Source organism: Sparus aurata, chromosome 9 (assembly GCF_900880675.1).
Source record: "Sparus aurata chromosome 9, fSpaAur1.1, whole genome shotgun sequence".
NCBI classification, from domain to species: Eukaryota; Metazoa; Chordata; class Actinopteri; order Spariformes; family Sparidae; genus Sparus; species Sparus aurata.
The window spans coordinates 33,959,116-34,030,402 of record NC_044195.1 but is presented as its reverse complement, the minus strand read 5'-3'; the positions used below and the strand labels follow the sequence as shown (position 1 = coordinate 34,030,402).

Genomic DNA, 71,287 nt, shown 5'->3' with positions numbered 1-71,287 from the left:
TGAATATGCATTTTACAGTATTTATATATGACTATCCCTTTCTTTTTCCTGTCTGTTCTGCACTCACAGGAAAGTACGTGTACATAAATCCATCCTGTTAAATATCGGACGACCTTTTCACGCTTGCCATTCGTTTTAAACACCTGATGATTGAAAGAACAAACAGGACGAGAGAAACTAAAGAGATTGAGTGAGAAGCTTTACTGAGAGCTGAACACGCTGACTTTTAAAAACCTCACTCTCTCAGGGTTCCTGCTCAGATGTGAGTTGAGTATTTTAGGGGGGAGACGGTGCTTGTTATAGGGTTTGAGATCAGCACCGCGGCCCGGCTTGGAGCTCCATCGCCGGAGCGGCTCGACTCAGTAAAACTGGTGACAGAAAAGACTTTATTTCAGGTGTCTAACCAAACACCCACTGACTTTCTGTGTCTTTTGTCTCTCTGACTCTTCCTCTCACCTGACTGCAGCCCCCCCACGGCTACAAACATCAACTAGAGGCCTTAAAAATGCGAGAATGCGTCCGCCTGTGTTGGTGGCCGGTAGAAAACATGGCCACCCACCTCGACGAAGACCGCTCTCTGTGTTCGGCGAGCCGCTGAGGAGTCCCCGACACAGATGTGAGCTGCTGCTGAATGTTATCTCAGGACTCTCCCGTGTTGTGACAGTGGACGGTGTCCGTCTGCAGCAGCTCTGCAGGGACGGGACATACCACTGCACCCAGAGAGGGGGGGGGAGGGTGTCTTCACGGAGAGGTCGGAGCGGGGGTGTCCTGATTGGGGAGCACTTGTTCTTGTTTATCTGGTAAATTTGGCTGGTCGGTTGTTTCTGAGGAAGGTCGATGTCAGGGCGTGAAAACAAGAGCTCGATGTGGGGGGAGTGCAGCTGCTGATGAGGCAGGGATGAAGGTGGTGGTAGGTCTCCACACACACACACACACACACACACACACACACACACACACACACACACACACCTCTGCCTCTGATTGTTAACCGGCGCTGATGTGAAACGAGAGTCTGGCCTCTAATTTGATGTCCGCATGTATCAGGATTGTGTCATGATGAATGCTCCCTTTATCCTGATCAGTCTTCCTCTCCGGACAGCAGATTGATCCGCCTCTCCATCGATCCGCCAGCTCCTTCTCCTCCGCTCGTCCTCCTTTACCCTCAAATCCCTCCATCGTACATCATCCGTCACCTGTCCTCACTCTCCCTTCCTCTCTTTTTTTTGGTATCCTTTTTCTTCTCTTCCCTGATTTCCCGCTTTGTTTGTCTTTCCGCGCTCTGCATCATCTCTCCCTCGTTATTCCTCCCTGTCTCCACTTTATCTTCCTCTCGCCTCCTCTCTTGTCTCGGCCCACCTTCGTTTTCTCAGTGCAAACCAAAGTCAGAGAGTTGATGATGCTGCAGGAAAAACTCCATCGCCAACGTGGAGGAAATCAATAATGTGACTTAATGCCAGTTAATGTGAGTAAAGGCAGCTTTGCGTGCACGGCTCCACAGCCAGATTTCTCCAGTTTCATCCGGGGTTACCTTCTCTTACTCTCTCATCAGTTTCCCAGAATGACTCAGGCTAATGTGAATTACATTACGAAACAACAGCTGCAGGTTTACACCACCCGGATTAAAAAAGCTGCAGTTCCAGCACACAGTGTTTTGTATTCTTGAGGGTGTGATGAATCCGTCTCGGCCTGTCCTGACGTTGACGATCCATCAGCGGAGATGTTCTCAGGAGTGAGCGATCGTCATCTGTGTGGCAGGAAAAACTGGAAAGCAATCCGACTGATGAGGAAACTGAAGGAACGGGACAGCTGCTCTAAAGTTTCATTCTGCAGAAGGAACTTTGTTTTTTAGACAAAAATGTATTTTCACAATCACTTACCGGTAACATCTGCCGGTGACAGGCTGAACTCGGATCAGACGTGTCAGGACAACAGCGCGAGCAAAGCATTCATCCGTTGAGCTGTCAAGATGCTTTGAGTAGCAGTAATTAGACCTTGTCCTGCAGGAAGGATGCAAATCAGTTTCCGCAGGACAGGTCTGCACAGACGAAGCTGCTGACAGGCGTCGTGTCGCGCCACAGGTGAAATAGTTGAAGTTTCGTAGAGGCGTAGTGGAGAAGTAGATCGCTCGCTGGGTCTAAGGAAGCTAAGGAGGCTAGCTTGTTAGCATGTCAGTTGCTAACAGAGAAATACATTTATTGTGTCATCTCAAAAGATGTATTCCTTCCACCGCCTTCTGTCTAGAATTAATTCCTCCTCATGTTTAGGTTGTAGTTCAAACTTTAAAGCTAGTAACTGACTCTCCAGCGCTGACTGTGATTGGTCGACTGCACAAACCAGCATGTCAGGATGATTTAAATTGAACAGAATGAGAAAGATTTAGGCAGATTTACTAAACTCCAGCGAGCGGATCAAGTGATTGCAGTAAAATTGCTGCAAGCTTTTGCCGTTTAACCTCCGAGTGACGCTTGAAACGGATCCAGTGACCAGATTTTTATTGAACAGCAGCGAGACTGCTGTGTGACATCCATGCAAAACATGAACAATACCAGACAACAGTGACTTCCAGCACTTCTAATCTACATGACAGTTTCTGTATTTCCACGAGCGCTCTGCCAGTGGAAAGCTTTCAATGTGAGGACGCAGTAGCAGGAAATGTTCGGTTCTGCACGGCAAATCCAGCTCTGACACGGCCGCAGGAAGCAGCCAGCAAACAGCGCGCTGACGTCCGTCAGATGAAAGTATTAACAGGAATGTGTGAGTGAAACTAAACTCCAAACCACAGCGTGCCGTTGTGCAGCAGAAGCGGGCCAGTCCAGTGGAAAGAGACCGTGAGAGTGTTCTGGTGTGAGGCTCGGCCCGGTGAAGACAGTCAGACGGAGCTGGATCGGCCTGTTCTCTGCATTCTCTGCTGAGCCTGTCGGACCCACGAGGCTTCGACTAATAATCAGATATTTTCTGATGAAATCTGACTCTCGGTTCACTTCAGCGTGATCTCTTAAAAGAGGGAGCTTAAACTTCACGAAAAGCTGTCTTAAACTTTTAAACACGGATCCTCAGCCATCAAATCCGTTCGCTTAAAGCTCCTCGTTTTCAAACTCGGTCAGGAATTAGAAATGAGGAACTTCCTGTACGGTTGCTGTTTGGTTTCCACGCCGCCTGGAAAGGAACAGAGCCGGCGGCGCTGTCAAATGTTAGCGTCACTCCGCGAACGCTGTGTGCAGAGGTATAAACCAAACACGCAGAGTGGGCAGTGCCAGCTGGTTGAGGGATTATGCGTTTTTCACCGGGGGTGCTGGATCTGCCATAACACCTCGCAGCCTAAATCACAGGCACCTCCTGTTGTGGCAGAACATGTCAACCGGTATATTTAGATCGCCCCGTTCACAGAGGAGTCGAGGTGAGGAGGAGTGAAAGTCAGATGACACACACACACACACTAACACACACACTCATCCCCTCAGAGTGTGTGTGATTGACAGCAGCAGATGGCAGTGCGACCGGAGTGATCCCCTGCAGAGATGTGAGTGTGGGGTCTCCGCTGACCCCCCCCGTGGTCACCGATCACCGCTGGACACAATTAGTAAGTTCAGTTCAAACAAAGTCGCAAACAAACAAACAAACACACACACACACACACACACACCCGGCGCCCGATCCTCTGACAGCCACCGGTGGAAGGTGATCTGAATATACGTGGCGACATGTTACGGTTCAGCGAGAGGTGACGTGAAGAGGCTGAGGGCTGTTCTGTCGGGTTCCTGCTCCTCTCTGAATATGCATGATCCCAGATGGCCAGATGGCGCTACCCGGTTGCAAAGTGGGGGCTTCGGTGCTGTGGGGTGTGACGACAATGTTTCTAATGATGGATAATGCTAATAACGCGACATCTTCACTGCATCGCTAATTAGCTTACGACACATTTTAAGCAGCTCCGGGTGGCAGATTGTTGAACGTGCGAGCAGGTAAGAACATCTGAGGCGCTGTAATTAAGTTAAGTCACAAAAAATCAGCATATTGAACAACGTTTTTTGAGATTATCTGGTCTAACGCTTTGTTTATCAAGGTCGTGGTTTTACATAAAGGAACCCAAATGCAAGACGCGAGGAGGTTAAGCAGGTTAAAACAAATTCAAAGCTGCAAACCAGGAAGACAAGCAAGCAAACTGATGGAACTGAGGTGTGTGGGGGGAAAAGACAAAGACAGGAAGTGGGAAGCAAAACACGACACACACAAGCAGAGGCTTCCAACGCCAAACAGGAAAACTCAACACTAAAACTAGTTTCATAAATATCAATAACCGAGCGATAAAAAACAGGGACTACAGATGTTTAAATTAGCTCTAAGCTAACATTCGGTCCCTCTACAAATAAAGACGAGCTCAGAGCGTCAGAGAACGAGTGTCTGCAGGCGGTTAAACGCTCCCTGCTGTGAATGTGTTGCTTCCTTATTGATATTGACTCTGACCTCGTGCTGACTTGTGTTATCAAAAATCTTATTTTCCACTCCAGCTTCAGGTTATTGCTTTTCCCTCCGCGGCTTCATATCCTGTCTCACCTCATCCACGGCGGCGCGAGGCAGGGAGATGAAGTCGTCCCCGTCGTCTCGGCGCAGGTTCCTAACGGTCTTTATTATCAGGCGGTCCTGTCAGAGCGTTAACGAAAGAGCGCTTGTCAGCTCCTAATTTAACACCTGAGGAATGCACCGATAGAGTCTTATCTGCTGGAGGATGCAGGAGTGCTGTGTCGGGGAGGGGGCGGACATTCCCCAGAGGCTGAGCAGCTAACCTGGGACGTGAAAGTGACTACAGGGTCAGCGGAAGGCCACATGCTGGAGTACGCAACGCGAATGTCTGCGGCTCATCTTACTGCAGGGAAAAGGCTTCAACGTGGGGGGGCCGAGAGCAGCGCCGAGGCAGACTGCAGGAGGAAGAGCGGCGCTGATGAGCGCTAGTTTTCTTCACTGTTGGAAGTAAAACAACTTCTTGATGACTGGCTGATTATCAGGCGGCGGTGCAGGAGGGAAATGAGCGACGCTGGCAGCTGCTCGATGCCTGGCGTGATGCTACCACCTAGCAAGAGGCTATCTGAGGTCACAGAGCGAGAAGAGAGAGAGACGCTCGGTCACACATCGGCCAGATGGTGAAAGTGTATTTACAGTAGCACCGCCTGGCGTTCAGCGTGCCAAGAGACGCTCCTCACTAATTAGATAACTTTGAGTTTGTGTTTGCCAAGAGAACACAACCAGAAAATATGCAATTCTGATCAAGGGCACAGAGTTTGATTTGATTAACACTTAAAGTGATAAATGAGCGTATTTGTCACAGAGACAATGGGCATTTTTCAACATTATGTTTCTGTGGAGGCGGGATGACTGCAGGACTGTGGCTGAGAGTTTGTACGTATGAAGAGGACGGAGACTTGTTTCAAATTGATTTCTAAAGACTTTATTTACACTTTGTTTTCTTTACTGTAGCTGCCCATCTAAAAGTGTTCGTGTGCATCCTGTCAGAAGTCGGCCAATGCGCCAATTCCCCGCCTCCACCTCTGTGTGAAAGTCTCGCAGTGAAATTTCGCTGATCCGCCTCAGGAGGTAGAATCAGAGGCGCCGTATTGGCGGACCGAACCAGTGTTGTCTTTGGCAACTTATGAGGAAAAAAATACAGCAGATATACGTGGAGAAGCGTCACATTTCTGCCCAAAACACAGCTTCTGTCACCGGCAAAAAACTTTAACTCACAGAGTGTTTGTGATGAATCAGTTTCCAGATCGAGTCTTCAGTGAACTTTCCCCAGAAAACATCCTCCCTCCCTGTGAGTGACAGTCAGACAGCTTCCAGTTTCGACTTTGTCACTTTCCAGGATGTTTGGTGGGTCAGGATCTCAATCAGCATCCATATGATTATAAACTGTCCGTGGGTTTAGATTGACAGGAGGAACACCTTGAAAACACACTGACGTCACCATCATGACGTGGACCGTCACGCCTCTTTAGGAGCCGCAGCGCTGGCTTTCTGTGTGAAATCAGAATCAGAATCAGAAACAGATTTATTACCGAGAAGGATTTTACACCAACGAGGAATTTGTCTTGATGAAGACGGTGAATACATTAAAGACAATAAACCAACGGCGGAGAATTGGTGAATAAATGCTGCAGGGATAATGCAGCGTCTCTGTGTGAACGAGGCGACTTTCAGAGGTGTGATCAGGTCTTTTCAAATCCGTTTTGGATCTCAGGTTACACCAGGTGAGCTGTGTTTGTTTGTTTGTTTGTTTGTTTGTTTGTCTGTTTGTCAGCAGGATTACACAAAACCACTGAAGTGAACCGTTTCAGTTCCACATCCAGATCTTGCGTTGTATTTTACTGTGAAGCTCCAAAAATATTTTGGAGATACAGATCCAGATTTTCTTTCAGAGACAAACAGATATTGACTGAATTTTCTATTTTTCGTTGACGTGTTCCTGTTAAGTTTAATTAAAGGGTTGGAGATCTTTGTGTGTGTTCGAGTGACAGCGCTAAACAGCTCAGCGTCGCCCCGATGGGGTGTCACAGCCGTTTCACGAGGTGTCATAAGGCCACTGGGCATGCCCAAATCAGGCTCGCACTTTTAAAGAGCCGGTGTCACGCAGCTCGACCTGCTCAATACAGCTGTCAGTCACAGCAGCTCCACCTAAAAAAAGACAAGCGGGAGGAGGGGGGAGGTTGGTTTATGGAGTACGTGTGTGTGAAGATGTGATGTGAGGTCTTTGAGAAGCAGCGACTCATCAAATTCCAGCACCGAGCTCTGGGATCGGGGACCAGGTCCTGTGGGGGGGTCCAGATATGTCAGGGGACCTCTGAGGACTCCAGGGGAAGGACTGATGAGAGTGTGAGAAGAGGAGGTGTGATGTGAGGACTGAGGCACAAGAATTGATTAGTGGGTCGCTCCCAACCTCGAGGGGGCTGGAGCTGTTTTCTGAGGGAGTCTGAAATGTGTCGATGAGACAGAAGAGACGTCTCAAGATGTCTCAGGGCCCTGTTCAAACATTTAATTAAGAGTTATGGTGCTCTTAAGAAGCAATCTGTCTCTTAATGATAGCGAGTCTGACGGAGGAAGATTAAAAAGTGACCCTGAGCCTCATTAAACGAGTCTGAGAGAGTTCAATCTGACTGAATTTCCAGAAAAGAGGCAAAAAGAAAATTCTGAAATTGGGAGTTTCACACATATTAACAGTTGGTGGTGCTGATTCTGCTGATTCTGCTGATTCTGACCAGTCCACATCAAGATGAACAACACAAACATGTCACGTTCATTCAGCACATTTCGTTTCGATGCACTTTCCACCTCAGCCGAGCAGCTAAACGTTGTGATGTAACTTGTTTTATCAGCTAGAATAAAATAATTTTCATTTTTACATTTCTGCATGTTTAAATTTGCACATTTTGAGAAGTTTCCTGTCGACATCTCTGCAAAACGTGTCATTACATGCTCAAGCTGGATATTTATAATGATGCTGAGACATTTTCAAGCTGTTTTCAGGTTATTTTCAGTCAAAACTCGATCTTTTTCCGCAATCCTAACCAGAGCACAGTGCTGTAAAGTGCAATGTAACATTTAACCCAAAGAAAAGTTTCCACATATCTGTGGTTTTGCAACAGAATAATGTTCCCTGCCAACCTTTACTCTGGTGATCGGCTTGTTCTCTCGGTGTTTCCACTTGAAAATGGGAAACCATTAAAAACAAATTGAAGTAAATGCACTTATTGTTCCAATTGGTCAAAAAAAAAAAAAAAAGAATCCGAGGAAGCTCCTTGTTGGTTCAAAACAAATAAAATGTTCTGGTTGTCAGAGAAAAGAAATAAATCATGCACCCTGTCCGAGAGAAACCTTTCCGGTACATCCGTCCCTCCAGACTTTTATACGAGCGTGCACACGGACATCTTTGAAGTTCTGCAAACATGAGGATTAATTTACTGTCCAGAACATCAACATCTCCAGAACACTATTTTTACAGATCCTCACTCTTCCTGTCTTCCTCCAATTAACAGGCTTTACAAGACCAGGAGGGGCCACATGTGTGACCCGGGGTCCACAAGGTTTTACTCTCCGAGTCAAGGGTCAGCTAAGTTTAGCTGCGCCCTGGAGAGGGAGCGAGTGTTTCACCAGAGAGTTTGATAAAAGACGCCACCTCTTGCAGGAGCAGCGAGCTCCATATTGAATGTGAATCAGGGCGGGGGCCCATCCCCTCCATTGTGTGGATAAAAGAATAGCTTGTCTTTCATGTCCTGAATTTTGAAGCCCTGTGGGTCTCCTTGTATCAGCCCCACTGATCTCTGTGCTGCTGCTGCAGGGAGGAGGACTTTGAAAATGAAAATGCCTCGGCCGCATGCCGCTGATATGATAATTAAGATCAAACCGAGATCTGTCCGAGAAAAAAAGGCTCGACAAGCAAACTTTGAGCCGCATCTTCATCCTGGACTTTGATGGATTACCGTTAAAAAACAACACAGTTTAGTCTGAAGGTGAGTTTGCCTTCAGGTGTTTTTCAGCCTGCAGGCTGCTGACAGTTCTCAAAACTTGCAAAAGCTTCCTTTTCCCCGTTTGTCCCTGTCCTCCTGCTCCTCTCCCTGCACCCTCAGGGAACTCAATACCAAGTCTGACTCTCCACCCATGTTTCCCCAAACACACCAGGGTCACGCACCTCTTATCAAATTATTCCTCAGTTTGTGAACCTGCCGGAGGACGAGGCAGGAACACTGCAGCGGGACGGTTTGTGTGTGGTCGCTGCAAAACTGCACAAGTGATTTTCAATTGGCTTCCTGTTATTGTCTCGCTGCTTGGCACTTGCATTGTCCCCTCTTTTTTCAGAAACCCCACCCATCTGGCTCTCAGGCAGGTTAAAACAAACACTGATGCAAACATTTGACCACAGTTTGCTCCCAATTCTTTTTATACGATTGTTCCTCTTTTTCTTACGTCCTTCACTAAAATCATTGTCCCACTGACGGATCTGACTTGATCTTTGGATTCTGCTCAGTTATAAAGAAGCTGTGAGGAGAAAATAACATCAGATCTGACTCACAGTTGGTGTCATTGTCTCCAGGGGAATCACAGTTTGTCTGACAGTGACAGTACGGATGTCGCAGTGCAGAAATACTTGTCTGAAATCGGCAATGACGTCCTCTTTGGAGAAAAAAACGATGTTGACGAAGCATTCTGAAACCTTACGCCTTCATCAGGTCAACGTTTAGTTTATTTCTAATACTTTGGTTTATACCAGAACTCCTGCAAAGTTAAAGACATCCTCATCAGTCTCAGCTGTACTCAGTATTCAGTGGTGATCAGCTAATGCTAGCATGCTAACACCTCAAATAAACATGCTGACTTACCAGATTGTTTGTGATGCAGAACCATCTGGAGCGGCGCTGTTACAAGCTCTTTTGGAAAAGGCAGGCACAAAAAAAAAATACTTGCAGGTGATTGGACGAACCGTCTATCACCCTCAACTCCAACCAATCAGATCGACAGTAGAGGAGAGTGATCGAGAAAAGCCTTCAGCGTCATTCTCTGTGCGAATTCTGACATTAGCATTTAGCTTCACAGAGCATAAACATGCTAGTTTGTGATTATCAGCCATCAAACTTGCAATCATCATGCACTTAAACACAAACACACACACGAGGGAGTTTCACGTGTATGAATGTCGATGGACTTTTCAAATAATTCACTGTAAAACAAAATAAATAATCAATGAAAGATAACAGTGACGGACGGACGAAACAAAGGACATGATTAGTATGAGAACAATTCATCATCTGATATTGACGAGCAGCTAATACCTCTGTGTCCCTCAGTAGGTTTAAAGATCAGTTATTTACACCCTAACAGAGCTCGACGGCCACGCTTATAGTGGTTAGCAGATCAGGAGGAGGAGAGGAGGACTTTATATCATCAGGAGGAGGAGAGGAGGACTTTATATCATCAGGAGGAGGAGAGGAGGACTTTATATCATCGGGAGGAGGAGAGGCGGACTTTCTATCATCGGGAGGAGGAGGAGGAGGACTTTATATCATCAGGAGGAGGAGAGGAGGACTTTATATCATCCGGAGGAGGAGAGGAGGACTTTATATCAATCAGGAGGAGGAGAGGAGGACTTTATATCATTCAGGAGGAGGAGAGGATAATCATCAGGAGGAGGAGAGGACTTTATATCATCAGGAGGAGGAGAGGAGGACTTTATATCATCAGGAGGAGAGAGGAGGACTTTATATCATCAGGAGGAGAGGAGGACTTTATATCATCATCAGGAGGAGGAGGACTTTATATCATCAGGAGGAGGAGAGGAGGACTTTATATCATCAGGAGGAGGAGAGGAGGACTTTATATCATCAGGAGGAGAGGAGGACTTTATATCATCAGGAGGAGGAGAGGACTTTATATCATCAGAGAGGAGAGGAGGACTTTATATCATCAGGAGGAGAGGAGGACTTATATCATCAGGAGGAGAGGAGGACTTTATATCATCAGGAGAAGGGGAGGACTTTATATCATCAGCAGGAGGAGAGAGGACTTTATATCATCAGGAGGAGGAGAGGAGGACTTTATATCATCAGGAGGAGAGGGAGGACTTTATATCATCAGGAGGAGAGAGGACTTTATATCATCAGGAGGAGAGGAGGACTTTATATCGGGCTGAGAGGAGAGGAGGACTTTATAATCGTAGGGGAGGAGGAGAGGGTAACTTTTAATCATCAGGATGAGGAGAGGAGGACCTTAGTTAATCACCGGAGGAGGAGAGGATGACTTTATATCATCAGGAGGAGGAGAGGCGGAATTTAATCATCAGGAGGAGAGAGGCGGCCTTATATCACCAGGGAGGAGGAGAGGAGGACTTTATATCATCAGGAGGAGGAGAGGAGGACTTTATATCATCAGGAGGAGGAGAGGAGGACTGGGCTTTACTTTTTGGCTGAACTGTTCCTTTAAGATCAACTTTCCAATAAACAACTGTAGTTTGTATCGACTACAGACGAGAGATGTGATGAGAAACATCATGTGAAGACTGCGACACGTTGAACTAGCCGACACAAAGTGACGGGGCACTTTTTATCCTCCTCGGTCGCTCTCACAGCTCACAGGACGGATTTGTCAGATCATTTGTCTTCGGATCATTTACAGCTCTGACGAAAGGTGAACGGTCACGGATGGATGTCAGAATCTCCACTAGACAAATGAGTTTGGGACCCGGCAGCTCAATTCAGGTCCACGCAGAGGTCAACCCAGTGACGGCGGGGTGTCCTCAACAAGTTAACCCGACTGTGAACGGGCTTCCTCCGGCAGACAAGGCCTCCATACATCGCGGGCCGGGCCTCCTACTGTTAGCTGAGGGCCCGTCGGAGCGCTCGGGGAGGCTACTGTTTCTGCCACTGTCAGTGAGATGGATGAGGAGGGAAACACGCAGAGAGGGAGACTCTATTTAGACCGGCTGACATCTTAGACTGCGTTTGACACGCGAAGAAGAAGAAATCTCACAACCCCCGACTGCACAATGAACATATGGTGTCTCCAAACACTTAAACACACATGCAAAAGAAATTAGATTACCGCTGACGATGACGACCAAATTAGATCCGTCACACTCTCACATGGGAGAGCAGAGAGGTTGGTTTTCGGGGGGATAAACATGTATGCACACACACACGTGTGCAGTACAAAGGTTGGAATTCAGCACAAAAGGGCGGAGGGATGACTCCATACTGTGCCTCTGACAGGAGGGGTGATGGATATGATGGATCAATCACCCGCTCTGTTTAATCAGGACATCAGTCACCAAACGTGTGATGGGTGAGATGGGAGGGGGAGTCGGGGTGAGAGGGGAGGGCGGGGGACAGCTACGGGCTCTTTATGACCACATTTAACCCCTGGTGGGAATCTTTATAGATGCTGTATATTTAAATTGCTCCTGCAGAGAAGAAGAGTCCTGCAGAGAACAAACTGAGGGTCACAAACAGGGAAGTGAGAACGTGCCATCGGTGGTTATGATGTGATATCTGACAACAGGTAACTAACAGTAGTCTGAACCCCCCGGTGTTTAATCAGTGAGCATATAGATTAAATCGCTCACCTCTTCCTGCGGTTTAATTAATAAATCTGCAGCTTTAATGAGTAATCAAGCTGAAGCTCGGCATCAGGGAATTCAGTTTACAGACAACCTAAAGCGACGCGGAGAAAGTCCTCGTACAGACGTGAGCGTCTCCACAAGGCTCCAGATGAACTGCTGCACGTTGTAATGATGAAGTAAATGTTGATTGCATGATGTAATGAAACGATCAGTGTTCAGATCGGTTCCCTATAAACATCTCTGTCACCACCAGGGAGATCTCCAGGAGGATAAAGACCATTTCTGTCTCCGTTGTAGACTAAATGAACGAGTAAACTGAACTATCGTGGTGTGTTTGTTGTAGCTGCTACTCCGAGGAAAACAGAATCCATCTGGTTAGTTTCTCGACTGAGCTGTTATCAACGTCTTTAATTCACTTCTGTCCATGACTGACATGTATTATGTTCACTGTTTTCGCTCTTAGTTTAGAAACAGTTGCTAATTAGCAAAAGTGCAGCTGAAGCGGATCTGACCGTCATGAGTATGGTTGATATTTGGTCTTAAACCTAAAATGTTGACTTGTTTGCTGCAATAAAAGAAAAGTCAGGAGGTCAACGATGATATTAGGATTCTTTTTAGGTGCATGACTGTGTTCACACCTTTCACACCTTTCATAGCACCAGCAGTCGTTTCTTATCCTCAGGGACAATGAGGGATAAAAGTCGGCTTCGTTATTAAAGATTAGATTAGAATAGTTGGTGTGTTCATGTGGAAATGCCCTGAAAATGAAGTGAAACAAGTGAGATGAGGGTGAGAAAGTATTTACTTCTTCCAGCACTGTGTGAAGGCAGCCTTGTAAGTTCCCCGATCACCACCCTGGCTCCCCTCTTCAACAAACCCGGCCTGACAAACACACTGTGAAATCAGCCTCACCCCCCCGTCCTCCTCCACGCCTTCCACAGGAGGAGAGCGCTAATGAAAGCTAACACGATCAGCCAAGAAAACAGCCGTCACACCCTCAGCCCTGTTTCCTCCACACACACACACACACACACACACACACACACACACGGCTGCAGCAGTGAGGGAGACTGTGTCTAAACTACGTTGGCCAAATCTGAAAATATTGTTTATGTGTGAAAACGGTTCTGTAAAGGTTTTTATATTCACATTGAAACGCCGCGAACAAAAAGGCTAAAACAGGACGGATGTGATGCAGAGCTGCACACACACACACACACACACACAGTTCTGTTTAGTCTGCGATCGGTTCTGACCCGCACATTTATAATTGTTCTCATTTACATGTTTTTCCTGTTTCACCAACTTGTGATTCGCCTCATGTTAAAGACTACAACACAACACTCTGCTGGCATATCTGGACACCTACTACTGATATTCAATACATGTTTATATGCTTTAGATTTTTAGAGAAGCGAGTGAAACGCCATCACAAGAAGTTCTTCACCGTGGAAATCAAACATGGCTGTTTTCTCTGCAGTAGAGACAAATACATATTTCTGAAACTGGAGATTCATGACGGGGGAAACAGAGATAAAGGAGGCTGTGGTATTCCTTTTGGACGAAAGGTAGAAAACCTACAACAACCAGAATGCATTGCGTCACACCTGCACAATAAACACTCCAGATGATTGGTGACGTTCTGCAAGCAAAGTTTGGGTACTTTGGGGTTGTAGGACGAGTCGGCCACCATCTCAAGTTTGGGAAAAAATCAGCTTATCTTATAAAAAGCACCTTTACGTGTTTTTTGCATTGGGTTCTGCATACGGCAGTGTGAGCAGTACCTCCACCAACGGATCAGGACCGCGGGAGGACAGACTTTATGTCGTCTGAGCTGCAACAACAACTCCAGAAACTCAGTAACTCACCAGACGAGTGCGTCAGTATTTTATCAACTCTCTCCTCTCAGAGGTTTTGTCAGCTGGACAGCCGGAGTCTGCTGGTTTTGTTTTTAGAGAGGAAATCAAACAGGAACTTTAAAAGTTGAGGGTCCAACGATGAAGAGTGGAAGTGGAAGGACAGCTGGACCACATCTGGCCTCATGCTGCATATTCATAGGTAACACTTTTCTCCCGGTGCAGAGAGGTGACACACAAACACGTCAGCTCCGGCACAACCTCCTCTAAAACAGCCCGGAGGGAGTCGGCTGTGGGCGGATCAAGGAGAGGTGGCAAACGCATCTATTCATGCTAAACATCACGGCTGTCGGGGCTTTGTGAGGATGACAGAGAGGCTTCCTTTCACTTAAAGCCGACGTGGACGAGAGGCAGGAGCCTGACAGAGCCTGAGGGCCGCGACGTCTCGCTCACTCTCATCTACTTGTTGTTGCTCTAAAGATATCAAACTAATAGAAGCAGTTCTGAAGCCGTCAGTGTTCGCTGCTTTCATCTGGGTATGAATAATTACCTCCTCCTCTAACCTGAATGTGAAAGCACAACCCCAACCAGTCAAGATGAAGTGATTCCTGAACAGCAGCCAGAAAGTCCATATCTGCGAGGGAGAAGCTGTTCCGCTCTGTGAACAGATAGAAATCAGCGCTGATTAAAAAACTGAGTCATGCTGCATTCAGAGGCAGCAAACCGGTCAGCTGAACCCGCCCTCGTGAAATGTTTGCTTAACGCGTGAGGATGATGAGGGCTCGGTGAGGAAACGCTGGATGAATCAGAGCGCCGATCTCTTTGACTGATGGTGGTTGGACGTTGAGTAAGACCTTGGCTCTTTCCTTATTCGCCGGTTTTCTTGAGCTTTCACAGCGCGGCGGCTCGTCGCTCACGACGTCACCGTGACCCCAGTCGTCAGGAAGCATCCATTGTTAGAGCGGGGGAACAGCGGCGAGCGAGGGGAGTGGATTGTGTGTGTGTGTGTGTGTGTGTGTGTGTGTGTGGGGTTGCGTGCTTGTGATGGATGTGTCTCTCTTCCTGTTTGTAGTTTCTCAGGAGAGCTCTTGTTCCCATGCTGTGAACTGTACACACTCTCTCTCACACGCTGGCCGCCACGCTCTGCAGTGGGAGAAAAAGTGGGCGCGAGCAGAAAGCGAGATGAAAGAGTCGCGGGAGTAAATCTCATTCCCCTCGGACCAGATGATATGCCAGAGACACACTCGGGAGGGCCGCAGAGTCTTTTAAGTCAAATTCTTTATTCCCTCGTGTTTTGACATTAAACTACGGCCTCCGCAGGCGAGCGCGGCGCGTCGGCACACAGCGCAGCTCATGTTCCCGTCAATCCTTCGCCCTTTCATACGTCTCCTCAGTTGAGCAAACACCGACCTTCCCCTCCTGAGTTCACTCACAGTTTTTAATTTCAGCTGATAATTGCTCTGATACCTAACCTTGGCCCGTTTGAGTCCTGAATGGCGGTGAAGGGAGGGACCTCCGGGGTGCCACGCCAAGACGAAAAGAGAAGCGGAGCGCCCGTCTCAGATGAAGATAGAGACAAGAGCTTAACCAGATCAGCTTCCCTGCCAGGCCAATACTTCAAACCCGACCCTTGACCTCTCCGGTTGGCCTGTCACAATCACCTGTCCTCCTCGCTCTCTTCTCGGCCTGCCCTCTCGAGAAAGATGATCCTCCGCGCTGACCACCGCTTGTCACATATACGTGGTGGTGACAGCCAAGTTCCCTCCGAGTCTTTTGTCGCGGAGGTCATCTCTGAAGCTCCTCTAACACTTAATTACATCTCTTAAGAGGAAGGGGACATGACGGAGCTCTGCAGCCGGCCTCGACACAAACAAATCGTCCGAGGAAGACATTAGACATATGGTGGTCGCAGTGAATGAGGAGCTCTTTTTAAGGGTTACTGATTCTGAATTGAGTGGATCAGTCTGGATTGCTGTTCCTGAGTAATGGTCAGTCAGAGGACGGACATCTGGTCGGTGGTCCGGCGGAGGTTGTCGGGGTCAGGCGGTAGCAGATAGAGTGTGACGGATGATGGAGGAAAGTGGCAGAACAAATCAGACAGCAGCAGAAGCAGAAGAAATAGAAGAAGAAGAAGACAGACGCTGTTCACTTCACTCTCAAAGCAAACACACAAATCAGTGAGGAGCTTTAGATCGGATCAGCTGTTTAGATTCCCAAACATGATGCTGGAGGACATGTGGACGGTTCAGAGCAGCTTCAGTCGTCGATCTTCTGGCAGCGAGAGATGACTTGTTAAGTTTTTAACCTCTCAGCTGTATCTGATGCTTCCTGTCTCGGCCTTTAAACTGATGCATCCTGACCAGAGCTGCAACAAAAATCAATCTGTTAACTGTTTAAGTCATTTCTCAATCAAAAAATATCATTGATTTGCAGCTTTTCTTTCTCGTTTATGAAAGTACACACATGTCCACAGGATCCATTCTATTCATGCATCTGATTCCTTTGTGTTGGAAGCCGTGCAATGCATTCTGGTAGCGACGCGCGTGACGGGGCGTCGTCACCTCGTTAGCTAAACATTGAATCAGCTGCATCTGAAGTCAAACTGTCAAACTGTCAAGTTGAAGTGAAGTCAGATCCTGAAACTGTACGGCTTCAGAAACACAGTCCGCTGAGCTATTTTTGTGATATAAGACAAGGTCGCCATGTTGGTTCTGTTTGAGCAGCAGCCCACAAATGGGGTTCGTCCAATCAGGTGAGGCCAGTGTGTTTGGGTTAAGCGTCACCTTTTGGGTTTTGGACCGTCGGTTGGACAAAAGAAGCAACCTGAAGATGTCACTTTGGGCTCTGGAACATTGTGATGAGCGTTTTTTAACAGTTACAGACATTTTAAGAACTGAAGAGTAATTTTAAAAGGAAAAGAACCAATCCAGAACTGTTCCGAGGACAGCCAAACCCGATCCAAAAAGACCCAAGAATAGAGCTTATGTATATATAACGTTTATATAAACGCTGTCAAAACCAGAAAGTAGTCGTGACTAAACAGAGTTGCAACTGATTCACACTTTCTTCCTCTCCTTAAAATCAAGACCTAACCCAACCAGGTCATTTGGACCCAGTCGTACATGGGTCCCGGGTCAAATCTTGGTTTCTAAGGAGCTGAGAGGACAAAGTGAAGAAGACAAACATTTAGCCCAAAAAAAATGCCTTGATGGATAAATTCTGGTTCCTCTGAGACTTGTTCTACATTCACATCACAGCCTGTTGAAATAAAACTTGGATCATGAGCCTGCAGAATAAACGCAGGGTGACTGGAGGGAAGTGTTGAAAAGCTTTTAAAGTCGGTTCTGATCGGAGCAGACAGAACACGCTGGATGTTTCCCAGCTTTCAGCGGTCAGTGCTGCAGTCCAGCGACACTAAACTCCCCCCTCCTTTTCCCTCCACATCCTCAATCTCTCCCCTCTCCTAAAATCTCCACCTCCACCGTCCTCCCCCTCTTTTGTCTCCTTCTCCTCCTCACCTCTCCCAGACCCAGCCCGAGGTGAAAGAACCGTTCCCATTCAGGGCAGTGGAGGGGGAAAGCTTGCTTTCAGGTCCCCCTCCTCAATGGCTCTTTATGCCAGGACCCCTGGGCCATCAACATGACAATGTGACAATGTGGCGGGGCTTTTTAAAAGAGATCCTGTGTTTGTTAAGTGTTTTTCCCCCTGAAGAGCCACCACGGGGCAGGGTCAGGAGCCCTGAACAGTCCTCATGAAAGAAGAGGGCCAACTTTGATCACGCAACGTGAAAGGGATGGACTTTTTTGATTAACTTGAGCCCAGAGATCTGGGATATGTTTTTTTTAAGGATCACAGAGTGCGGCGAATCTGAGTTCTGAGGATAATCTGTAGCACACATTTGAAATCATGAGCCACGTTTTAATGTACGACTTAGACATCATTAGAGAGTCGTACAGAGAATGACTTACGGTGTGCTGAAAGATCTGTAAAGGGATTTGGTTTCAGGGGGGAAACCGTAATATTTTCCAACCTCATGAATGCCTTTTGAGTCACTGTGTGCAGCTAACATTGTGTTGACTGCTGAGATTAATGAAGGTTTATCTCATTCATGGACGTGAAGAAGCAGCAGTACGACCTTTGTAGCGACTGTTTCCACTGTTGTAGAGGTGGATGCATGTAAACAGGAAGTGGTGTAATCTCCTTTAATAGCTCAGAATGAAATAGGTCACAATAAAAACCTGAATTACACAGTTAGCATGAACTTAAACTATTAAACTGTTTAATTAAAGAACAGTGTTTCTGAATGTTCTTTATAGTGCAGGTATTATATACTATGCTATGCTATGCTATGCTATATTACTTTATTGTGGTTATTCTATGCACTGCTATAGTATGCTATGCTGTGCTAAACAATGCTAGGCTATACTGTGATATGCTATTCTATAAAATACTATAAAATACTATGCTGTAATACACTATGCTATGCTATGCTATACTATACTACACTTTGTTCCAGGCTTCTAGACTATGCTATGCTATGCTCTCCTAAATTATGCTATGCTATACTTTACAATGCTTTTCTGTAATGAGCTATGCTATACTACACGCTATGCTATGCTATGCTATGCTACACCATACTACACTGTGTTCCAGGCTTCTATGCTTTACTATGTTATGCTGTGCTAAATTATGCTAGGCTATATTGTAATATGCTAAGATACAAAATACTATACTGTAGTATACTATACAGTGCTGTGATGTAATGAGCTATGCTAATCTATGCTATGCTATGCTATGCTATGCTATGTTCTAGGTTACTATGCTATACTTTACAATGCTTTGCTACAATGAGCCATGCTATACTTTATTATACTATACTATAATATGGTGTAATGAGCTATGTTATGCTATACTACACTATGGTATGCAATGCTATGCTTATGCTAAATTATACTATACTATACTATGTTCTAGGCTTCTATGCTATCTATGCTATGCTGTGCTAAACATTGCTAGGCTATACTGTGAGATGCTATACTATACTATACTATACTATATAATGCTATGATGTAATGAGCAATGCTATACAACACTAGGCTAGTGCTATGCTAAGCTATGCTATGCTATGCTATACAGCACTATGTTCCAGGCTAAATATTTAGCTAACATGCTAAATAATTTTGTACTCAACACTTTAGATGTAAAATTATAAATGACAGTAAAGAAGTTTTCAGCCTTTTGATCAAGTCAGCTGTTTGCTCGTCGCACGATGAGGCAGACACCTTAAAAGACATGAAAGAAAGTAAATCTTTGAATGTAAGTGAATCAAAATGAACAAATAAAGTGATGTAGTTCTCATTCAGTCACACGGAGGGCAGGTGAGGTAATCTGGTATTCATTAACTATCTCTTGCTGCCTATCAGTCAGACATGTGACCGGATCAATCATCGTTTAGGTTTTAAACGCCTCCCACCGAAGGAAGAGGTGGTGCTCCTGTGACATCTACACCTTTAAGCTTTGACTGACGTGTGATTATTCCTGACATCTCCAAATTGTTTCTCTTGAGATTTCCTCTGCGTGGCATCCTTTCAGGTGCGGATTAGAGAAATTCGAGACCTGCTCTCTGGACCCTTTGAAACCCTCTCTAACAACCTCATCTTCCCTGCTCGTGTTATTGCCTCTCCTTCATCGTTCACCCTGAACCACCCAGGAGCAAAGCAGACAAACTCTGCAAATTCTCTCATTTACACATCCACCGCTTCTCCAATTCGACTCCTTCTTTCTCCCCCAGCGGAGCTGCACTGGAACTCTTTTCCTCTCCACCTCCATGAAACATTTTCTATTATTCATCAAAGGGCGCTTTAAGCACCTCTCCTTTCCCGAAAAACAAGACATCGCTGGCTCTTTAATGCCTATTCCTCTCATCTCCGGGAACAGAATTTGTGGATCATTAAAATAAAACACAACCACAAGTTACAGAAAATTGACTCTTTGGCTTCGAGCAGATGAATAAGAAAGAGAGAAGGGAGGGAGGGAGGGAGGGAGGGCAGGGGAAGCTGTTCCTGGATGGATGAACTGAGACTTGCCCTCAATTTCTGGCACTAAAATCACATCATTTTTCTCTTCACTTTAATTCTGAGGAAATCTGCATTTCTGTGGTGGTGGTGCTCTCACTCAGCCTGACAATACAGGCTCACGGATGAACGCACATGTTACTCGACACAAGGGCTCGTTTCATCTGCGCGAGTATGAATGTGACTCATCTGACAACCGCTATCAGTTCGCAACAACCGAAATGATTCTTGATCTACAAACGAGGCTGCACGCAGCGTGACTCCGTGTGAACAAATCCTTTCTTTCTACTAAAATTAGATTCAGAGTTGCTGAGAGCTGCAGGTAATTAGAAAAAAACTAAATGACATAAAAACCCTGTGAAGTCGGAGCACTTTCATTTTTTAGCTTGAGTTGTGTGACCTTTTGAGGCTGAATCACTGGGCTTTTGAATTATGTGTTTTTAAATATAGTAATGCCAGTTTATTTCGAGCGCAGCACTCCAGGGAGAGTTATCACAATGGCCTCATTTTACCAGAGTGGGATGGCAATCTCTTAGTGCAGGACTGTGTCATTGTCAAGTTGTGTTTTTTTTTCCTCCTTCTCCCTCGTTGTGTCTGTTGCTGCCTTATCAGATGTTCTTGTCGCTATATTTACAAGATCTGATAAAAAGCATCATTTTGGCCCCTGATAGTGCATGAAAACAACATTTAAAAATGGACACAGGCAAAGTTAAATATAGGTCAAACAAGGACAGAATTGAAATCAGTGTTTGTCGACTGTGCTCGCTGTCAAAAGGCACTTTACGCTTCCAAGGTTCATTTTATCTAAGAGCTTAGAGGACGAGGTTAAAGACTCCTGCAGGCCTGTTGTTCTCTCTCAGGTGGTTTCATTCAGACATCAGAGTTTCCTGTAAATCTTGTCATGTAGGTGTCAGAGGAATTAATCAATAAATACACAAATATAGTTATACACATGTTGTCAAATGTTAAATTCAAGGTAAGAGAAATTAAGATTTCAGCACAGCAAGTGGAAAAACTATGACTTTGCACACTCTCACTCTAAATCTGATGTCATGTATCTCTGTCCAAAATAAAAGACAAAGTGCATTAAACCCAAGAGGCTCGTTTAGATTATTATAAACACGGGCTGACGGTGTTTACTCTGCACTGAAGAGGTTTACGTGTGATTCATAACCGCCAACGTTGAACAGAAAGAGATTAAACAATGTCCAGTGTGGCAGAAGAACTTTAAACAAAAGTATTAATACTACAGTGTGGACATACTTTGTTACAAGTGAAAGTTTCAAGTATCAACATCGAAATATACCTGAAGTACACAAATTAAAAGCTCTCAGTTTTCAGTAATTCAGGGATAAAGCCAGCGTCTTATCGTAAGGTCGCTGGTTCGATTCCCCATCATGCCCTGGTCTGCCTGTGGAAGTGTCCTTGGGCAAGATACTGAACCCCCAACTGCTCCTGACGTACTGTAAGTCACTTTGGACAAAAGCCTAAAATGTAAATGTAAACAATCTCTTGGTGCTCCTCCTTAACCGACCCCCACACAACAACCTGTAACTCCAGTTCCTACTGCTGCAGTTTGCTTGTGTACCTGTGCTATCTTTGACTTCTTCTTCATCTTGTGAACTGTCAGTTATTGTCTATGTTGTTGATTTGCGTTCACACATTATCTGTTTGAGAGCTCATATTGTGGACTTCAAGGATAGAAATGTGTAACTTTTAACATCCTGTCAGGCTCAGTAGGATTTATTTACACTCTGCACGAGCTGGATTGACAGATTTTAAATGTGCTCTGGAGCAAACTTGTGATTTTAGGGCTATAATTACTTATTGACTTAACAATCAGTGTTACCTCCCATACATAATTATCTAATTATTAATTTCCAATCAGGCAGCAGACTGTGGGACTGTGTTCGGCTCGGGATGTTTCTGACTGAGAATCCCGAAGACCGCCGGGAAAAGCCGAACGCCGCGGTGCATGCTGGGAAACTACAAAGTCGGCCAACCGCCATCTTTCTTTACAGCGAGCTAGTAGGACAAAATAACAACGAGTTTTGGATGGTTATTCTTCCAAAACAGAACCGGTGAAGCATTTCCTCCTGGTCGTTTATTGCAGATAACAACTTTAAAGAGGAGTGAGCGGAACTGAAACCCAGATACGGTGCACGTACGACGCAGTAGTTTGGTGTAATCCGGTCGACTAGTGGAGGTGGTCAACATGGGCCGCTCACGGAGCCGCAGCTCGTCCCGGTCCAAACACTCCAAAAGCAGCAAGCACAGCAAGAAACGGAGCCGGTCTCGGTCGCGATCAAAAGACCGGGAGAGGTCCAAGAAGCGCTCCAAGTCCCGAGAAGCCAAACGGAGCCGCCGCAGAGAATCTCGTTCTCGTTCCCGGTCCACCACAGCCTCGTCCCGCAGAGAGAGAGCAGCCTCGCCGCCGGAGCGCATCGACATCTTCGGCAGGACGCTGAGCAAGAGAAACGCCCTGGACGAGAAGCAGAGGAAGGAGGAGGAGGAACGGCGGATAGAGATGGAAAGACAGAGGAAGATGTGAGTATAGTTTAATAGAGGACTCTGCAGCTACGACGTTACATAACGTTGTCTGTGTTTGAGCTGTAGCGTGTGCTAAGCTAAATGCTAGGCTAGCTGCGTTTTGTTGTATGGACGGCGCTAGCAAGCTAACGCTAACAGGCTAGCCGCCAAAGCATGCTAACGTCAGCTCGGCTCTGCAGGCCCCGTCTGCACAGAGGAGGGTTTCATCCCGGGCACAGCAGACAGCTGCACCCCAGGGACCAGCTCTCCTTCTCCTATAGACTGAGTCAAGTTTGTAGTTTGATTTTTAGAGCTCTTTTTGATTTTAATTGAATGCATGTATTATAAATCTGCACTGAAATGTGTTATTTTTGATGTTTAACCTCACAGGTGAGGCTGTGATCCTTTCTTTTTGTTTACAGACCTGTTGGCATCAAATGAATCATCCCTGCAAATCTGTCCATGTTGTTTTCATATCAGTAATGTCTTGATAACATTATGAGTGCAGCAGATTTTGAGAGGGGTCACAAAGGTCCTTAATTTAATGAATGAAGCCAGGGAGTGCCGATACCATCAGCCAGTTAGTCAGCCGATGGTTCAGTGTTCAGAAAATTAACCATAACAGTCGTCATGTCTAAATAATTGTGCATGTAATTTAATGAGCACCTATGCCAGACATTTGTAGCAACAGGTTGATTAAAAATGCAGGTTTAAGCCCCTTACTCCCCGACTCTAACCCCTTCTTACAGCATTTAGTAGGAATTTAAAAAATAATGTTAATCTGCAAGTAATATTTGATAGAAAAATGACAAACATCCAAGAAAACTATACCTGGCCACCAAGACATCATGCATATAGCATCTACGCCAGCAATGCACCCATAATGTTCAGATATTCAAGTGTCGGATCAGCTGCTGCAGCAGAGGAGGTGCTGATAGAAGTGCAACACTGTCACTTCTCTGCATCTTAAAACACTTCAGTGGTTTCCACACACAAGGACCGCAGCCCGTTTATTGTCTGCTGGCAGCTTCTGTCTGTCGGACAGGGAAGCTGCCATTGTGAAAGTGTGTGTGGTAGCCAGAGGCGCACAGACACCTGAGATGTGGGCTGCATCCCACACCTGGCCTCCTGAGTGGCTCTTTTTTTAACGGCTTAAATGCTCAGGGCCACTTAACCAAGCATACTAATGTAAATATCACGACACAGACACTCGGGAGATAAGGATGGACTCGGGCCCGGGTTGGGTGAGGGTCTCTGGTTTCCCAGTGGCTGACGGGATGAAATCAAACCCCGGGAGGGACGTTTGTGTGTTTCCAGTTGTGCCAGAAGCAACAACACACCTCCCCAACTCTTAATAGCTTCCTGTGAGTGCAGTTTGTGAAGAAAAAGAACAGGTTAAAAGCATTTTTAAAAGGTAAACAGGATGACAGGTGACATCCACCTGCTGTAGCCCTTTAATCTGCTGCTGTGTTGGACAGACTCGGTCATCCCTACATGGGTAGAAGGCTGATAGAGTGAGTCAGATATCCACACAGCTCTGCAGTGTGCAGCCAACCTGTGATTTGGCTGTAACATCAGTGGTTTTGCACACAACATGCATGAATGAGTCGGTAAAACATTTTGTGAATTTGTGATGACATCTTGAAGGTTAGATCCAAATTTGAAGCACCCGTCCCCTGCAGCTCTGCATTTAATGACTGCATCCTCACCTGGTTTCCCTTCTTAATATGTGAGATTGACACGCTCACAAAGTACCTCTGATAAATATCCGGCTCCATACTATCCTTAAGGTAGATATACTATAATGTAGTATGAAAGGTTGTCCCTAACATTATAAAGACTGCAGCATTCAAGCAGTGTTCGTTTGTCCCTCGTGGACTTCTTCAGCAAGTTTTATCATGAAGCTTTTTGGGTGGTGTTTCTTTCCTTGAATAAAACAACATTTATTTGGCTTGTTTATTCAATGTCAGTTAAGAGGTTAAACCGTATTGCCCACTCTTGCAGTCTGCTGTAGCTGAATCTTATCACAGGATCAGATCTAACTTCTTTATATCACCGACAGCACAGCAAATGACACCAGAAACACTTAATTTATTCTTTCTTTCATATAACAGTAAAGAGCTTAAGTAACCAAGGGGCTGCTGACAGCTTAATATACTAAACTTTCCAAAAAAAATGCACTTTTTCTGGTAAGTTTCCTTCATGAACACGCACATTGAACCAATCAGTTTGTCTTGAGGTCGTATCTGGCCCTGGCTCTGGTCCTCCGGGGCCCCACTATGCACTCTATGCACTCAATGGGGAGTGACCACAGTGACCCGCAGTATTACGGCCCTGTGGTCGACCCTGCTGTGAGCCTGCGTATGAAGACAACACTTTTCCAACCACACCGGTGGAAATGGAATAACTTAACTGGAGTGACACCACATGTAATTAGACTGGCTGTGACAGAAATCCCTGACAGAGCTGCGTATTATAAATGAAGCATTTTTAAAAGAGTTTTTGTTGGTGTGCAAAGAATGAGAGCGATCGGCTTTATGATATTCCTCTATCCCTTTGTGTCTTCTGTCTTTCCGCCAGCCGGCAGCAGGAGATCGAGGAGAAGCTCATCGAGGAGGAGACGGCACGGCGAGTGGAGGAGCTGGTAGCCAAGCGGGTGGAGGAGGAGCTGGAGAAGCGAAAGGACGAGATCGAGCGGGAGGTGCTGCGACGCGTCGAGGAAGCGAAGCGCATCATGGAGCGGCAGCTGCTTGAGGAGCTGGAGAGGCAGCGGCAGGCTGAGTTGGCAGCGCAGAAGGCCAGAGAGGTAACGCTCGGTCGTTTGGAACGCAGCCCCCTTCCCTACATACCTCCCTCACCCCTTACCCCCTTGTCCCCACCTCCCTCCCAGTCACCTGCTCTAACGGGACATGGTGGAGGTGGGGTGACTCCCACCTCTCCTTATTTTTTTTTTAGAGTGTAATCTCGCCATCGCACAAGTTTCACTGCAGCTGGAAGTCGCCACGCTGCAGTCGCACTGAATGCTAACGAGCATTACCTTTAATCTGTGTGCACGCAACATACACAATATAACATATAGAGCACGAGGCGCCATGCCAGTGTGAGAGTGTCTTGACTCGAGTGCAGGAATCAATGTGCACGTGAAATTAATCAAAATAAATGAACCATAAACAACATGGTTACACCTGCACCTGAAGAATGCTGGTCCACAGTATATTATCTTCATTTTCTAGCAGACACTAAACAGGTTTTGCATGAAGAAGCTGAAAGTGTCTTTAAGTCTGATGATTGTGTTTGATAGCGTCTCGAGGGGATTCCCCCACCCGTCAGTGAAACTTTTGCCATGGCCGGGTTACAGAAATTGACTTTTTCATATTTCTTTTCCTGGATCGGCTTGATCTATTGCCTTCATATTTGTAAGCATCCCTGTTGATGTCTGTAATAAAGAGCTCTCTCTCTTTCCTTTTTTTCCTTTAATATGACACTTTTGTTTTTACATTCACCATCTCTGTACATCACCAGCCATTTTTAAATGTTTCCCAAATGCTTAAAAAATTGCCAACTCAAACAAAAAAGGTAACCTAGTCGCGTCATGCATCGGGTTAGCCAGGCTTTATGGTGAGTTCTGATAAGAAGCCCGTCCCTTCCACCAACCTCATTGTTCTGTTTTTAAAGGAACTTGTGTAAAGTTAGTGCAGGCGTCTTTCCTTATTTCCCTCCTTTTGCGTTTTTACACAGTAAAGTTAGACAGCTGTCTGGTTCGCCCTGAGCCCCGCCTCCCAGCCGTCATTAAGAAAAGGAGGCTTGTTTACACTACAGTAACGGAGTATTGTGAATGAGAGGGCCAGCTAAAGCCCAGTGACCCTGACGTGCACAGCCAGCAGCCAGTGGCTCGGTACTAATAGGGTGAGAAATGTAGTTGGAGCGCGCCTCCTTTACCTACTTGGACTTATTTGGTCGGCCCGATCTGTCTTTACTCTTTCTCTAAATCTCCCACTCTCAACCACAGACACTGTGTACCAACAGGACGGATAGAACCGACAGGCTCTTCTGTAGCTAAAGGTCAAGGTCAGCCTTCCTGTATTCAGCTGAGTAAGCTTCAGCTAGACGCCTACAGTGTCGTCGACAAGGCAGCCGTCCAGTCTTTGCTCTGTTACTCTGACATCTGAAATCACATCTGATGTGTAGAAATGTTAATCACACTGTTTAATCCACAGACAGTTTGTCCTGTACAGGTTTTCTTTACCCCCGTCCCCCCTTTACCTTCTCTTGTTTTGACAATCTTCTGCTCTGGGATACATAATGATGGATTTCCTGTTTCCTGTAATCTGTTACCATATATATATTTTTTTTTTCTAATACTCATTTTATGCAGAGCTTTTTCTCCCTAGAGAAACAAATGTACTGTGTTGTGTACTCATGACTTGCTTCTCCTATAGGGTTGCTGCTAAGTTTTGACATTGTTTTTTTTTTTTTTTTTTTGTAAATACATTTGTGTTGTTTTTTTTATTTTGGAAACACAACTCACCACCTTCCTAACTAGCACTTGACCTGAGCTGGCCTGCAGCCTTTCAGCTCACCTGAGACTTGTGTCCTGTACTGTAAGTGTACCGTGGTCCGGTCCTCCTCGATCACTCGCAGACACCACTTTGTACTGTGCCCTCCTTCACTCTGCTATGGGGACTAAAGAGAAGGATAAACTTTAAAAACAAACAAAATGTGAGCTGTGGCTGCAGGCACAGGTTAAGCAATACAGAGATCAGAGTTATAAAGAGGAATGCCGCGGGCGCAGTATGGCAGAATCCCCCCATACCTACCTACCCACCCACCCACCCACCCCAGGAGCGCTTCTCTGTCTCTGCAGGGGCCACACAGTCCGGACGAGACAGTAAATATTCAACCGTTTAATGCCGAATGCTTTCACCAGTTGTGTAGGTACACAGGCAAGGAAAATGCGTAGGTATACGTGCATTGGTGAGCCAAAACTATTCCCTCCTTTATTTGTATCCTTTTTCTCTTGCTTATAATGATGTTAAAAAAACAGCAATTGTACTTTCTTCTAGACTGTATTGTCTCTCATTTATATCTGTCTTCTATTGATGAGTGTGATGAGTGGGTTTCCCCCTTTTTTAAAAAAAGAAATTCTTGTGTTTAATTTTAATGTCTGTCACAATAATGCAGTGAGGTGTGGCTGTAGTTTTTTAATTTCTCGAGGAGGGTAATAACTGCAGTAGAGGGAGGGAACCAAAAAAAAATAGCGGGTTCATTTTTCCCCCCCAGTTTCTTTAAGGCTTTTTGCACTCCCACCCCCTCCCCCTTTGTACTTTTTTTAAAAAACAATTCAGGCTGACTGCAAAGAATGCCACAGTGTGGTCATGTGCGAGAGGCTAAACAAACTTCTCTGTGGTGTAATGAGTTAGTGGTGTGTGTATGTGTACTGGTTGAGTGTATGTGTGCGACAATTAGAGTGCAAGCTTGTGTACGTATGAAACATAAAGTGCTTTTGTGGCTGCAGCCTGTTCGTGCGCTAACATGGAGCCGTGTCACCCGTTTAGGAGGAAGAAAAATCTAAGCGGGAGGAGCTGGAAAAAATCCTGGAGGAGAATAACCGCAAGATCGCCGAGGCTCAGGCCAAGCTGGTACGCCCTGCTCTGAACCAGCTAAGCTGCTGCTTTTCTGCCTCTTTCTGGATACATTTCTCTCAATTCTGTCAAATTCATAACGCTCAGTTTAATTGCTTTTCGCACGCAGCCCTGATCCCATAAAAACACGACTAACGCTCTTCATCCTGTTCTAACGCAACACCCTGAAAACCTGCCACAACACGAGCATCACGCTCTTTTCTTCACATTTAGATCTATAAAAATATTTTTTGTCATTAATACATTTTTCGTAAGATTTTTTCAATTTCTTATTTCCGTTTTCTGCAACTCTGCACTTCTGCTGCACTACAATTCAGCAGTTTGATGGACTTTTTATTTTAATTTAATACCTTTTTAGCTAGAAGTCACTTTGCAGATTTTGGACTAAAAAAAGCAAAATAAAAATCAACAAGTATTCAGTTTTATTCTGAGTGAAGATGAAACTTTGTACACTGCTGGCAGCTTGTGAACGTCCACACAGGATCAATAAAGTAGTTAAATGAGCTCCACCTTCACCAGCTGCCACTTTAAAGTGATTCAGCCATTAATGCATCAACAATTATAAACCTATCATGAAACATATACAATTCTAATATAGATCAGAATTATGATTACTTCTACTTTTGGTTCTTTAAGTATATTTAATGCTGATACTTTTCTACAGTTGTTGAATGCTTGCAGAGTGTTTTTTACAGCTAATCTGCCTCTGCTGTGTTTTTTGGACACGTTTCTCTCAAATCTGTCAGATTCATTAACTTCAGTTTCAGCATTCTGCTGTGATCTCATTTAAAATAATTACTCAACACCCTGAAACCTGCCGTGTCTATGTAACACTATAACACAGGGATCAGGTTCTTTACTTTTTTATTTCTGCAGCAATTTTTTTTTATCTTGCATGACATTTTTGTTGTCATCGTTTGTGTCCGACCATAAATAATGTCTCTAATATGAAAAGAGTGCGAAGGAAACCAGTGGTGGCAAGTAACTGATTACAGTGACCGCAGCACTTTACTTATGCACAATTTTGAAGTACTCTTATTTTAGTATTTACATTTTCTTCTCTTTCATACTTCGACTAATTTCAAAGCTTTAGGTACGAGTCCTTCAGATGAATAATACAAAATAAAATCAACAAATAAAAAATGCATTTTTATTCAATTAAATCCACAATTTTATGTAGTGTAAGGTTCCAATTTGACTTGATTTAGAATTAAGCATTGTATTTAAATTGTAATATTAATGTTATTTATAAATCTTAATTTGTAAAAAATCAACAGCCTTTTGTTTTTCTCCTCTGACGACTGTTTTTTCAAATCAAATCAAAAACGTTACTCAATTACATGTAAAAATACAGATATTAAAATAATACTTGATCATACAAATTCATCCCAAAACCTTTTTATTTATTATTTTTAGCTGTACGTCTGGATTCTTATTGGCTCATTTATAATCAGATAAAAAACTAAAATGCAGATAAATAATGTAATTATTAATTTAGATTATACTCTGTGATTAATTACACTACGGATGTAATACATACTTACTAAGAGTAAAAATTACCCACAAAAATAATTTAATTACAATAACTTGAGTAGCTTTATTTAGTTTCGTCCCTGGATGTCACTATAATGATTTTATTATCACTCAGGTTTTATATCAGATTAAATAATCTGGATTGCGGGTCACGCTCGCTGATCCAGATCGAGAGCTCGTTTCGATACATTTGTGACTTAAAAAAACAAATTCGTGACACACCGAGTAAAGTGTTTATTGATCCAGTGTGGAAATTCTGAAGCTGCCCTCATTAGAATCCCGTGATTTAAGATATGATCCTGAATGGGGTCAGAATCGTGACTATTTTGACTTTTAATATATTTCAACTCCAAACTAAAAGCTTATGTAAATGATGGGTGTACTGGAAAGACCCCTGACGCACATCTTGTCTGTTTTATGTGCTTTTAATGTCATTTATGTCTTTCATTAGAAGTATCTGTCCCCCGCTGATTGAGACCTCAAGGCCTCCACCGCAACGCGACTGAATAACATAATAGTTCTTTGGCAAGAAGCTCGTCTATTGAGCGGCTTTGAGTTGATGGTTATCAGACGTGGTTAACAATCCAGTGGCTTTTTTTCCCCCCCTGTTGGCTAAATAACCTCAAGTTTGTCTAATTTGTAAAGCCGTGTTTATTTGATTTAGTCTTGATTTAGACAAGCTGAGGCTTTATCAAACAGCTGCACACCAAAAAGAAAAGCAGCCTCTGTAATGCCGGATCTTAGCGAGGGATAAAGAAAATGCCAGCAGTTTGTGGGCAACTTGGCTTGAAGGGCATTGTTTTCTGTCCTTGTCTGACCTCATTGTTTGTGCTGTGTGTGTGTGTGTGTGTTTGTGTGTGTGTTGCAGGCTGAGGAGCAGTTGCGTATTGTGGAGGAGCAGAGAAAGATTCACGAGGAGCGCATGAAGCTGGAGCAGGACCGTCAGAAACAGCAGAAGGAGGAGCAGAAAATCATCCTCGGCAAGGGCAAGTCCAGGCCCAAGCTCTCCTTCTCCCTGAAGGCCACCGAATGAGACTGCTCCCCCTTCGTCCACATGTCGCACCCTGCCTTCATCCTCCTCCCCCCCCATCCAGCTCTCCCTCCTCATCATTCGACCCCACGCCTCCTCCTCCTCCTCTGTGGAACGCTCGCTTCGTTTTGGAAGTGCTGAAGGAAGGCCGAGGAGAGGGCCGCAGCCCGGTGTGTTGACTCGTCCCCGCGGAGGCCCGTGTTGCTGCTCCCGGCCTTGAAGAGGAGGCAGCTCTTCGCCCAGGAAGGACCTGACTGCTCCCTCCATCCTTCCTCACCCCCTCCCCTCCTCCACACACCGCACAGATGACTCTTGTTTGTGCCGTTTTGTTTTTTTCTCTCTCGGTTTTTATTTACATTTTTAGGGAACTTGAACTTTTGATGTAGATTGCTATAACATGTCCCCCTCCCCCTCCCCCTCCCCCTTCCCTTCCCCGGCCCCGCAAGTCTTAACTCTGGTGTATCAGCGAGCAAACTGTGCGCCTGTGCTCTTCTTCTCACATGTCTTCACAGCCAGCAAACAATAGAGCTCCAGTCCCCTGATTTAGAAGAAGTATGTGTGACTTTGTCTAGTTCAGCTTTACTGTAAAAAAGCTTCATGCGCAGCCTGGGAGTCGGCCTGTGGTTTTCCCGTTCCCGTTGAACACAAGGTTCCTAAAATGGCTGACGCTGGTGGTAACAAATCACAGCGCTGCCCTTTTTTTTTTAAAAAGCACAGTTAACTTCCCGTCCAGCTGACAGGTTTGTGTCTTCCACCTCCCTTTCGCTTCCTTCTCACCGTATAAATCCACGGCGTCTTTTCTTTCTGCTTCAGCTGTCTGCCATGTATATAATTTTTTTTTTCTAAAGGACACAGCAGCATGTTGAGAGGAAACGTAAAAAGCTCGTGTTTTAGATTTTTGAAGTCGCAGGTGAACTCGGCCTCGACTCCCAAGCTGCTCATGACTGAACCACAAAACCTACAACAGGATATGTGTCTCGTCCACGATAAGGAGCCCTGTGGGTGACGAGGAGCGAGAGCGAGAGAGAGAGAGGACATTTCCTGTGTGATGTAATGTTATTAGCCTTGCTGTGATGTCCCTCCTCCCCTCCCCTCCCCCCCTAAAGAAAGTTTAGGATTGTGTCATGAAAGTGAACCAAGGTTAGCAGACAAACATCCACAGTCACGGTGTATCTGGAGTTTTGTGTTATCAGACTCTGACCTGTACGAAAACGCCGTTTTCAGTTTTGTTGTAGTAAATTAACATGCAAGGCGCCTCACTTGGTAAGTCTTGAGTCGTAGAGGATGGACAAGTTCAGGTAAGATAAGGTGTGAGGTCGGCGGCTGCGTGTGTGTGAATGTGTGCGTGAGAGTGTGACTGAGCGAGCGAGTGTGTGTGTGAATGTGTGTGTGTGTCGGTGAGTGACAGGCTGACCTCAGGTGGGTATACTGACTCTCTGTTTTGTCGTGGGATTTTGAATTTGTCATGTAATTTCCCCCCTCCAATTGTCAAGGGACTGAACAGTTCAATAAATCCATTGAATGCCTCCTGAAGTGTGTGAAGCTGTTTGATCCGCTCGTTTGTTTTCAGCGAGAGGTCAGAAATATAATAACGTTACATTACAGTGTCACTCCTGCCCTGAAAACATCCTCCTCTGCTACAACTGTAACATGTAACTAAGTACATTTACTCGAGTACTGCACTTTAGGTCACTGTTGAGGTATTTGTACAGGTGTTTAACTTTTTTACGTCATTTAGATCTCTTAAATTATCATTTTTTAAATATAAATATTTATTCTTTGACAAAACTAGGTGCAAAAATAAAATTGTGGCAAGTAACTAAGTACATTTACTTTAGGTTCTGTACTCTAGTACAATATTTAAGGGTACTTTTACAGGAGTATTTCTACTTTCTGCTACTTTATACATTCACTTCAATATGATTGGGAGGCAATTTTTGTACTTTTTACTCCACTACAGTTATTTGATAACTTTAGTTAGTAGTTACTCTGCAGATGACAGGCTGCACCAGAGCCTGTGTAGTGAATATTTAGATTTATTTATTGGCAATTAGATAAAAACAAACACTGATAATCAGAGAAAGGCTGAATATCAACAGTGGAAAAGTAAATTTGTTGCCAGAAAATAACAAAGTAATTTGTATTTATTACTTTTACTCGAGTACTCTTTTCACTCTTACTCATGAATGACTTTTAGGTACTTTTTTTCACATCACTGGCTCCCAGTGTGCTGCTAGCTGCACTGCTAACTGAGCTAACAGGCTAATGACAGCTGTTATTCTGTAGATATGTTCTCCTTTTTGTTTTGGGGTATGAACTCAAACAGTGGATCACATCTTTAAGATTTTAATGAGTGAATGGAGGTTTGATCTGCTCACACCTGTGCGTCAGGTCAGACTGACGTCATCTGACGCGAGCAGCCGTCCGACCCGCTCCGTGACAGTTTAATGGCTCTGCTGGCACCGGCTGGTGTATTTTTTGTGTCAGCGGGTTATTGCGCACCACGATCCGTTCTCTGGCCTTGGAGCCGTGCGGGACTCAATACATCAACGTCAAGTTAACCAGATCCCTGTAATAACAGCGCCTAATTAGTTGGCAGCTCCGGATTTGAGAGAGTTTCGTGCAGTTGGTTTGTTTCCAGCCTGTGACAAGAGACTGAGATCACCGCAGGCCGAGCGTGAGAGCGGAGCAGGGCCCGGCCTCGACTCCGGATCCAGGGCGATGACACAGAGGCGCACCGGGAAACGCGTGAATCCAACTGTGGACTTCCTAAAAGTGCAGGTGAAGCAGTGATGGATGAAGATGATTTATTAACCTCATGTCACCACTTTTAGAGGATCATATTCATGAGATTCCCGGTGATGACTCGTTGGAAGTCCCCCCTCTCCACGGCTTTTACGCACAGACCCCGGCGGTGCCCGACGCGCTCCGCTGCGCTCCTGAACAAACACACAAGCTCCAGCAGCTCCGCGGCCTGTGAGCCGCTGCCTGCCGGCCCCGCACAGCTGAGCTGAGTCAAGTCCAGTCATTAAAACAAGAAGGACTGTCAGCAGAGTTCAGCTGCCTGCACGAACTCAGTCTTATTTTACTTCCCTCAGTTTTTAGAGAGAAAACGCACCGAGAAGTGTGTAAAGAAATATCCTGCTGATGGTTTCAACTGATTTTTAAATTAAATTTAATTCATTTTAAATGCAAAGTGAGCTCCTCCAGACACGTGCAGAGTTTATTTAGATTAAATTATCTGTCTGTCATCAGGAGGATGTTCAATGAATCCACTTTATCTTTCACACAGAGGAACAACAATAGTTTACGTCCTGTCCAAACTGCTTCCCTGTTAGCAAGTGTCAACAGCAGAGATTCACAGTAATGTGTGTGTGTGTGTGTGTGTGTGTGTGTGTGTGTGTTCCTCAGTCCTTTTGTGAGTCGGCCTGATCTTCTTTCTGCCCGACGGGGTTAAAAAAAGGAGCTCGCAGGAAGAGATTTATAAAAATAAAGAGAGTCAAAACTTCCCGTGTTGCTGTCAGACACGAGGTTCACCACACAAAACAGACGTGAAACACTAAAAATAAATGAATAAAAATAAAGTTACAATGAGTTTGAAACTTTACACGAATAAAAATTTAATTAAAGAAATTATTCCGCATTTTTTTTTATATCCAGAAACAAGTTTATAAGAAGTAGAATGAGAAGGAGAATTAATTAAGAATTACATTGAGGGTTTGTTTCATCCACATTTAGATTATTTATTATAGATAAACACACTGAAACTCCTCCACAGAGTTAATAAACATATTGTAGAGAAATGTAGAGAAATATTTTGCCAGTTAAATATTTAGATAAAGTTCCGCCTCGTTAATCTGACACATCAAATTAAATCTAAAGTTCACGCAGCTGCCGCAATAAACATCCCGTGTGCGGTGCGGGTGGAGCCGCGCGCACCGTCCTCTGTGTGTGTGTGTGTGTGTGTGTGTGTGTGTGTGTGTGTGTGTGTGTGTTTATTCCCGGGGCCAGGAGCGGACAGGAGACGGATCGGACTCCCTCAATCCACAGCGAGAAGAAACGAGCTGATCGAATTAAGTCGTTGAAAAGTGCCAAAAGTTCACACGTTACTTTCTCTGAGCTGCCAGAGGTGTGTGTGTGTGTGTGTGTGTGTGTGTGTGTGTGCTCGTTAAATTAGCGGCCATTCACTAAAAGATTTAAGTGTTTGCAGAAAGTGTGAATGTGTCGATTCAATTAAGGAACTTTAATGTTTGTTAAAATAATGTTGTAATAGTTCCGGATGCGGCGCAAACGGCGCAATACACACACGTGATGATGCGGGTGATCGTACATTACATCACTTTATTTGTTAAAGAATTAATTCAGTATATAAAAAAACTCAAACTCCTCAGAAGTTTAAAGAACATTTTATTTGTAACCCTCCTCTGGATGTGAATGAAACTCTGCTTTAAACGCTTCAATCTTCGGTTCCATTTGTTCTAAATTAAAACTGTTTTATTCTGATATTTTAAGTTTTATTTAAATGTAAAATAAAAACATAATTCGATTGTTTCTGTGTGTTTTATGTCCCCAGAGCGGTTTTTCTTTCCGCTAGTGGGCGCTCGTGCCTTTCGAAAAAACTTGAGCCGCAGCAGAGCGCATTCAATGGAGATACATGCATGTGTGTGTAGGTGTGTGTGTGTGTGTGTGTGTGTGAGCCTTATGGGAGCTCGTTGTTTTCATTATGGAGCCATAAACACGCGAGAAGTGCGCGTTATCTTTTGTTTTACGCACGTTGGAGTTAAAACAGCAGATATTTACATGGAGTCTGGTGCGCGCCGTTAACCTGCTCACATCTTTTTTTATTGATTACAGGAGGAGTGTTGCATCTTTATTAATTTGGATGTTCTATATGTGTGTGATGTGATCTTATTACGTCATAATTGGACATAATTGACACGTCCTCGGGGTTCGGGGTTTGATTCCTCCACCTGTCTTGTTGGTCAGAAGTACACTCGGCTGTGATTCCTCACCATTTTTTCACCGAACTGAACCAGTTGCCTTTCCCCTCCTTTGACTGACAGCGCAGCTCCTATTCACTTCCCCTGGCCGTGGGGACCAATCAGCAGCAGCGGTGGGCGGGGCCTCGGTAAAACCAGCTCCACCAAATATTCCCAGTCGCGCTCCCTTGCAGTTACTCTCCATCCAGGTTTCGGAGCAGCGCTGAGGCATCACCCCTGCGTACTCTGCGGGCGTTTTTGGATCCGGATCTTTGCAGGAGCCGCAGCGCGTTGTGTTCTGGGGACCTCGAGTATGAGAACTTCCATTCCAGCTCCTTTGATTTCTTTCATCCTCATATTTGATCATTTTCTTAATTTTGACCATCCGACCTCATTGCTTCGCCCTTCTCATTTTTCTGCTGCTGTCACCCACAGTTTGTTGCTCACCACCACCACCGCCACCTCCACCAGCACCTCCACCACCACCAGCAGCAGCAGCAGCAGCAGCAGCTCCAGCTGAAAGGGGGAATAATCTCACCATTCCAACCAGCCAGCCATCTCTTGTCCGTCTCTGTGCTGCTGCTGCTCTTCTGGATCTTTGGCTGCACTGCTGGACTATAACGCAGAGGATTTATATTTGTATTGATTTCCATCTGCCGCCCGGTCCACAGCGGACAACACCACTTTCTTTTTTTCTTCTTCTCTCTGAGGGATGTATTTCAGCGCTCTGAAGGGGAGAATATAAACGCACTGCCCGCTGAATGAACTGCTGCCGTGCGCCTTTTGGTTTGTTGGAGCAGGAGATGCTCCTCTACGTCTGATCTTGGGTTTGTTGTCCGTGCGCAGCCCCTCTGGATCGGGATATAAGCTGAAGAGATTGCCGCCGTCAGCCCTTCCTGGAGCGCTTGTCGCCTGATTTATTTTGCGTGGACACATTTGGTGATTTTGAGAAGGATTGTGCACCCCACCCGGAGGCGCGCAGGCTCACCATGGGGGACTCGATGTGGAGATATTATTTCGGAGTTTTGTTTATTGCCTTCAAAGTGGACTTGTGCCGGGCGCTCATCCTGGAGTCCATCTACTGGAACACAACAAATACCAAGTAAGTGGAGCACAAGCCGCGCCGGTTATCGGCCCCCGTAGCGCTCGTATACGCTCTCCCGTGCAGGAGACGATTTCATGCCAGACTCCGTTGAAAAATCAGGCAATTTAAGGCTGACTCGCTCGCCGCTCTTCGCTCCGACGCGTAAAATAAAACCAGTCGTCATTCTGTAGTTTTCCTGAAACACCTCTTCATTTCAGCACACATTCAGAGGCACAAAGCGCTCTCAGAGTCGCGTGATTTAAACATTTGAATTTTTATCCTCGCTTTTAATTCTCGCTGACATCACGCAGGCTGCTGATCTGCAGTGAGCCGCGTCTCTAAAGTCAGATATCGGGAAAATAAAGGCAGATTAGCGGGTCATGTGTGTGTGCGCGCCGAGTTTCCCCTCAACGATTAATACATACAAAAAAAATAAATCAATCCTAATAGATCTCCACCCGCTCTGCAGCTTCACGCGCACAATTTCTGAACTGAGTTCGGTGTTTTTATTGGTGTTACAAGATAAAGACATCATCCAAAATGTCAGGATTTAAACGAGCTGCGCGTCGCTCTGCTCGCGTCTTCACCGCCCCGCTCATTAATCTGCTGTTTGTCTTCTTGTGTCGCTCGTTTGGGGGAATATTTACGCGCAGTGGACGGCGAGGCCCCGCTCGGCCGCCCCGTGCGTTATGGTGGCCACTCAACACACACACACACACACACACACACACACACACACACAGCTCGACACTTCATATGTTGCATGTTATTTGCTGTTTACGCGGAGTCGGTCAGACGTGTTTTCGTGGGGAACTTTACGCGTCGCCTCCTCGCTCAGTCAGAACTTGGACTTCTGACTGTAACAGGTCCGATCCGGAAAAAAATAGCAGAGCTATGAAGCTGCATGGAGCTCATTAGGCGGGGGCCTTGCAGATGTGTTTCCACGGGATCAAATATTAGATGTTATTTTTACCCTCCGTGATGAAAATAACGAAGCCTCGGCGAGGCGGAGGGCTGCGTGGAGCTGCCGGGACGCTCCTGCGGGGCCCTCTGCTGCTCTGCCGCGGCTCCCAACACTTTGTGTGCAGAGAATTAAATAATGAAGTGAACAATGAGATAGATTTTTAGGGCGGATTATGCTGGAAAATATGTTGGAGTAGATGAAAACTCCAACCTGTTCACTGCGTCTGACAGAAGCCTGGATGTCAAATTTAAATTCTGGATTTCATGATGCCCCTCTCAGTTGTGTGTGTGTTTATAGAAGATCTGTCTTTGACCGTAGTTGGGTGATTATAAGGCCTCATCCACCCATCTGAGATCACCTCCACCCTCAATGTGTCTCCTAAATATTCCACCAGGCCAAGAAAGGCGGTTAAACTCCTTTTTCCTGCTAATAAAAAGGTGTCTTTCTCCTCCTCTACACCCCTGGGCTCAGCCCGGCGGGGGGCGCCCCTCTTTGTGGCGCTTTCGTCACGGCCAAACTCCCAACTCGCTCAATAATTCAGCTTTTGGCTCCAGCTCAGGCAGAAAGCCCCTCCGTCCCTCTCTGTTTTTTTCCACAGTTAAAGACACACAATGGAGACGCTCTGACGGTCTAACAGGTGCCTGTTGTTGCGTGGTGGAGAGCCGAGGCGTGCGTCGTGCGTGGCCGTGCGCGCTCGGGGCCTTGTTCGCCGTGTTTCAGACAGGATTTGCTGCGTTGTCTGCGGGACAGAGCTGATGGTCTGTACGCAGCAGCCTCGGCCTCTCAGCCTCTCTGACCATCTGTGTCCCGGCGCGTCTCGACGCAGACTCTGCTGCTCATGACGCACTGATGTGTGTTTGTACCACATTTACACGATGCATCGGCTGCGAAACAGCATTTTTTAAAAGCTTAAAACCGGCCGCGGCTGCACTTTGTATGTATGCACTGCAGCCCAAATGGTTCCGTGCTGCGATGCAGTGAGTGGTTATGTTGAGGTCGGTGCCCGGGATGGTTTCTGCAGCGCAGATTTGCTCGCTTGTGATGTGCAGAGGTTATTTTATTGTTATTATTCTGAAGGACAAAGCAGATATAAGCCAGCTCTCTGTGCAGACTGCAGCTCGTGTGTTCTGGGAACAGCTTCCTCTTCTATAAAGGGCTCACCCAACAAGTTATTTTGTGCCGTCCTGTCCTCACAGAGCCAGACGAGCCTCCATTTTGGAGCTGCAGCCCTCTCAAATTAGTGTGTCATTTCACTTGGCGCGTCACTTTTGATTTTTTTTTTTTTTTTTGGGAAAAGGAGGAAAAACAAAGGAGAAGCCTCGGAGCCAGCGCAGGCCGCAGGCTGCCACAGCGGCAGCGGGCATTCCGCAGAATTAGCGGGTGCATGTGCGCATTCTTTACCTCCAGTGTGGGTTGAAGAGTTCAGAGGTAAAAGGCCACTGAGTGATATGATTGTGTCTCTCTTTGTGAGCAGGACAGTCACGGTGGCGTGTAGTTCAAGTTCTCTCCCATCATTTGGAACTAAAATCTTTGAATTGATTAGTTGGTTGAAGCAGCTTCAGGATGGAAAATGTGTCCAGACGCTTTCTCCTGATAAATAACTTCTCTGTGAGCGTCGGCTGAATAAACTTTTTATTATCTTCCTTTCACAGCTTGTTGAAAGTCCTCATGCCACAGTGTGTCAGTTATTCCTCCTCGGTTTCAGAGGAGCCCAGGAGCGTGAATATCTTTATTCAGCAGGTCAGCAATATGCTCGACAGCCCGAGTTGTCCCGGCCTCTCTGCGTCTCGCTCTGGGTTTGTGTTCGTCCTCCTCTTTGACTATTCAAGGAAGGATGAATGTTAGAAATGTGGAGGCTGCGGGCCAGTCTAATGCCTTTGTGTGTGTGTGTGTGTAGGCCGGGGGAGAGCATAAAGAAACAGCTAGCCTCTCTCTCTCTAGCTCGCTCTATGCTAAGTGTGTGTGTGTGTGTGTGTGTGTGTGTGTGTGTGTGTGTGCGCGCCTATCAGAAGAAATCCCTCCACAAAGATCACGGCTGTGTCGATTAAACCTCATTGTTGTTTGGCGCTCTACTACTTTACTGCTCTTATGCACGAAACTCCGAAAGGAAAAAAAAAACAAGAGTGTGACCCCACCACACACACACACACACACACACACACACACACACACACACACACGCACACACACACACCTCCTTCTTCCTCTGGTAATCCATTTTGTAGTTGGGAGGGAGAAACAAAAGCGAGGCCTGCTTTACATGGTTTATGTAAAAGGAGCGCTCCCTCTCCTCCAATGCAGTTCATTAAGAGATTACATAGAAGCCCAGAGACCCTTTGTGACCGGGCAGTGACGGGGGCACCTCTGTGGGTCCTTTTGTGAATGCAGGGGGGGGTTAGAGAGAGAGAAGAGGAGGAGGAGGAGGAGGAGGAGGGGGGCTTAGAGATGCAGGTCCATCATGAATGACTGACGAGGCCTTGTGCTGAATGTCGTAACGATGCCCTCCCTCTTCCTCCGACCCGTCCCTCCTTCCAAAAACCCCCGCGGAGCCTCTAATTTTGCCTTTTTTTCCCTTCTCCTCTGGAGCTCAGAGAGAGAAAGATCAGTTGTTTTAATTTAGCTACATGGACCAGCGGCGAGGGCGAGAGAGAGGGAGAGAGAGGGAGAGAGAGGGAGAGGGGGGAGAAAATGGAAGGAGAGGAAAAAGTGAAACGCTGCCGTGTTGGACAGCGAGCCGACACCGGCGGGGTGACGGAGGGTTGAAGTGGCTTTTTAATGATTAGAGAAGTTGATGATTTAAGATTGTGGAATAAGAAAAGGAACACAGAGGGAAAGAATGGGAGGAAAAAAGTGAGACAGAGAGGGAGAGAAGAAGAAAGAGTCGGGGCCCCAAGGGGCAACGAGGGTAATTATGTCTAGGCCCGCTCAGATCCCACAGGCCTGGATTACTGGATGAAAGGTAGGCTGAAGGCTCGGAGCGCCGACACCAGCAGAGCCAGGCTGAGGGGGGGACGGGGTGACGGCGGACGTGGAGACCTCTGGACCCTCGGCCGACAGAGGGCGAAAGCCGGGTCGCTGAGAAGAATCGCGGCCGGCTTAACCCTCGCCGTGCCTCGGCGTGGCCTCTTTGTCTGCCGCCGTCATGAATCCTCACGCTGCAGCCGCGACTCAAACAGTTGCTGCAGATATTCAGCCTCCCCTCACACAACTCTCCTTCAGGGCCACCAGAGGGGGAACCAGAGGGGAGATCAGGGCCGGGCCGGGCCGGGTCGGCCACCGCAGCTCGTGTTTTGTCACACACACAAATCCAACAATAGTTTAAATAGAGAGAGAGACCCGAGGAGAGAAGGCAGGAGGGTTCAGAGACGACGAGAGCTGAGAGGGTTTCATGTTGTTTTACTGGCGACAGATGCGACGGTCGTAACCTCTCAGGAAGTAGCTCCACACCACTCCTCCTCCTCCTCCTCCTCCTCCTCCTCCCTTCTTCCTTTTGCTCCTTTTGCCCCAAACATTTCCTTGCTCCTCCCCACACACACACACACACACACACACACACACACACACACACACTAAAAGAGACACCAGACTTAAAGGTGAGCAGATGAAGTATTGAAACAGATGTCTCGCCCACCTGTCTGTCCGCCTGAATCAGCAGGCTTTTGTCACAAGTGTGGAAGAAACACTTCATTTCACTTTCTCGTCTTAGAAAATCTCCCTCACAGCTTTGCATTTCACTAAAAAACAGATAAAGACGTCCTTTTTTTCCTTTTGTGAGAGTCATCAGACAGCAGAGCGGTCGCCGGCAGAGAAGCAGCGAGGGCGGTTCAGGAAGTCGAACATTGCGGCCGTCTGATTTCAGAATACAATTATGAAAAACGTATAAAAGCTTCTTTCTGTAATCTCACTTCTGACGGAGACGAGGAGAGAGTTCAGACACCTGCGTCGGTCTCTGGTTCAGTTTGTGTGTCGAGGGTTCAGAGTCCGTCTGTCTCTCGTCGCCTCGTCTGATCTAACAGGGTTCTGCTCGTGGACGAGTGTCGGCCTCACTGTGAGGAAGAACAAATGTTGCGTGACACGACAAAACGAGTCGAGCTGCGACTGTCATCGTCTCTGCGAGGAGACGATTCAGTGTTCAGTCTGGTCAAACTTTAACAGAGCAGAAAGTAGTTTTGTAAAAGAAATTCAACCTCAGAAAGTTTTTATGTCTTTAACAGAATAAACAAGCTTTCTGTTCGGAGTAAAACAGTCAAAATACAAAATGTTTATCCCAAAACTACAAAGTTCAACTTTAAATGTCTTGTTTTGTCTCACAAACAGTCCAAAACACAAAAATACTCAATTTAAAATCATAAAACAACAAATCCTCACATGAGAGACGCTGGAACCAGCAAATATTCAGCACTTTGTCTCGTCAACTGTCTTCGATTAATCGTTTAATAAAAATGACTTCAATTAATCGATTAATCAATTAAAACTAACACGATGTTTTGAAGCTTACGTGCTCCAGAATCTTAACTTGTGTCGACTTCTCGTTTTTATCTTTTGAATTCTTTAGTTTTCTTTACGTGTGAAGAAGAATGAGATAATGACGTCCAGCTGCGGCTGCTGATCTACGACAGGTCGAGTTCCTGCAGCAGATATTTCACTTTAAGTACTTTCTCAAACAAAATCATTATTTTTTAAATGTTTAGACCTTCGTGATGAATTTGGACGTCGCTTTAGAAGAAGTGAGTCACCGTGTGTTTTATGATTTCTGTGTTATCTTTATGACCTCTGTCAGTTTTTGTGTTAGATTTTTTTTAACTTCAGGGGTCTGTAAAAGTTCGAGGTGAAGAATTATTGTCACGGTCGATTATTTTCTCATTTTAATCGATCAGTTGGTCTTTAAAATGTCAGAACATGTTGAGTCGTGTCACAGAGCAGGAAGTGAAACAGAGAATCGGGAATCAGAGAAGTTCGACTTGTTTCTGATTAATCGGTGATCAGACAGTCGGTGATTCGCAGCACGACTTCCTGTTCGTTCCTCCACAGCCGTGAACGCTCCACACGTGAGGGAACGCTCTCGGCTGTTTGCTTCAGGAATATTTATAGCGGGGGAGTCGGGGGAGGAGGAGGAGGAGGAGGAGGGTTTTCAGTTTGCAGTGGAACAGGAGGGGTGAAGGGCCAAGTGTGCCTTAAAGCATGATGGGGGGCCCCGCGGAGGGTGGGGGTCAAATTCATTTACAATCATGAGATGCGGGTGAGCTTGTATTTGTTTTCTGCCCCTCCTTCATTCATTCATCCTTCTATCTGTGCAGCAGTTGAGTCGAGGCTCCTCTTGCTGGGCCAGGCCGGGCCGGGCCGGGCCTCGTGTACCTGGTGTTCTGTTGTTAGGCCCGTCACTGAGGCAGGTGTCCAACACTCTCACCTACCTGTAATCATCTTCTTCTGTTGTGTTTAATCCAGAGCAGCTCGTTTAAACGCATTTATCAAACGTTTCATTATGAAGCACTTTGCTGTGTGTGTGTGTGTGTGTGTGTGTGTGTGTGAGTGTGCGTGTGTGTGTATGTGTGTGTGTGTGTGTGTGTGTGTGTGTGTGTGTGTGCTGTTATCACGCTCGCTGCCCGCTCCCTGCACAGATAGCATTCATGCTAGCAGGGCTGGAGCTGCGACGCCCTGTTCGATAGCTTTGTCAGAGAAGTGTTGATGAAGTTTGTCATCAGAATGATTCACACACACACACACACACACACACACACACACACACACACGTGCAGCAGGTTTTTCTGCGTCCGTCACACGTGAGCGTGTCACAGCAGCGAATTAGACACGAGGACGTGTGTTATGTGCTTTTCTGTGTGAGGAGAGAATCTCTCCGTGTCGTGTGTTCAGGGTGTGTTTAGTGGAACTCAGTACAAAGACGTGTAGCAGAGAAAAACGCTGCAGGCCGACGCTTAAAGCTGCTAATCCACCGTGTGTCTTATTAGTTTCACCTGCACACAGGTAGAAATGTGAAAACAGCCGGAGATGATCTTGTTTCCAGCTGAATCAGTCGTCAACACTGATGTCGAGGGTCGTTTGGGAAACTCTGATCAATTTATTCCTCCGTTTTTCTTCAGGCAACTAAATCAATTAATCGAGACAGATTCATTGACCTGGGAGAGAATCGTTAGCAGCTTCAGCGTGTGAAGTTCAGCTCATCACTGCTCCACATTTATTCATTTATACGTTAGTGATTCTTGACGAGCAAACTAACGAGATGTGACGTGATGTGTAGTCAGACTTTTTGACCTCTTGTCAGGCTGTTTCCTCGTGACTCACGTGACTTCACTCGGAAGAATCACAGTCACAGTTTTAAAGACACAAACAGTCGAGTCTGATTCAGACCTGACGAGTCGAGTCTGCAGGATAGATCAGCCGCTCGCCTCTCTGTGTCGTCAGCAGCACTTCTACATGAACCTCTTCAGACACACACACACACACACACACACACACACACAATGAATTTGCACACATACACAGATTTAGAATAAGCACATGCATGCATGCTTTCACCCCTATATAAACACACATGCCTATTTGCACGCATGAATAGATGCTTCCAACCACACACACACACACACACACACACACACACTCTGAAGGTTAATGCACACACATACAACTCCACAGTGTTTGTGTAGAGGAGAGCTCCGCCCCCCCACAGGCTTTTCTATGGACCCTTCCTCTCTCTCTCTCTTTTGCTCGATCTCCATGCTCTACTTCCCCCCCCCCTCCTCCACACACACACACACACACACACACACAGACACACACACACGCACACACACACTCGTGCAGGATAAGATGAGGCCAGATGGCGCTGCGATGCATAGACATACATCCGCCTTTCCTGTCTCCGTCTCCGTGTGTCCGACACTGGACACACTGAACCAGCGCTGAGTGTCTCCAGGGGGCAGAAAGAAATACTCACTCGGCCTAGTTAGTCACCGTGTGTGTGTGTGTGTGTGTGTGTGTGTGTGTGTGTGTGTGTGTGCATCAGTATGTCGCTCGTGCACGTTCTCAGTGCCGGAAGCAGAGGAGATGATGCACACTGCGGGAGAGGGAAGAGGAAATAATATATGTGTCTGTATGTTTGAGAGACAGTGTGTGTGACAGAGATAGAAGAAGAAGAAGAAGAAAAAGAAGAAGAAGAAGAAGAGGGGGGATTTCTCTTTCTGTGAGAGCTGCCAGCCTCCATATTTATATATATATATATATATAAAACTGATTATGCATTGAATTTCTTCCCCTCGCTATTTCATTTAGAGCTCTTTGTTAATTATGAATCGGCTGTGCCTTGCCACCGGTCCCCTGTGTGAAGGCTCCCCTGCCGCCCCGCGGTGGCGGTCTTTGTAGTCGGGAAAAAAAAAAAGAAAACCCACAGTGGAAGCTTGACGCCGGAGTGGAGTCCTCGCTGAGGGAGCAGAGCGTCGTGTTTTCAGTCTCAGTGCTTCTGTAATGAGACGATCGCAGCCTCGCCTGTGCTGTAGTGCAGGAGCAGAGGTCAAAGGTCACCTGGAGACACCTGTGTGTATGATACGTACAGGTGATGAGTTTAGGCCATTAATCATCAATCAGTTTAGTCAGCATGCGAACTGATGATTGAAAGTTTACTCCGTTAATTGTTTGGTTTGTGACGAAGCTGCAGTTATTAATCGATTAATCAGCAACTATTCTGATAATCAGTTATTTTAAAGAGTCAGAAGTCTCTGATGTCAGCCTGTTATTTTACAGACCAACTGATTAATTGAGAAAATGAGTCCAAGGTGATGTCATCGAATGTTGTTGTCCAAAAAGTTGTTAAGTTCAAAGAAAAGCATCAGATCGTCACCGCTTATATCTGGTAAAAAAAATCTAAATTAGTTTCAGACTTCTTGTTTGTTAGTCGACTAATCGCTCGACCGGCTTCTTGTTTCCACACACACACACACACACACACACACACAGATCAGCTGGTCCCACTGGATGTTCATCAGTCGTGTGTTTGCGTTGCGTTCCCGTCTTATTTACTCACGCCGGTGTTCGCAGCGTGCCACAGAAAGCCTCCTGGGCGTCTGCGGTTTAACATTTCAAATTGTATTCAAGCGTGGGGCAAATTCGTTTAGCAGATAAATACGAGGTTTCAACCTCCAACTCCAGCTCCAACTGTGAATGTGTTTCTGTGTGTGTGTGTGTGTATGTGTGCTGCAGGCTCTCAGTACTTGGAGACTAAATGGCGACATTATTTTACTTTTGGGAGGATTTTAGGGGGATTCAGCTGCTCTCCCAGTCGAGGCGCTCCGGGCTCTCCGTGGATGTGCGAGTGTCTCTAATGTTTCTCCTGTTGTTGTGATTTTGCTCCACCGAGCGACGGCTTCATTGTTTTTTTGTCGTGCTGTCGGGGAAAGTGCGCCGCCTCCTCCTCGTTTATCCGGTTTAATTATTCTTCCTTCCCGTTCGCTGAAGAAGAAGAAGAAGAAGCAGCTCCGTGATTTCATCTTCAGATACGGGGGTCACTTTGTACCCAACACGCACACACACACACATACAATCCGCCATTATCCTCCGTCATCTAAAATTAATGGACACAATCAGTAATTACCTCATCAATAATTAACTGACTTCTCCCTTTTTTTTTTGTCGGGAGATACGAAGAGGCTCGATGGCAAACACTCCAATCTGAAATGCATAATGAATGACTGCTCATCAGTTTCTCTGCAGCTGACTAATATCCTTCTCTCTCTCTCTCTTCTTCTTTTCTTCTTCTTCTTCTTTGTCTCCTCTTCCAGATTCGTGCCAGGCCAAGGCGTGGTATTGTACCCCCAGATCGGGGATAAGTTGGACATTGTGTGCCCTCGCGTGGACGGCGGGGTGCCCGATGGCGTGGAGTATTACAAGGTGTACATGGTGCCCAGGGAGCAGCTGGAGAGCTGCACCATCACCAAGGCCGACACGCCGCTCCTCAACTGCGTCAAGCCCGACCAGGACGTCAAGTTCACCCTCAAGTTTCAGGAGTTCAGCCCGAATCTGTGGGGCCTGGAGTTCTTCAGGGGGAGAGACTACTACATCATCTGTAAGTACACGGCGCGCCCCGAGGGGATCGTAAATTAAGCGTTGCATGATTTAAACGGCTGTAAACAGTTTGGAGAGGTTTCAGAAAGCAGCTGGTGGCGACATACCTCAGATTTCTGGGTGAAGTTTTATGTTGAGCTCGAGTCAGATGGAGATGATGAACGGCTCTTCTGAGATTAGACTCAGTTTTGTACAGTTGCTCCTTCTCGAGGGTTCGTACAGCTTCCCTGCATGTGACTGATGGATCAGTTTAGGTACCAATCAAATCCACTCGGTCATGGTTTGGTATATTGGAATACCTGTTCTGCACACGACTCAGCTTCTACAATATCCGTCTGATGTTGCCACTGACCCGGTGACACATCGTGCTCCCTCGTCCTTCTTTGTTGAAACACAGTCCTGAACTGTTGTCACTGGCTTGTCTTCCTTTTTTGTCAGCATGTAGCTCCACCACACAAGTTAGCTACGTAGCCTCCGACAAACAAACATAAACATATCAGTCGATGTCGCTGTCAGAAAGCTCTGAGAGTTCCTTGAACATCACAGATGGAGGATATCTAAATGTGGACGTCTCCCCGGGGATCCTACAGATAGACGCACATGATAAACATTTTAGATATGTTTGAAGTTGTGCTAAAAGTCCGTTCAAAGGAGTCTGGAGTTTTTCCCCCGAGGGATTTGCTTCTTGTATAAATGAAGCCTGTAGCCAGAGGAGAGAAGCTGAGGAGCTTGAAGTCGAACCGTTCGAAGAAAAGTTTGCTAAGATCGGTTCTGATGTGTAAAGACACCGGGACAAGCTACTCTTATTAAAGCGTATAAAACCGTCCTCATCGATGAGACGTTCACTCAGAGATGACTCAGCAGCCGGCCTCGCGGTGCAGGTGTGGCCACGCCGCTCTGCTGATCGCCTGTGATGTACCAGCGCCATCCTGGGAGGAAGTTCTGCTTGGGTTTAGTGACGGCCCCCCGGTTTGAAACATGGGAGGTGGACTGAACCATCTGTGTGGCGCTGATGGGGGGGTGCGCTGCAGATAGGACCATCTGTGAGGCTCTGCCACCGCCATCTGTGAGCTGTCACAGCAGTGGAGGGCCATATTTCTGACTGAGTCGAAAGAAGGGGAAGAAAGGAGACGAGCTGGAAACGCAGCTTCTCCTCCAAACGCTCGGAGACGGTGGAGGAAGTCACATCCGCTAAAACAAATATTCGAGGTAACGTTCTGTTGAAATCCCTCGTTAAACCGCCTGCAGACGACGACTCCAGCGAATTCAAATTTACCTCCGAGCTCTGCAGCACGCTGACGTCCTGCAGAGAGATCTGTCAAGCAGCTGTTTGAGAAAAAAAAAACACACACAAAAAAAACAGGTTCAGCGGCACAATATGTTCATTCAGTCCTGCTTAAGTTCGTTTAAAGCTGAACAGGCAACAGTGGCTGCGCGGTCGCTAACGTGTCATAGCTGCAGGATGTTTGCATGGCGCGGCATGTCGTGCTGTGAAACAGTCCAACAGGTACTCTGTGTGCGCTCGCAGGTGAAATATGTCAGAGGTTAGAACAATGACTCACACGAGGACAGTTTGTAGGCAAATACAGGAAAGTCTCACCCACAATACACCCGTGTACCTGCACAACACACCATCAGATGTGGTTTGTGTGAGTGTGTGTTGGAGGACTACAAAGGCTTCTGGCTGAGGAGGCGCAGACACCACCAGCCTCCCTCCTCGCCTCCTCCTCCTCCTCCTCCGCGGCTCCCTCCACCCAAACGCTGCAGTTAATTATTGATGAGCCGATGCTGGTGTTTACTTTACCCCCGCTTCTCCTGGTGCTCCTGCAGATGAATGTGATGGCGGTGTGGTGGAGCAGCATCAGGAGGAGAAGGCCGTGTGAGGAGCAGGGATGAGAAACAGGTTCAGAGAGTCAGGGAGACGCATGTGTGTGAAGGAAAACACGCTGAGCATGCAAACGTGCCGTCGCTCCCCGAGGAGACGGCAGCAGCGTCTCTGTGCACACACACACACGTTTAACATCTAATATGTAATTCTCTCCATCGCGACCCGAGCGCAGCAGAATATTCACGCTCCCACCGGCTCACGCTCGTCTTCATCAGCCTGCAGAGTCGACAAGAGTGGTGGGAAAGTTCAATTCCTAACTTTAAGAAGAGAGGTTGGAAAAATCCAATTTTGCAGTTCTTGCAAATTCCTTTTTCCACCGACATCACCCCTCTCCTCCTCCTCCTCCTCCTCCTCCTCCTCCTCCTCCCTTCCCAGCTCCAAAAAATGCTAATGTGTAGCCTAAAGAGGGGAGAGAGGGAGCTGTTTCTCCATCGGAGTGTGTCTCGTTTTGCTGTTAATTGCCTCTTCTTGGCTAGCTCCGGCCCCCGGTTCTGCAGCTTTAACAGCCCACTGCAGTTGCATTGTGGCGCCGGGTTGTGTACTTAGTGCCGTTCCCTTCTTTTTTTTCTAAATTTCTCATCGGCCGCTTGGAGAATCTCCAGACCTTGCATGGGTAAACACCGGGAGTGGAGCGCAAACAAACACCAAAACAGCAGAGATGAGAGGAGCGAGCAGAGGTGTGCGTGGGTGGAGTCGCACTCGCGGCCGCTCGTACCTCGCAGTGTTGTAGCGAGCCGGCGTGGGCGTAGCTGCATGTGGAAACGTATGGGAATTAATAGACAGGCTGCGTTTACACTCGCCCACCCTTAAACCTGAAAGCATCTCCATCATCAAGTGTGTGTGTGTGTGTGTGTGTGTGTGTGTGTGTGTGTGTGTGAGTGTGTGTGTGTCCGACCCCCACCTTCCCTCCACTTCCCCTCCAGCGGCGCTGTCCAAGATCCGCCGGAGTGTGACACCGCCTCAGAAAAGTTCACCGCGAGGATTTCATTAGTCTTTTTGGAGTGAGCACTCGATACGTAATTAATTAACCGGCGTTTAATCCTCCATTTCTTCTCACAATTGCCGAGGCCCCCACATCAATGCTACGGATCTCAACCAATTGGATTAGCGCTGCCTCGTGTTGAGTATTGTGCCAAAGCGTAGACCGAGATTAGACGGGTTTGCTCGACATCCCCCTCCCCGACTCTGAAGCCACCTCTATAGATCCAAAACAGCTGTGACATCGGGCCTCCTCCTGCACGGGCCGGTCGGATCCGCTCCCTGTGCACTGATGAAGGAAAAAAAAAAAGGGATATTAGTTTAAATCTGTGTGTTTTGCATGTGTGTGAGGCTGCTGTGTGTCTGCATGTGCGTGTGTGTCGTGCACAATGCTGCTCCAGTTGCGAGCAGATGAGTCTGATGTGATTGTTTGCGGCAGCGTGGCCTGCAGCCGAGAAACCAAGTGAGCTAGATGATTACATGAGCTAAAGAGGGAGAGAGAGAGAGAGAGAGAGAGGGAGGGAGATGAATAAGGAGGGAAAGGGGGCAGAGCGAGTGACGAAAGCGAAAGAGAGCTAACGAGGGGAGGGCGAGGTAAAAGGAAAGAGAGCTAAAGAGGGAGGGAGGGGAGAGGAGAGAGACGAAAGAGAACGAGGGCACGGAGAGAGAGAGAGAGAGGAGCTAAAGAGGGCAGGAGAAGGACGAGGATGCATTTACAGTCGGAGCAGACGAGGAAATGTCATCAAGACTTTAATCACCTTTTTGCTTCAGTCACAACAGAAAACAGTGTCGTCACCTTCTGCTCCTCCGCTAACTTGGAAATCTCCTCTCGTCTCATGTGTTATGAATTTCAAAATGTGCCTTCAGTCTCACAGATTGGAGATTTTCAGGGTTTAAACTCAATTTTAGCGCGTAAAAACGACCTGGGAATGATTTTGCAGAACATACATTTTATCGTTTGAAATGACAGAAACAGGCCGAACGTTGATTTCCGTAAAAACAAAAAGATTTCTGCATAATCTCCGCCGTGCTCTCGTTCTTTCACTCCCCCTTTTACACGTCCAGGTTGGTAACGATGGATCGTCGTGGCCTTATTATCACATTATATTATAATAATAGTCGGTTCTGCTGCTGCTGCGTCTGCGTGGGAAAATTGTGAAGTGGCGAGAAACAGCCTGAAACCAGTCGACGTTTTTTTTGCACCTCCTCTCAGTCAAACTGCGCCAAAAAAAAGATAATTAAAGCACTTATCACTTCTCACCGCTGCTATAATTGAGTGTTAATCATGAAACTTTAATTTTAAGTGGATTTAATTAATGGATTTTTGTGTGTTGTTTGATGAGGAGTGAGTGTTCGGTGCTGACCCGGCCTCGATTCTGAGGGTTTGCCCCGAAAAAACGCAAAGGCGCCACCTGTCACGGGCGATTAGGGCGCTCGGCGGTTGACGGGTATTAACCGGCCTGTAACCTCTCCGCCGCGCTGATGGCTTCACGCTCCACAGCAACCAGACGGACGGCAATTACGTTTCGCTCATAGCTGCTTTTGTCTCTTCTTCTTCTGTCTCTCTGGGACACATCCATCCGTTCATCCCCTCAGTTTTTCCCTCTATAGTTTCTGTCTCTTCCTATGTGTCTTCCTGAGATGCCTCTTCGCTCCGCTCCACTATTTATGAGCGGCCCGAGCATTGTCTGTCTTTCAGGCGCTGCATTGTGTATTAATTATACCCGCAGATTTTCTTTTTTGGCAAACGTAAACGAGGCAGCTTTCTAAAAGAGGAGTTTTTGGAGCTTAACAAGACTTCTCGTGCTCGACGCTTCACTCCTGCGACCCTGAGAAGTGTTTGTCGTCCACTCCAAACTTCATCAAATTTACAAGAATGACAGGACGTTAGCTGAACTCGAGGTGCTCGATTGTACACATGCTCATCTAAAACTAGCTCTACATGCTAGCACAAATATCTGAGCGTTCCTTTGCTGTTTGCTGTTTGCAGGAGAAAACAGGATCAGAAATAAGAGTTCATCAGTAGTTTAAAGAAAATGAAAGGATGCTATTATCAGCTAACACCACGTGGATGCTAGCAGCTCTGTGTGTTAGCACAGGCATCCTGACCACATCAGCTTTTCTACGTTAGCAGAAGAAGCAGGAAGCGGAGATAAGAGCTCCGTCTTTATCTGGATTGCAGCTCACAATTGACTGTCTCGTTAAACGCGGGGTGATTTTCCACCCTCCTGATTTGATAAACAGGAGAAAATTAAGTTAAGGAGGTTGAATTGAGTTAAAGAGGGTAAATTGAGTTAGAGGAGGGGATGTGGGGCTGACTGGTGGCGTGTTTACGAGGCGGGGGGGCGGGGCTGCGGTCTGCAGCGGCGCATGCTCGTCGTATGCTAGCGCTAATTTTTACAGGTGACTGTGAAACACACACAGAGTGAGGACTCTTCTTTGATTCGCCATTTGTTGGAGCGTACATGTGATGTGTGCGTGGTCGAAGGTGTGTGTTAGTGTGTGAGTGTGTTGTCAGTGTGTGTGTGTGTGTGTGTGTGTGTGCTGGAACATTTTTTACGGGCCCACTCAAGCTGTCACTTTGGTCTCGAGCGGTACTTTGTCACAGCCGGTGAGTGATTTTTCCTGATGGGCCTTTTTTTTTTTTTTCCTCCCCCCTGTTGCCGAGCCTGTTTTTGCATCACGAGGCCGGCCCGTTCCTCAGCCTCCATCAGAACCGCGTCTCCAGAGAAACAGAACGTAATACGCCGTCAAGATGGTGCGAATGTTGAGGGAAAAAATCAGACGTAGCTTTTCTATTTTCCCTCCTCGTCTGTCTGCAGAAGGTCACACACAGACAGAAGCAGTGGGTTAATCTTCCTCTCCTCTCTGTCTTATCTGTGTGCTGTAAATCCATTTGTGAGGGTCTTGTAGGAACCAGGTCTATCCCGGCACCCCCCTCCTTCTCCAACATGTCCCCCCCTCCTTTAGCATCAGGGATTAGCTGGTTAGCTTTAGCCAGCTAGTCCAGCCAGGCCTCGTCTGGCCGGGGCCGAGGAGGGCCGAGTCATTCAGCCAGCCTGAGCCGATTCAACAATCACATTCTGTTTAAATCCAAGTCAGGCTTGCCTGGACTGCAGCCTTGGCACAGTGAGTGTGTGTGTGTGTGTGTGTGTGTGTGTTTTACTCCTGCATTTAAAGGGGAAGAAGAATTTAAAGTTTAAAATGCCTCTCAGATTTAAAGGATCTATTTTTAAATGTCAGGGAAATGCTGCGGGCACGTTTTGCGATAAAGGAGCTGTTTTTGGAGGATGCTTCGTGTTATTTTTGGGGTGTTGATGTGTTAAATGATTTAATAGGGCGAAGGGAAGGAGGGCGAGATATGTGGCGGATGAGACCTGAATAAACCTTCAGCACGGATCGGCGACCTTCACACCCGGTGAACTCTGACCCCGCAGGGGGGGGGCGCGAGCGTTTCCAACACGAACGCTCCTCGTGGTGCGATGCAGCGCCGGCACAAACACACCATCATGGTGCCAATTACTCCACAAAGTAAACACTGTTAAGACTGTTAATGAAATCCTGCACGATTGTACGATTCATTTGTGTTAACGGGTTTACGAAAACACACACACACACACACACACGGTTGCAGGAGCACAAGCCTTTAAGGAGCTTTGTCTGTAATGTGCTTTTCGGTCCTCGCTGGGAAGCCATAGGTCAGCTGGAGAAGGAGACAGGGGGAGAGAGAGGAGGCGAGATGGAGGGTGGGAAGGAGGGAGAGGGAGGGAGTCCTTGTTAACATGCTCTTTGTGTCCGCTCCCATCACCGTCTTATTGAAGCGAGGGGATTCGGATCAGAATGATTGGTAGCTGGGAGGGCGGAAAAAGGAAGAGGGGGAGAAAAAAGGAAGGAAAAGGTGGGGACAAGGAGGAGGAGGAGGAGGAGGAGGAGAGGGAGAAAGTGGCAGACTATGCAGGGCTTAATTTTTCAAAGCTATTTCAATCTGAGTCTCGCTGAAGCACCTGCCTTTCAATTCCCCCGCAGTTGATGGAAAAGCTTGTGCTGCAGCGGGGAACGGGAGGAGGAGGAGGAGGAGGAGGAGGAGGAGGGGGGTGAAGGGGTTTAAGGAAGAAGAGAGGAGGAAACTGAGGATGATGAGGGGGAGAGAGGAGGGGAGGAGGAGGGGAGGCGGTCGGAGTGAATGCGGGCCACTGCGCGCTGGCGGGAAGCCAAGCCGCTAAGCCCTGGCAGCTCGTTAGCCTCTGTGTTACTGACCTGATAGACCACAAGCCCGACTCCCCCCACACCTACCCCCCCCCCCCCTCGCCTCCCTCGCCTCCCTCCTGCCCCGTCCCACTCATGATCCACGCTAGCTGCAGTTCTGCCCCGCGGCCTCCAGGGGCAGCGCAGGAGGGAGGCGGGGCGGCGGCTAATGGGCTTGAAAGCATCCAGCTGATTGAGCTGTGGCAGGCAGCATGTGTGTGTGTGTGTGTGTGTGTGTGTGTGTGTGTGTGTGGGCCACATCTGTACAAGCCTTCCTATCAAAGTGCAGCTTCCGTTTCTGCTCACAGGACCCGTTCTGTTCACATGTGGGCCGCGTGGCGCCGCCCCTCCAGATTCCTCTCCCGACATCTGCCGCCGTCCCTTAAACGTTCAGCGCCGTCTCTTCTTGTTTTCCTCCCGTGTTCGAATGTTGCTTTTTAGATCCTTTAATCTCTTTTCATCTCGGAGCCATCGAAGTATTTATCGCCTCCCACTGTTCCCTTAATTTCCCTCCTCTCCTGGAGAAGTGCCCTATTTTTTTTAAAAACCATTTTCTCCGCCTCTCCTGTTGATCCCTGATTCCTTCTTTTTTGTCCTGTCGTCAGCAGATTTCTCGGCGGTCTGGCTTGAGCATTTTTAAAGCTTTTAAAATCCAAAAAGCGTGTTTCTTTAATAACTGGCGACCACTCTCCGGAGTGTCGTTAGCACTAATGCACGATAAGCCCGCACATTCCCCCCCCCCTCCCCCCTGCGTGGCATTGCCAAGATGGCCGCTGTCATCGCCGCCGTCGCGGTTTCGCTCTCTCTGTCTGTCCTCGCCTCCCTTAACTGCCTCCTTCACGAGGCCCATCAGCACAGTTAGAGATATTACAGTCACAATTACTCAGGCTAATTGACTTTGGGGATGTGAGACACTCCGGAGCGACGGAGGTGATGAACGGGTGAATTGTGATTTTATTAAAGGGGGGATGACTCACATCCTCTCCCTCGGAGGAAGGCTCGCGGCGCCGCTGTTGTCTTTGTGAACTGGCTGTTATTTCCGAGGCTCGAGGCGAATATGGCGACGCACATTTCCAGCTGATCCTAACCTTGTTCCTCTCTCTCCGTCTCGTCTTGCAGCTACATCCAACGGCACCATGGAGGGCATCGACAACCAGGAGGGGGGCGTGTGCAAGACCAGGTCCATGAAGATAGTCATGAAAGTGGGACAAAGTGAGTATTGTGTTTATTGAATTACAGGCACGAGCAGCGCCTGCGGGCCCGAGCAGCGCCGGTACATTCTGTGAAAATGTTGTGAGAGTCTGAAAAATGTCCTAATAAGGTCACAGCTCCATCGTCTCCATGACACCTGGGGGCTGCGAGGGGGCAGGAGATGTAATCTAGCGGAAGCCCTAATACGCAGAAACACACACACACACACACACGTACACCTACACACACACACACACACACACACACACACACACAGGATTGTGCATGCTTGCACGCACACGAGCATCAGAAGCATCTGCTGTTTTACACACTCTCTCGCTCGTTTAGAGGCTTTCTGCACATGCGAAGTGGAGAAGCTGCACACGTTATAACACTCTGACACACACACACACACACACACACACACACACACAGCCTCAGCTCTTAATTACAGCAATAATTATTCATAAATCAGTTGCCCGGCTGCCACCCTGAGTGGTAATTTCCCGGGGTCGACCCTCTCGTCAGCGGCGGCTTCAGAGCTATTGAGCGCCGCTGAAGGTCGGAGGGAATTTAATGGAAGCTGCTTCACTGTGAAGAAGAGAAAAGAAGAAGAAGCAGGTGCTGGAAATTGTTTCTGCCGAGTTACCGAGTTGCTCACAAATCAGTGGATTTATTCAATAAAGTGCAGTTCCAGCAGCTCGACCTGAGAGAGGAGCGATCAGAACAGCACATGTTGGTGAATTATCTCAGCGTTTAGCGTGAAACAAAAGATTCTGACGGACACTTTAGCCGCGTTCTGCCCCGAATGGACCCGTCACAGGAGCAGAACTCGTCCTCAGCTGCCTCTCACAGCGAGATCTGGATCAGCAGACACGTTCTGATTTAATGTGGAGCTCGTAGAAGACGTGAAGGACAGTTTGGACGCGTGATGAATCACTGAGAGCTTCTTTTTTAAAGATTGTTTGAAAGAATCGATGATATCAGAAGTGGAGACGCTGCATTTTTCATGAGCTGAGAGATTTTTTGGGGCTGTTTTTGCTTCCTGAACACGTCTTCTGTCCGACTCGTGGGAAGAAAACGTCCAAAAGACACATTAAGGTGTTTATTTTAGTTCAGATTTACGTTCTGGACGTTTAACGCTGTCAGAAAACTGTCTCGATGTAAGAAATCATGAAGTCGTCTCCACTTCAGCAGCACTTACATCTGTATTCTGGAGATCTTTGCTTTGTTCATGAATCATTCACAGCCTGATTTAGAGAACATTTTATTCTAAAAACATGCAGAAAATCGATATTTTTTATAGCTGTTGACAGTATTTCTTAATTTATGGAGTGATACAAAGTGATAATCGACAATATTCCTCCTGTAAAAACATTTTAATGTTGGATTTTGAACGTGGCGTCATCCGATGTTCACTGGATGAAGCTTAAATAATCGTCTTAATGTAAAGTAATGAGTTCGGGAGGTTTAAATGTGATATTTGTGCATTAAAAGTTGTGTTTACCTGAAGTGTTTCCTCTCAAACGAGAGCTAGAAGACGTTCGACAAACAACAAGTTCGACAGACAAACACCTGACACCATCTGAACTCAACTCAATTCCTCTTCTTCTGCTTTTTTATTTCCTCCAGATCCCTCTGACCCTATTTCACCCAAAGACAACCCCACCAGAGTTCCCTACTCCCCCAAGGACCGGAACGACAAGGAAAGCCACAACCACAACGATGTCCTGGAGAAACCAGGTGAGTTCACACGTCTGTGTGTGTGCAGCTTAAATCCTGAGGAAGTGGGAACAGACGCGGGGAGGATTTATGGAAACAATTTGGTGTTTTCAGGCCGCCGTGATTGTTCAAGCAGCTAAGAGTAGATAGCGCTAAGTGTGTGTGTGTGTGTGTGTGTGTGTGTGTGTGTGTGTTGCAAGCGAGGGAAAGAAAAAGGTCAGCGATTCATCAGCCAGTAATTGAATGTTGCCCATAAAACTGATAGGCATCTCCGGCCTCTCAAGGACTTATAAGGTATCTCCATGCTGGCCCCGGTCCAGCCCGACCCGCCGCTTAAGTGACATTTTCAGGAAAATGATCCGATCGCTGTCTGCCTCTTAGTACAGACGCACACTTGTTTCTGCGGCGAGTCACAACACAGCGGCGGCGGCGGCGGCGGCTACGTGCAGACTCGCTCTTATCTCTCTGCTATTATGTTGCAGTTAAAAATCTCCCGAGAAGAGAAAAAAAATCAGTCCAGCAATTTCCGCAGCGAGATAAAAGAAACAGGAAAGGGTCCCGAGAACAAAAACAAGCTGACCTATATTAACAGTCCACCGGTCCGGCGCTGCGGCCCGGCTCAGCGGGGGCGTGGCCTCACCTGACACGTTCTGTTTTCACTCGAGCGTGCAGATCCTCCGTTGATCCCGCGCTGGCACGGCGCTCTGCAGACATCAGCATCTTGCTCTCTCCACTTTCCCGTCCTCTCTCCTGCGTTTTTCCTTTTTTATGTCTCATCCCTCCGTCCCGGCCCGCTAGCGGGAGCATATGGGCGTCAGAGTGCTGTGGGCAGAGCGTCTGAGGCAGCATAATCCCCTTGTAAAACAACAGAAGGGTCCTCGCTTTGGGCCGCATGCCATCCCAGATCCACTCCCCCCCTCACCACCGCAAAAAGCACTTTTGGGCCCTCAGGAGAGCAGCAGCAGCCGACAGGGAGGCGCGGTAATCCCGCCTGCTCAGGGACCCGATCCCGCACCCACCGGGCCCGCGTGTGTTGGACCTGAACCAGCATGTCCATCGCTGGGAGACAGAGCACAGCTTGGCTTTCATAATTGATGTCTCATGATGACATCAAATATTTCTTTTATAATATCTTCCCTCCGGGGCCGTTAGTGAGAAAATGAAGTTACTTTTTATGTCTTTCTAAATGCAATTTATCTAAGTGCCGTCCGCCTGGATCTTCCCCGAGCCATTGTATCTGCTATCGGGCTGCGCGCTGCCCTAGATTCAAGGTTGCAGTCTTCACCGGCTGAATTTGAATAGCCACCGATCGAATGTGACCTTTATACAAAAGGCTTCTATAGGCAGGCTTCGGTCTGGGCAGCTGCCGGTCCGTCGGCTGCACCTTCGCTGCGACGCGATGAAAAGACAGCGAGGAAAGAAAAGGGAGCGGCAGAGAAAGACGCACGGCTCAAAACACTTCTCCCACCTCGCTTCATTTCCTTTATTATGTCTCAGCGGAGGTGATTTTTTTTTTGGATCTAAGACCCCCGACAGCGTCCTGAAGCTCTCACTGTTACATTTCTGCAGCTTTCCAAACCTGCTGCTTCCAAAATCACACCCACGTCACGCAGCGACCGGTCGAGCTTATTTTTATTCTTACGATACGATGACACACGAGCGCCTTCGAGGAAAGATTGTCTGTTGCGCGGCTTATCATCCAAACTGGTTCGTGTAGAGCTGCAGGAAATAATTGATTCATTGATTAGTTTTGTCATTCGTCACCTCGAGCTTTAAGTCTGACTTTCTGACATATTTTTTAGACCAAACAATTATTAAATAAATCGAGGAAACAGATTCAAGGCGAGGACGTTTTTGTTGAGATGCGTACATGTTGTCTCTGTGCTCACGTCTGCTCCCCTCCGTCTCTCAGGTGTGTCACCCAGAGAAAGCACCGACGACAACAACGGCAAGTCCTCCAGCGTCATCGGCTCGGAGGTGGCCATCTTCGTGGGCATCGCTTCGGGCAGCGTCATCTTCATCATCATCATCATCATGCTGGTCCTGCTGCTGCTCAAGTACAGGCGGCGGCACCGCAAGCACTCGCCGCAGCACGCCGCCACGCTGTCTCTAAGCACCTTGGCCACGCCCAAACGGAGCGGAGGGGGCGGGAACAATAACGGCTCGGAGCCCAGCGACATCATCATCCCGCTCAGGACTGCTGACAGCGTCTTCTGCCCGCACTACGAGAAGGTCAGCGGCGACTACGGCCACCCGGTCTACATAGTTCAGGAGATGCCGCCTCAGAGTCCGGCCAACATCTATTACAAAGTCTGAGTCGGAACTTTTACACGCAGGAGACGAACTGGAACGCTCCCCGGGCAGAGCGGGTTTTTTTGGCTTCGCCTGGCGCCGCTGGCATGCCCGCGAACACTCTCGCTCTTTCTCTCTCTGTCTCTCTCACTCCTTGACTCCTCCTCCTCCTCCTCCTCCTCCTCTCCTCTGATGTTTTGTCACTATTTTTTTCTTAATCGAAGTTTTGCTGATACCTTTGTCGCTCTGGTTTGGGCCCGGCGGGTGCGGACGGGTCGGGCTGGAGGGCCGGAGAGAAGGCTGCTGCTGCCACTGCTGCTGCTCTCTGGGGCTCCGGGGGGGAAACGGAGAGGACGATCTCTTCTTCCCCCACGACGTCGCTCCCCGTTTCGCTTTGTGCGCCGCGGCCCGGCTTTTTTTTAACAGGAACTGAGTGTTTGCGGGATCAGAAGGTTCAGACGGATGCACAGCGTGTTTGTTTTTCTTTTTTTCACGGATCGGACGGACAGACGGATGTTTTACGGATGTGGAAGGTTTCCTGGCACGACGGGAGGGGAAGGAATCTAACGGCCTCACCTTAAGAGAGACTACTGCTGGGGAAAAGAGAGGGAAAGAGACAAACAAACAAACAAAAAAACGAGTGAGGAGGAGAGGTAAAGGAGAATACGGGGCTGACCATGAACTCACAAAATGGCTGCCCTCTCTCCTCGACGCTCGCAGGCCGGAGAGACTCTGTGGATTTAACCAGCCGGACGAGGAACAGAAAGGAGAGCGATTCTCACGGCGATCCTCTCCGGGACTTTCCTGACTGACTCACGGCGATCACCCATCACCCTGCCACCCACATCCTCACCATCACATGTACACATCCACCCACGCGCACAGACACACTGTCTCACCGGTCAATGTGAACTGTTTGGGTTCCGGTGTGGACCGCACCATGTTTCTCCTCACGCTCAGATCTGTTCTCTCGAATCTCTCAGATGTTACTTGAAGTTTTTTGTCAACATTAACTGATCTTTGGTTTATTTCATATCTGATGTAGTTCAAATGCAGACAGAGAGTTTTGTTTTTTCTTTCTCCTTTTACGTGACGTGTCATATCCCCGATGTGACGTTTTAAACACAAGTGACCCTACGGTGGCTCGGAGCGGCGACGGCGTGAAACGAAGGAGTGAGGATTTTGTTTTTCTTCTGTTTTCTCAATTGTTGGTCGCCCTCACTCCGGGTGTCAGGTCTGCCCAGGTGGCTTCTGGGAAGAGTGGAGGACTTTCATATTCATAGAGCAGCACTTTTAACCCCGTCGTTGGTACCTCCACTCTTCACAGCGGTCAGAGAGACGCAGTGATAGCTAGAGATGGGAGAGCGGCCGTATCCCGTCAGATTTAGTAATGAGGGCTCGCCTCAACTTCTCTAGAACCTGGGCTGCTCACACAGGCGGGTGTCAGGGGGCAATAAGAAATCCAGTTCGCCTTACTGCCGCTTTTCGCATCAGGTGAAGAAGAGGCCCGAGATGTAGTTGAGGTTAGCATAGCTGGCTGCAGCTCTAGGTACTGTAATGTTTACCCCTAGGGGTCCGATGATGATTAAGGGTGCCCGAAGGGCCCAAAATCACCGTGACCGGTGCTCTCCTATTCTTGTTTTTTAAAAAAAGCACAGGGACATCTTACTTACATTGTCACTGTTTCTCAATCTCCATTAGCATTTCCACATTGTGAGTTCTTCATTTACTTCTTTTTTTTTTACAAGATAGATGTACATTTAAAAAAAAAGGACATTACAAAGATGAAAAATACAAAAAATAACATAAAAAGCAGAATTTATTTATGATAGACACATAGAGCACAGGTGTTGTCAGGCGGTATGGAGGAGAAGAAGAAGAAGAAGAAGAAGAAGAAGAAGAAGAAGAAGTAACGTTAATATATTATGGTATAAGTGCACATTATGCAATCTAGGTTTTTGATTATTTGATATCTCTCGACCCGCTGAGTCCCGTACTTTCATGAGCTCTCGGTCCGGGGAAGGACCCGGGGAGGGCAGCCCGGGCCCCCGGGCCCCCCGAGGGGAGGAGACTTATCTGACCCACAATAGCTCACGTTGGTGTACACAAGGGCAGAGTAGCTGTGTCTCCCACACTCACTCAGTGTAGCATCTCCCAAAGGATAACTCATGAACACCCAGCGCCCCTGATTGTCCTCATACACACCCTCCATGTTCCCTGTGCATGTGTGTGTGCGTGCGTGTGTGTGTGTGCGTGTTGAGCAAGTCTATATTTCAGTGACTTCACATTCATTAATATCTTTGGCTTGAGATCATAATCGCGACTCAAGCCGGCGCCCCGCCCCCCCGAGCATGCATCATCGACATCGTCATTCGATCATAAAACAACATCAAAATTTCACCGAAAAAGCCAAGCCTTGTCTGATCTGAGGTTTGTGCCTCTGAGAGGCTACAAAATCTGCAAATATGCAATTCTTATTTATTTTTTTAAATCAATTCTGAGAAAAAAAAACAAAAAAAACACCACCTATGGAAAGTGTTCTTAACCACTGAGAGATGTAACGACAAACAAAACGACACAAAAACTAGCAAAAGTGCGTCACGCGAGCCTGCTGGTCGATTTTATTTCCTGCGTTAGTTTTTCAGTTTTTATTTGAACCTGTTTCTGTTCTAACTGTGTGCCGTAGTACAAAAAGGTAAACTGTGAAAAACAAGAAACCATTAGAGAAGCATATATATATCACACCTGGACAGGTATTTAAAGAGAAGACGACACACACACACACACACACACACACACACGTATACAACAAAGAAATGGCTGTTTAGTTGCTGTCTGTCTGCGGCAGAATCTGACAATCTTATTAGTTTCTTTGAATCTGACGTCCTTTTCTTAGCGGCCACTCGACTAACTCTCTCCCAACGTCGACCCGGTTCTGCTCAGACCCGTCGTGTGAAAAACGTGGTAGCGATGCTGTGAGAGTCTTAGCAGCGCGGGGGCTAGGAGAAGCACCTCAGGCTACTGTAAAATGCCTTGCTCGTATGGTCAGCCCTTGGTCACTTGACTCAGTAATTTTGCACCGTACTTCTGTAGGTAAGAAACCTGTAAATACATTAATGTTTGTATTGTATATGGATCCTGGGTTGTTACAATAGCCTTATTCACCTTTTTAGGAAAGTAAACGGAAAAAAAAAAAAGTTCAGAAACAATGGAACTCACTTCAGTCCGACAGAGCATACTACTTTTTTGGTAAATAGCTTATGTACATATTGACCAGAAACCCAATAAAAAAACATTTTTTTATAAACTCTTAAAAAGTAAGATGTTTTGTATAAAATTTGAATTTTTTGCTATGTATTTTAGCTAGCGCTCGATGGAAAAGCCCGTGTCCTCCCCACTCCCTCCCCCTTTTGCACTGTTTCCATGGTAATTTGGTTTAAGGAGTTAAAAAAATATTAAAAAAAAAATGAGAGAAGAGTTGCCAAACCGACTGCTGCATATTTGTGCCATAAGTGTGTACCATAAATATTTATTGAATTAGTTTCTTTTTCTCTTTTTTTTTTTTGGTTTTTTTTTTGTTCTGTTTATGATTTTTAATATCAGTCCAGTTTGTAAGTAACACAGTATTATATATTTGCATTGTTTGTTTGTCGACCCCCCCTGAGTTTTTTTTTCTTTATAGTCATGTTGTCATGGTTACCGGGTGGCTGTAGCCCCTCCCCCTGACCCCCCGCTCCCCCCCTCCCCCTCCTTGCAGTATGAGATGGCCAGGCTGTGAAAAAAAAAAATGGTTTTAACATTCAAAAATTTAAAAACAAAACGTTCAAAGTGAGGATAAATGACACACATTCCACCAGTCTGTTACAAACTGAAAATGTTTTTCAATAAAATGTTTTTCCTATGGACGCGCTGTCTGTCTGTGTTGCTTTGTCGCTCTCATGAATGAATAACGTCTCGTATTTTTATTGTTTCCTTCACACGACTCGGCAGTGAAAAGAGAAGATGTGACGGCTTCATTTACTCTCTTTCAGATCTTATTTATCTCAAGACTTCATACGATCTGTACGCTTCGGTCCCAATGTGGCCGTTCGTGATATTTTATAGACAGAAAATAATATTAGAAATCTCATTTTGTTCTCGTAAGAAGTGAAACAAGAAACCGACAGTCCAGATCTTTCATTTTTTCCTATTCAAGGAAGTGCAACACGTGGTTATTAGATGCATCAAAAAGGACATTGATGTTCTGTTAGAAAACAGGCTTCTGCTTTCAGTCGCTCCACCAGACTTTTGGAACCAGCTGCAGGGATTTTGCTCCCGTTCAGCCGCAAGAGTCGTCAGCTCGGTCCAACACGGATTTGGCTCTGGTTCGTCCCAAACGGGCCCCGAGACACCAAGATGAAGGCTGACGGTTGTGTCACTTCATGATAAACTTTGATTATATCACACTTCTCTAAACAAGAATCAACAGCAGATAGAAACAACACGAATGAAACTAAAGCATTGTTGGATAAAAATGATATAAGATGCTAATGATGTAGCCTGTCTGATCTCACTGAGCAGGGAGAGACATGGTCTGGTAGCTCTGCAGAGACTCTCCTTCAGGGAAAAGGCAGATATACAAACCCTGGTTATTCTGATGAAGAGGCTCAATACCACTCTTGCTAATGTGGTCACTTCCAGTTGAGGAAATCAAAGAGGCGGAGGTGAACAAAAAGGAGAAGCTGCACTGACTCACTCAGCAGAGTCCACGGCCGACGAGTGCTCACCAACAGCCCGACGTAAAAGATCCAGATTTATTAAGGCGAGACATGATTAAGATCTCATGTATCATGATGTTTCTGACTAAATGACCTCGATATCGATGTGACAATATTATTAGGATGAGTATTGTGTAAGATTTACTGTAGTTTCGTTTTCGGGTCAAACTATAATGCTGAACCGACGTAACCTGGAGGACAGTTAAGGTGGAACTACTGTCTTCCACGCAAGATCTCACGTGACTTTTCCGGCTTTTTATTTTAGTATTGTTCCTTTTTCAACTTCATGATCAATATTGTTTTTCGCTAACGACAAAACAACAAATTATCCTGCATTTATATGGAACTAAGCTTTAGTTTAGGAACAAGCTACTGCTAACGTGAGTTGTTCAAAAACCTTCTTTTAGTAAACTCTGTGCACACAAACAATGTTCTCAATGCTCGTGTTCATGTGTAGAGACCCTGGTGATACTACCAGCAAAGTTTCATGTTGTGTCGAGACTTCTTGCTGTTTTAAAAACAGAGATTGTGATGCTATCGTAAAAGTGCTCGTAGCACTCCCATTGAAAATGAGTTGACCCGAAAACGAAAAAAACAGTCAGTGCCTATTTTGTCGTAACTATGCTTTTATAAGAAGGTTTGACTCGAGTACATTCACAAAAAAAGCCTTGGTTGCATTTTAGCGAGAGTTTCACTTTAAAACACTTACAAACTGTCTCATATCAGGATAAAGTGCGACCCTGACGGTGTGATGGCGTCTTAGAGATGCAGGTAAAGGACGTCCTGATCGCCTGAGACTTTAAAATGTTGCATGTTATTCTCCATTTCCTGTCAGTTCTATGATAGATTAGACACAACATGCAGAGTTTGTATCTCAGTTTCACGTCTAAGCAGAGCACCAGTTTCAGATACAGGCTGAAATGCATCGTGTCTTCAGGCGGCGTGGAGCTTCCTGGTGAAAATGTGGAGCTGAACCAGTTAACCCGCCTCAGACCAGAGGAAGTGGACAGAGATGTCCACATACTTTCGACCACATATTGTTCAACACTGGGGGGATTAATGCAGTGTTGCACCACAGCGAGTGGTGAGGTGTGTCTGCTGTGGCCCACTCTCTGTTGATGTAATATGGAGCCAGTGATTAAAGGATCCTGTTTCCTATCTGTGGGACGGTGGCTGCTCTCTGAAACAGAACCAGCACAGGGCCAAATTGTCGCTAAGCCGGTGAGTCAGCCTCGTTGTTTTGTCGGCCAATATATCCAGGCAACTAGCCTGTAAAACCAGCCATTCTGCCAGTGAGTCAGGAGGAGAGGCTGCCAGGATACAGCCATGCGGAGACGCAGTCGTCGCAGGCCAGACATCTCTTCCACTGTAGCTCGCTACGGCAGCGCCAGCCAGCCACCAAATCAGCTCTCACAGCCCATCAGCTCGCCACCGTAACTTTCTGTTCAGCCAAAGAGTGTGTAAGCCAGGATATCGAGCAACAGGCAAGATTATAGCTGTGACAGCCAAGCGTCCAGCTAGCCAGCGATCTTGGCCAAGTGTAGATTAGGGCGGTCAGAGTCTTGGCTTTATTTTAGCATCAACACTAGGTCACTGGGTCTGAATCTGCTCGCTGGAAAAAGACAGAAGCGCTGAATTTGATATTGAAAGCGTGCGAGGAGGTTGGAGGTATCAGGCTGTCGGAGAATGTGTTTTCATAATCAGTATCTCTTGGGTTTTTTTAACGTGGCTTTTTAGGCCATGTACTCTTCTGTTTGCTGCTAATGTGGCTGTAATCAGCGTTGGATGATTAGCACGGGAGCAATTTCCACAGATTTCTTGGAGGAATAAATTGAACCTTGTGCCATCCAAGAACTGTCAGAATCAGCCAACGAAATACAGAATCACGTGACGGTACGATGCAGTCCCACACAACAGTCCTCAGTTAATATGATTGAATGGACACTCACATGTTTGTAGCATACAGTTAATATGATGCTACAGTCAGCAGCCAGTTAGCTTAGCTTAGCTTAGCTTAGCTAGAAGACTGGAAGTAGAGAAACACAGTCGGCGTCTCTCCATCTAAAATAACAAAATCACCAAATTAACGGAACATAATCACATTTGTTTTTGTTGCCTACTGATTAACTTTCTGTTCCAAGCCTTTTTGAGTTGTTGCGCTATGCTAAGCTAACTCACATGCTCACTCTACAACCATGAGAGCTATTTTGATGTTTTTAGCAAGAAAAGCAAATACGTAGAATTTCCAAAATTGTTGAGCTCGTCCTGTAAAGATCACGAGGGAATATATGTTGTTCAAACTTTATACTTTTGTTATTTCTTTAAGTTAAATGTTCGATTTTATGATGTGACGGTGCAAGAAATAAACACAGCTGGAATTTGTTACGACATCGCGTTAAAAATACTGGTTCCCGACAATATATCGTCCTAGTATCTCGTCAAATATATTTGGCTTTGTCGCCACTTAACGTTCCGGAAAATGTTCCGACGTTGCATTAAAAATATCCTACAGTCTCACCTTTACTAAAGTTGAAACCCCGTCTTGAACAGTGGTCTGTGGCTTGGCGGCTGTCATGCCAGACGTGATAACAGCTCATGTACATGCAACCTAAACCTGCCATGACACGTAGTAAGGGGGAAATGTGCGACGCCGACATTTCAGTCCGGCCTGCTCATGTTTTCCGTTAACGTCTGCATTGGTGGATTTCTGCATTGCAGGTCTTCCTGTTGGTTTGGCTTCCTCACTATTTGACATTCAGCTCCTCAATGAGGCCGTTACTGAGAGAAGCTGCCTTGTTAGTCCTCCGAGATGAATTATGGCGAAAACCTGCAGTTAAAAATCCCTAATGGAGCGAAAAACCTCAGAGTTGAAAAGTGCTCACCGTCTTTTTTCTCCTATTTTCTCTTTATCGAATACCGTTCTATTCTTTGCCACATCCGTGGCGAGCATTAAAGACATTAAAGCCACTGGCTATATATTCATCATTTCTAACCACATTGTCTTCGCAGCCCTTCTGTTTATGAGGCTGCAGCCGAAAATGAAAATATCTTCATGGCGCTGCAGCTCAGCTCTCGACTGTTTATCAGGAAAGAAAAATAAAAAATAAAGTGCCCGAGAAGCCGAGATGAAAAAGGAAAAGCAGGAAACAAAAAGAGAAAACAAATTGAGAGCCTCCCATCGCTCGCTCGCTCGCTCGCTCACGGTGGTCCGCCATCTCCTCGCATCTCGCTCACGCACTTTGATGAGGAAGAGGAGCGAGAGGGAGAAAACTTTCTCATGTTTTTTTCCTATTTAGCGTTTCCGTTTTATCTCCCTTCGCTTTCATGCCTTGGACGGCGGAGTGCTGTTGAGAGGCGACGAGGCGTTGCGGGCGCTTAATGGGTTTTTCGTTTTTGAGGAGGCTGAGGAGTTTATCAGCGAGGAGTCGTCAGGTTTTTAAGGCCCTTAACCTCTCCACATACGTCTGTAATTTAACAGTGTTCAGAAAAGACGGGCTGGTGTCTTAAATACCCTCGAGGCTCCTGTGTCAGTGTTGATTATGTCTTTGGTAGGAAAGAAAGACGACTGCTGAGACTTTGGTTTGAGTTGTTGCAGCAGCAGGAATCTCTCTGGAGGAGGTCTGAACGCAGACCTGTGTGTGTTCACATACGTATCATGTTTTCAGGGATTAAAACAGAAGAAATGGGAGAATGCTGCACTCGTTCTGCATGCTAACATGGACTCGTTCGGACCAGGATGCACACTGTGATGATCCTCTGCAGCAGTCTGACAGAAACACTGGAGGAAGTTCATCACTGATCTGTGGAGGTAGTAAACAAATCCGTCACACATCAACATCTTACGTAAAGAGGATAATCCACACAGAAACTCTGGACTCCTGCTGCCTGACTCATCCTGGAAATATAGATTCCTCTCATGGGCGTGTTCACCCGGGAGATACTCGTCATATCCAGGAGGAATTTATCAGAAGAAGTGCATCATGTGTCAAGACATGTCAGTCAGTTTCAACAGGTAGAACTGGAGAACCGAAATCAGGCTGAGGCCGAAAAGAACTGATGAAGTCACACTTAATCAGACGCAACGTTAGCATGTGTTTAAAGCAGCGTTCACGTCATTTCTTTTTCACATCCATGAAGAAAAATTCAATTTTTTTCATTTTTACTGAAATAAAAAATCTTGAAAAATATAAATTTTCTGTGTAAAACTGAATAAAAACTTTTTTTTTGGAAATTGTGAAAACATTTCTTTCACTCTGTTTCACATGAAAAAACAAAAATGTTTTTTCAGTCAGTTTCACACAAGAAATAAAAGATTTTTCTCCTGGGAGTAAACAAAACATCACTCAGTTTCACAGATGAAGGAAAAAGACTGTTCTGTAAAACTAATTTGTTCCCGATTTTTTTTTCCACTTTCACACATGAAAAAAAAAAATACTGAAAAATGTTATTACAGAACAAAGTTTTCTCCTGAATTGTTTTTCTTTAATTAGTTTCACACATGGTAAAAAAAGAAAATGTTTTAATTTTCCTTTTTAACTCAATTTAACACGAGAAAATAAAATCTTGGGAAAAAAGTTTCTCTTTCAGCAGAAAACTTTTATTTCCTGTTTGAAACTGAATAAAAAAATATTTTTTAATTGTGAAGAATTAAATAAAAAAAGATTTTTCTTAGCAAAACAATTTTTTTTCATTCAGTTTCGCACAAGAACTAAAAAAGATTTCTCCTGAAAGAAAAATATAAATAATTTGTTTTTACCCAACTTTTTTTTTACTCAGTTGATGGATGAAGGAAAAAAATCTGAAAACATATTTTTCACAGAAGTTGTTTCCTGAAAATTATCTTTCCAGGAGGGAATTTTCACGTGTGTAACTCAGTGAAAAAATATTTTTCTCATGAAAACCTCATTTAATCTCTCATCTTTTATTTCATGGGTGACACTGGGTAAAACAATAAAACATCTGAATTTTTGTTTTTCATGTGTAAGTGATTTTTTTTCCCCTCAGGAGAAAACTTTCTCTTCACTGAGTGAAACTGGATGAAAGAAACATTTTCAGGATTTTTTTTTTCGGGAGAATTTTTACACTGTATGAAACTGAGGGAAAAAAAATCTTCACAATTTGAAAAATTCAGAAATAAAAGAGAAAAAAATGTTTTTTTTGCAAAATATTTTTTTTCTTAATCTGTGAAACTGATGTTATGAGTGAAACCAAAGTGAAACATGTTTTATTTCATGTTTGAAACAGAAGGAAAACATTTTTAAAAAACATTTCAAGTGTGAAAACTTTTTTTTTCCCAGTGTTTTTACTTTCTACTTACCTAATGGAACTTTTTGAATAGAACAACATGTTGAGTGAGACTTCAGCTCAGTGTATCAGCTGTCACACTATGACCCATACAGACGGTACCACACACAGAGTTTCAGTTTCTGTACTCGGGCCGAACCAAAACAAACCCACACCTGTTGCTCAGGAGCTTTTTTGGGTGGTGACCTTGGTGACATGCCGCAGGTGTATGTAAACACAGCCAACACCTTTAGCTAATCAGAGAGCGGTCCGACCACACACACACACACACACACACACACACACACACACACACACACACACCTGTGGCTCGGCTCTGGTATTGTACACGGCCGGCTCCACCCCTCGTCTTTGTGCTGATGAATGGAAGGTGTTAGCGTCTGTGGCTCACACTGTTACGTGTAGAAAAAAAGGAACAAAAGAAGAAAGCTACGAAATCGCTTAATCCCTCCAGCGTGCCTCCTTAACTGGCTTTACTTCTTCCCAGCCCCACTTTTAATTTTCTCCTCCGGACTCCCACGTTTTTACGCCTCTCGCACGGCAAAGCCCCAAAAAAATCATCATTCATCATCATCTCCTCTCAGATTTAGTCATGCAGGCCGAGTGTCACATGTGTGTGACGGGGTGAAACTCAGGAGCACTCCCAGATCTGCTCACTGATTTCATTGTGATGTTAGTAAACACAGAAACCTCCGTTTGCTCCGACAGGAAGCTGTGTGACAACCGACCAGTGACCAGAAACACTGACTCACACCGGGTTCACATCTGGACTCACTCCGGTTCAACACACATATAACATCTCTGATTTTGATTTGTGTGTTTTTTCAGACTTCATGTACATTTGAACTTCTCATTTAATTGTTCCTGTAGATTAATTACAAAAATGCCAATTCATTGTCTGAGATCTTGATGAGATGAGTCAGCCCATTAGACACCACTAATGATGGAGGAATTTCAGTTATGACCACGTGTAAACACACCTTTTAAGTAATGTGTGTGTGTGTGTTTGTGGGGCAGGTCCGGTTCTACCCGACTACACAAATAAATATTTTGTTCCTCTTTGTTTAGGACCACATCCTGTATGAACGCTGTCTCGTCTGTTGGTCGACACAAACATGTTTTTGATTATCCTGCCAGAAGATTGTTTCATGGTGAGAATAACTATTTGAAGAAAAAGCAAAAAAAAGAACAACCACATCGTGCCACAAAAAAAGGTTTAATGTGGCTGTACATGGTGTTTCTGTATTAATAAATATACATGTTTCTCCTATGTGGTGTATTCAGGTTGATCACTCTTTCACTCTCCAGTTATTGTAGTGGGATTATGGTAAAACAAGCCTCTGATCATCAGGCAGAACTACTTTTTCAAAGACCTGCAGGATTCAACAAGCAACCTGTCACCTGCCAACGTGACTGGCCACAAAAGATCTTTGTCAGGTAAATGAGAACAAAGGTTGCTTCAGGTGTTTTTAACAAATGAGCCATTTATACAGTCAGAGCAGCCTCAGACTGAACTCCTTAACAAGAAAACAGTGCCAGTAAAAAACAATAAAGTCTGGAGGGTTTGTGGTCCAACAGTCTTCAGTTCTTCTGGTACCACAAACAGAAATCTTTCCCCTAATTTGAACCGTTATTAAATAGCATCCATCTCTGATCTCTGCTGTCATGGACCCACCAGCCGACTGTGGGACGCCGAGCCGAGCCGAGCCGAGCCGAGCCGAGGACGTGTCACTATCACATGTCAATCAAGCTCACTGACAACAAATCAAGGGGGTGCGTCGGTGCAGGGATCCCTCCCCCCCCCGCTGCCCACGGCGACCCGGGTGCTGTCAGTCATCCTGTTGTCATGGGACGCTCCTGCCTTGAACTGCACAGCTACCTTTGTTACCAGAGTCACATCAGCATCATTAGACCCATATCAGTCCCACCTAATGGACCCCCGAGGAGCCTCGGCGCTGTTTGAAGTGCACTGAGCTCTGCTGCCATCCCAGCGGTGACACACACACACACACACACACACACACACACACACACACACACACACACA

General features: G+C 46.2%; 2 protein-coding genes across 4 annotated transcripts; both read left to right on the top strand.

The window, feature by feature from the left end:
• Nucleotides 1-21,993: 21,993 nt before the first annotated feature.
• On the top strand, nucleotides 21,994-32,297 carry arglu1a (arginine and glutamate rich 1a). Of its 2 annotated transcripts, none has more exons than XM_030428147.1 (4): nucleotides 21,994-22,577; nucleotides 25,128-25,365; nucleotides 28,115-28,198; nucleotides 30,603-32,297. In XM_030428147.1, the coding sequence occupies exons 1-4, from the start codon at nucleotides 22,246-22,248 to the stop codon at nucleotides 30,765-30,767; spliced, it is 819 nt and encodes a 272-aa protein (XP_030284007.1). In that variant the 5' UTR covers nucleotides 21,994-22,245; the 3' UTR covers nucleotides 30,768-32,297. The 2 variants fall into 2 exon arrangements, with proteins under 2 accessions (XP_030284007.1, XP_030284008.1); XM_030428148.1 differs by having other exon boundaries at nucleotides 21,995-22,577; nucleotides 25,140-25,365.
• A 3,645-nt stretch (nucleotides 32,298-35,942) lies between these two features.
• On the top strand, nucleotides 35,943-63,084 carry efnb2a (ephrin-B2a). Of its 2 annotated transcripts, XM_030428691.1 has the most exons (6): nucleotides 35,943-36,054; nucleotides 36,179-36,845; nucleotides 46,581-46,864; nucleotides 55,094-55,186; nucleotides 56,798-56,908; nucleotides 58,800-63,084. In XM_030428691.1, exons 2-6 carry the CDS (start codon nucleotides 36,733-36,735, stop codon nucleotides 59,201-59,203), a joined length of 1,005 nt encoding a protein of 334 aa, XP_030284551.1. In that variant the 5' UTR covers nucleotides 35,943-36,054; nucleotides 36,179-36,732; the 3' UTR covers nucleotides 59,204-63,084. The 2 variants fall into 2 exon arrangements, with proteins under 2 accessions (XP_030284551.1, XP_030284550.1); XM_030428690.1 differs by having other exon boundaries at nucleotides 35,948-36,845.
• The last annotated feature ends 8,203 nt before the right edge of the window (nucleotides 63,085-71,287 follow it).

What these genes read in the sequence shown, in the direction of transcription:
- efnb2a (XM_030428691.1), top strand. Translation starts at nt 36,733, where the DNA reads ATGGGGGACTCGATGTGGAGATATTATTTCGGAGTTTTGTTTATTGCC. An exon ending in GAGAGACTACTACATCATCT is followed by an intron (nt 46,865 to 55,093) that starts GTAAGTACACGG and finishes CTCGTCTTGCAG; the next exon opens with CTACATCCAACGGCACCATG. An exon ending in AGTCATGAAAGTGGGACAAA is followed by an intron (nt 55,187 to 56,797) that starts GTGAGTATTGTG and finishes TATTTCCTCCAG; the next exon opens with ATCCCTCTGACCCTATTTCA.
- arglu1a (XM_030428147.1), top strand. Translation starts at nt 22,246, where the DNA reads ATGGGCCGCTCACGGAGCCGCAGCTCGTCCCGGTCCAAACACTCCAAA. An exon ending in CAGCGCAGAAGGCCAGAGAG is followed by an intron (nt 25,366 to 28,114) that starts GTAACGCTCGGT and finishes TCACCCGTTTAG; the next exon opens with GAGGAAGAAAAATCTAAGCG. An exon ending in CCGAGGCTCAGGCCAAGCTG is followed by an intron (nt 28,199 to 30,602) that starts GTACGCCCTGCT and finishes TGTGTGTTGCAG; the next exon opens with GCTGAGGAGCAGTTGCGTAT.